We start from the raw sequence: 72,089 nt of genomic DNA, 5'->3' as shown, positions 1-72,089 counted from the left end.
TGAGTTAGTACCAAAGACTTACCACCAAACGTTTCGAGGTTATCACAAGCAAGATAGTCAAACTTATATCGAATTTGCCCACGGAAAAGAGGTTTATTTTGACCGATGGTGTAATTCTGTGCATACTGGCAAAATTTTCGATAAATTAAGGCAATTATGTCTAGCTGAAGAATTTAAACGTTGTACAAGTGGCGATCTAAAAACTTACTTCGATGAAAAGAAAGTTGAAACAATAAAAACAGTCGTCTCTTTCTGAAGATTACACTTTAACCCATGAAACCACTTTTCATAAAAAGGAATTGATGCCATCTCAGCAAAAACCTGTACCTGTTCAATCCACTAAAGTTGAAGGTTCTTCTAAGAAATTCGGTTTCTCTTGTTCGAAATCTTCAGACAGTCAGGATGAAACTTGAAAAAAACAAACAAACACGAAAGCATTAGCGTATCTTCAAATATTGTTACCAAGTGATTTTTTGAGAATCTTGCCTAATGAGTATAAAATCTAGCTATCACAAAGCACAGATAAGTTTTAGAATATTGTTCGGTCTGCTGCATTCAGTATACAATAATTATTGGGAGCTATAATTGTGATAAATGCTTTTTAATCAGAAAACTAAGCATTTAACCGGGACATCTATCTCCTGAGCTCAAAGTTTCGACTATTTGAAATCGTAACACGTAATGTATATACGATACTTTGAATCATACAAGAATTTAATCATCTTGAACACTGGTATTGCAGACCGAAGTTTGAACCAAACGCAACACAACACTGAAAATATTAAATAAATTTATAACAAGTCAGTGTTTCACCAGGTTAACGAAGAACATACCGTTCTTATTATCTCAGTTATATTTTATTTTCGTTGCGAAAGCTAGCAATCGGGGGCTCTGTTTCTCATTAACGTTTAGGCTGAGTCAACTACTGTAAAAGCGAAGTTAAAAATGTTTTTATTTTTAAATATTTACTATTGATAGTAATTAGTTGTTTAGCTGATATTTCATTAAAAGTAATTATCACATGTAATTTTATGTAACTAGGCCTACTTGTTGAGCCACGAATTAAAAATACAACGAATAATTCATGATCACAGCATTCTTCCGATAAATTTCATTGTTTTATAAAGAACATACTAGGGTGTAAAGGTTTAAAAATATTGTAAATATTTTATTGTGTTATTCGTTTATTTATTTTGCTTTGACGCAAATTGCACAATGGGATAGCTTCACTCTTTATAACGAGAGGATTAAACCCTGAATTCGAAATCCTGAAACATGCCTTTGGACAGTCGGGATATATGCAAGCTGCGAGTAACTAAGATGCTGAGTTTTTGTATCGTGTAAATCTAAGAATATTAGCCAAAGAACACTAATTTCACTTCATATATAATGGTAATAATGTAGAAGTACTAGTTGTATTTGGTGTCTTAATTCACTGCCATATGAGCGACGTGTTTTCTAAAGCATTTGGCTATTTACTTCTAGTATGGCTTATTGCTCAGCTAAAGTGATTTGCAGAAAAAGAAGTGAATCCGATGTATTGCCCACACATTATATAATTCTGGTGTCAAATTTTATATTTGATAGTAGAACCTGTAGTAATTTCTCATAAATGAGATAATGAATATATATTTTACAGACTAGCTTTATTTCAGTGGTCTCTAAACACAATAAAAATACTTTCATATCAGGCCCTAATAGTCAACTTGATAGAAACAGGCCTTTTGTTGGATGGACAAACTTCATTTTAAATTCCACATTTTACAGTGGATGATAAATCACTTCCATTTCTCCGTCTTAACAGCAGTGTGTGATAAAGATTTAAGAAAATTTCCAACAAAGTACAACGTAGGAGTAGATATGGATTTTGTTTTCATACGAAAATGTATTTGTATACAACTGAATCTGTCAGCGCTAATAAAGATAAACATATGATAGTACATACTCATTGCTTGTTATCATAAACATAAAATAAGTGATTTTTAAGATCTTTGTAGACATATTTAATTAATTTTATAATGTCATATTTTCCGTGAAAACAAAAGGATTATTCCAGTGATTTGTAGAAACATTATACATAAGATTTTAACTTGGTGTCTCATTTTTAGAGAATACACAAAACAATTGGAAAATGACTGTGAATAAAGTCAATATTCACAAACATACAAAACGATAACAGTGTTTTGAATCACACCCTTCACAAACATAGAAGAGATAAGTGTTTATGGAACCAAATAAACATTGACAAACACACAATACGATGGCATAGTGTTCTATGAGCAAAACCAACATTCACAGATACAGAAAACGATGGCATAGTGTTATATGGGCGAAACCAACATTGACAAACACACAATACGATGACATAGTGTTCTATGGGCGAAACCAACATTGACAAACAAAAAATACGATGACATAGTGTTCTATGGGCAAAACCAACATTCACAGATACAGAAAACGATGGCATAGTGTTATATGGGCGAAACCAACATTGACAAACACACAATACGATGACATAGTGTTCTATGGGCGAAACCAACATTGACAAACAAAAAATACGATGACATAGTGTTCTATGGGCGAAACCAACATTCACAGATACAGAAAACGATGGCATAGTGTTCTATGGGCGAAACCAACATTCACAGATACAGCAAACGATGACATAGTGTTCTATGGGCGAAACCAACATTGACAAACACACAATACGATGACATAGTGTTCTATGGGCGAAATCAACATTGACAAACACACAATACGATGACATAGTGTTCTATGGGCGAAATCAACATTCACAGATACAGCAAACGATGGCATAGTGTTCTATGGGCGAAACCAACATTGACAAACACACAATACGATGACATAGTGTTCTATGGTCGAAACCAACATTCACAGATACAGAAAACGATGGCATAGTGTTCTATGGGCGAAACCAACATTGACAAACACACAATACGATGACATAGTGTTCTATGGGCGAAACCAACATTGACAAACAAAAAATACGATGACATAGTGTTCTATGGGCGAAACCAACATTCACAGATACAGAAAACGATGGCATAGTGTTCTATGGGCGAAACCAACATTCACAGATACAGCAAACGATGACATAGTGTTCTATGGGCGAAACCAACATTGACAAACACACAATACGATGACATAATGTTCTATGGGCGAAACCAACATTGACAAACACACAATACGATGACATAGTGTTCTATGGGCGAAACCAACATTCACAGATACAGCAAACGATGGCATAGTGTTCTATGGGCGAAACCAACATTGACAAACACACAATACGATGACATAGTGTTCTATGGTCGAAACCAACATTCACAGATACAGAAAACGATGGCATAGTGTTCTATGGGCGAAACCAACATTGACAAACACACAATACGATGACATAGTGTTCTATGGGCGAAACCAACATTCACAGATACAGAAAACGATGGCATAGTGTTCTATGGGCGAAACCAACATTCACAGATACAGCAAACGATGACATAGTGTTTTATGGGCGAAACCAACATTCACAGATACAGCAAACAATGGCATAGTGTTTTATGGGCGAAACCAACATTCACAGATATAGAAAACGATGACATAGTGTTCTATGGGCGAAACCAACATTCACGAACACATAAAATGATAATATGATGTTTTATGGACCAAACCAACATTTAGAAACACATAAAACGATGAATAGTGTTCTGTAAGCCAAAATAACATTCACAAACACACGAAACGGTTACATAATGCCCTAATGGGCCAAATCAACATTATTGAACATACAGAACGATAATGTAATATTTTATGAGCCAAAGCAACATTCAAAAACATACAAAACGATGACATAATGTTCTGTAAGCCAAACTAGTTTTCACGAATACACAAAACGATGACTGGGTTTTTGAAACAAAGAACATTCTCAGCCATGCAAGTGTGTAACGAAGTGTTATGGGAAGCAAACGAACTTTCAAAAAACATGTAAAATGTTGACATATTTTGTAAGCTCGGCCAACACTCACAAGTACCTGAAACATATGGACACGTGAAATATAAAGAAACAACAAATTTTATTATTATTATCATTATGGAAATTTGTATTCTCTTTATAATATGAAACTAATCTACTTTTACAAACACAAGAAAAGAGGATATACTAATTACTCTGTGAACCAGGTTAACATGAACATGACAAAAACATGAAGAAATGGTGTTTACTGTACCAAATCAACAATCCGAAACGCATAATGTTGTCACAGTGCTCTATAGACCAGGTGAACTTTCAGAAACGCTCAAAATGATAGCTAATGCTCTATAAAGCAAACATCAGTTTACAAACACATTAAACTCTAGAATAATACTCTTTCAAACAGACAAACCTTTACAAACACATAGAGCGATAACGTTGTACTCTATGAACCAAATGAATATTCAGAAACATACAAACAGACGAATTAATATTATTTGAAACAAATGAATATTTATAAACACAGAAAACGTTTACACAGTTTTTGTTAACCAACTAAATATCTAGTTTAACAAACTGATAACGAAACTAGACGTTTCAAATAAAGAAAACAATGTCATAGTGTTTTAATACCAAAGAAAGCATAATGATTTGAAATACCACATAAAGTGTGCTCTTCCTATGAAGTTAGTACTTTGTGTTAGATTTTTTATTTTAAGCTATTATTCAAAAATAAAGTCATTTGAATTAACTTTAATGTTTCTAGTTTATTTTCCATTTCTTTAAATTTTAATAAACACTTAATGTTCTAGTAAAAACCACATGCACCGTGTACAAGGTTTTAATCACTTATTGACTTTGTAAATAATGAAATTATATTTTTTCACAAAAAAATAGCTCTCATTTCTGATTTATCGAGTTTTAATACTGTAAACTCAACACACTCAATAAAGATGAGAAACAGCTGTCGTTGCGTTCCATGATAACTTCTATGGTAGATCTTACCATGGGGATTTTCGTAGGTGTGGTTGAAGCCTTAAGATCCATAAATAGTGTAGTTACACGAAACGGCCAATTCATCATGGAAAAGTAGCCAGATCAATACTGATAAAAGCTAGAACGATTTTTCGGTAGATGAGTCTCTTCAGAGGGTGTGAGCTGATACTCTCTTAACATTTAAGTGAACTCGTCTGTGTAAAACGTATCTGAAAGTTTGAAAACTCTCATCAAATCGAATCGATGTTTTCCATGGAGAAACAGACTCAGCACTAAAAGAAATGAAACTGTCGCATGGCAACCTTCTCCCGGTGGCTGTAATAAAGGCACTTTGAGGTTTGATATTCAGATGCACATTGTTTATGAAGATAAAAATGGAAATACAGAAAGTCGAGCGAAATAAGATGGTAAAACTAAGCACAAAAATAGAAACAGATAGTTTCTAAAGAGATCGCTATTTATTAGTTTCAAATAACACTGAACGATATAACAACAAAAAGTGCGTGTAAAACTTTTACTTTAGAAGAAAATAAGAAATACAAATAACAAATAGGAAAGAGAAGAAAAGCAAAAGATAATTAAATGGAACAAGGAAAGTTAAATGAAATTAATAAAAGGTTGAAAGAAGCTGGTATTACAGACAGATATAACTAGTATTACAGACAGATATTACTGGTATTACAGACAGATATAACTAGTATTACAGACAGATATTACTGGTATTACAGACAAATATAAGAGGCACTAAGTCCAAAAAAAAAAAAGTCTCACGATAGAATTGTTTTTAACATAGGAAAGCAAATCTAGTGAACTAAACCAGTTATTATATTTCACACACCTCATCTTTGTCTTGTTTTGTGAACCAATGGATGTTAAAATTACAATAGTCTTAACCAAGCATGTAAACCAAAGTATATAATGAACACAGCCATCTTCCCCTCTGCATGTAGATTAGAAGTTATCAAGAGCATATTGCTTCACCTTACGATATAGTCATGGGGCTATTAAGTGGATAGTTTTTCACACCATCATACGCGTGTTGACAGAACTTTCTCACCTAAATATTTAAAATCAACAGTTGTTATGGAAACAATGCTTCATTTAAGTATGTAAATTAAGGTATTTCAGTAATGCAACCGTACTTCACGAATACATGTAATCCAAGAGCTTTCAGACTCTTCTCCTCCGAACAATATAATGTGTTTTGGACACAACTTTGAAGCACGTAAACCAAGGGTTAAAGGGGTCATTTGCATAATGACGCAAACGCAGGCTCTCAACGTCACAGCTACTCTTCACTGGACTGTGTTAAATATCATAGACACAGCTCTTCCCCATAAAACATTGTAACTAAATAACAGTCATTCTGTTGACGGCAGACATTCTGCTCCTATTCTTTGAAATTATGAAATAAGAGAGAGACATTACTTCTTCTCCTGAACATGTAAGCGAAGGGGTGTATCGGACGCGATAGTCTCATCGAACCAAATAATTTAGAACTGTGCAGGGCACAACCCTTATTTACCTTAACATGTAAACTATTCTCTGTAACAAATACAGCATATCTTCTCTTAACCATTTAAACCAAGGACTATATTGGACACAGTACTGCTCGTTGGACCGTGTAATTCAGAATTGTTAATGACTGATAGTTCTTCACCATACCATGTAAACCATTGCCTGTCAAAAACACAGTATTTTTTGTATTTAGCCATGTGAATCAGGGTCTGTAAGGGAAACACTAGGTGCCACTTAAACATATGTACCTTGAAGCGTCATTTGCACGGTTCACTTTTTAACTAGCCTTGTATTACAGTAGTACAGTCTTTCTTAAACTATCCATTTATATGCAGGACAGCCACAGAGACGCCCATTCACGTGAGCATATAAACTGTGTTTGTCAGTGGAACAACATGTTTAATCTAAACATGTAAAAACTATAGGTCATTGATACAGCCCTTATATACCTAGTTATGTACGCAAATGGTTGTCAAGAGCGTGTCTGTATAAATCAAGGGCTGAAAATAACATGTTCCTTGTTTCTGTAGCTAAATATCCCATCCTAAAAAATGTGAAAGTAACCTTTGTTTTATACCTAACGATGTAAACTGGAAACTTTCAACGATAGAGCATGCTTCACCTAAAGATATTAACCAGGTGCTTCTAGGAACACAGCACGTTTTATTTAAAAATATAAACAACAGGATTTAGTAGTCACAGCACGATCTAACTAAACAAATAAATCAGGGACAGCCTGGAACACAGCTTTGACTAAACATTTGAAACAGGGAATGTAAGAAACACAGCTTTGACTAAACATTTGAAACAGGGAATTGAAGGAACACAGCTTTGACTAAACATTTGAAATAGGGAATGTAAGGTTTGTTTGTTTGTTTTTGAATTTCGCACAAAGCTACTCGAGGGCTATCTGAGCTAGCCGTCCCTAATTTAGCTGTGTAAGACTAGAGGGAAGGCAGCTAGTCATCACCACCCACCGTCAACTCTTGAGCTACTCTTTTACCAACGAATAGTGGGATTGACGGTCACATTATAACGCCCCCACGGCTGGAAGGGCGAGCATGTTTGGCGCGACGGGGATGCGAACCCGCGACCCTCAGATTACGAGTCGCACGCCTTAACACGCTTGGCCATGCCGGCCTGGAATGTAAGGAACACAGCTTTGACTAAACATTTGAAACAAGGAATGTAAGGAACACAGCACGTTTTATACAAAAATATAAAAAGAGGATATAAGGAACACAGAAAGCTTTATCTAAACGTATAAATCAGCAACTGTAAGGGATTCAGCAAGCTTTTTCTAAATATATAATCCATGGATTATAAGGAACACAGAAAGCTTCATCTAAATGTATAAATCAGCAACTGTAAGGGATTTAGCAAGCTTTTTCTAAATATATAATCCATGGATTATGAGGAACACAGAAAGCTTTATCTAAAAATGCAAACCAGGAACTGTCAGAGACACCACATGATTTATCTAACTAAACATATAAACAGGGGACTGGAAGATGCATAGCAAGCCTATCTAAGCATCTAAAACAGGGGCTTTACGGGAAATGGCAGGCTTTATTTAGACATATAAACAGGGCATTTAAGGGACTCAGCAAGCTTTTCCAAAGTACAAACAGAGGTTGTAAGGGATACAGCAAGTTTTATCTAAACATGTAAATAAGAGGATATTAGGGACTCAACTAGAAATTATGAGGAAAGTAGCAAGCTTTATCTTAGATAAATCAGGGACTATCAGGGACTTGGACTTTCTTTACTTTTAAAGCAAGCAGATACATTTTAAGGCATAAGTGACACAGTTTGTAATATGAATGATTCCCAGCCTGCAGCAAGTAATTTATAAAAACGTTCTTCCTTAATTCCATTCTTGCCTAACAGGTAATCTCCGCTAGCATTTAATCATTTTTAATGTGATGCATTGAATACTTTATCGACCCATTTGCTAAAAATTGTTGAACATTTACAACGCGAACAAAACGCTTGAAACTTCTGAGTTAAACTCAAAACATATCACTTTCTAAAGCTTCAAAAAATAGGATAATGTGAAACAGTTGTGTCTTGATAGTTAAGTACTTTTTGACATCTTGTAGCTCATTTTTCAAAATAATCTAATTGTAGTAGATGACAAGACTGTATTGGTAAGTAATGTATAGATCACAAGACTGTATTGGTAAGTAACGTCCAGATGTCAAGAGTGTATTGGTAAGTAACGTCTTGATGACAAGAGTGTATTGGTATGTAATGTTTAAATGACAAGAGTGTATTGGTAAGTAACGTCTAGATGTCAAGAGTGTATTGGTAAGTAACGTCTTGATGACAAGAGTGTATTGGTAAGCAATGTCTAGATAACAATAGTGTATTGGTAAGTAAGCTTTTGTAGTGTTTAAAATCACAACATCTTCGTTTGTATTTGACAACTGTCATTACAAGAATATTCTATAAGAAATGTCACTTCAGAAAGATTACTTGGTAAATGCCATCTAAGGAATGCGATGGTAAATGCCTCGTAAGACGGTTGGTAAAAAATGTCACTAAATGAATACTGTCTAATAACTGTTAGTAAATGTCACGTAATGAGTCCCACATGAAAATACGACAAAGTAAACTTTACCCAATAAATGTCACTTAACAAATGCGATTGCTGAACATTTTGTAATTTCAAACTGAATGACATCTTATGCCACGCTTAGGCTGAAAGATCAAATCAGAGCTACCATCTTTCAGACATAACCATTCCTATCATAGAACTAGTGGTAAAAAAAACGATAACAACCATTCAGTTGCCTAGACGGCTACTTTTAACCAAATAGCTATACTGATTGTTACATTAGCAAAGCTTCCACAGCAAAAAGTTCTATGGTATGTTATGGCACAAACTTTGACTCCTCTGCTATATGGCCCACCTGCTTGTCGAACAATCTTATGAAATCGGATAGTACACCATTAGTGTTTATAATATATGCTTTATATAAGGGTAGAATTGTTTTATTGAAAAGGTTTAGTTTAACGAAAAAATTGGGCATAAATAGTAGACGCATTATACCAAAAGTTGAGTAAAGATGTAGATTAATTCGAACCCTTATTGATTAAGGTGAATTTTAAAACTGCCTGTCGTGCCCTCTATCGGTAGTGTTTATGACAAGTGAACTCTTGTTTCTTCTCATTGGTTGAGGAATATTCAAACGCTATCTACAGCAATTTAAAAATAAGAACTAAATAGTATAGTAGGTACATAATCTACTACTCGATGAACACTTGGATAGTATGTCGAACAGTAGATCTGATTCTACGGTTTGCCATTTGTTACTTCGATAAAAATAAGTTAAATAAACAAACAACAACAGCAAAAAGCAAAAATGGAAAACGACTTGCATCTTGTGTCTATGTATGTGTATCATAATAACAACAATCAAATTTAAGTACTCGCACTGATAAATGTAGCCCAAGAGTTGGCAGTAGATGATATTAGTTAGATGCTTTCCTTCTATTCTATAGTTTCAAAATTAGGTACGACTAGAGCAGATAGCCCTCGAGCAGTGCTGATCTAAATATAAAACAACAACAAAAGACAAAGTTCGAGGGTGAAAAAATGATAAAATCTGTTGTACTTATCGATAACGAGACGTAGCATATACAAAATTTAATATTTAAAATTGCGGCACCTGTACCACTTTATAATTACAATTAAACAGTTTGTAAACAAAATTTGAATTACAGTTGAATATATATAATGCGTTGTAATAAACAGGATATAACATCCGCAGAACAACTTAATATTCAAATAACATTGTTTAAAGCACTTTGCTATAAATAATAAGTATATTCTGCAGAAATTAACATAAGATATGAATAACAGAGAAATATTTGAACCTTCAAAACTGTCCCTGCATAATCATCCTTAAAACAAGTAAAAACATAAGCCCACATTTTCATTTTATCAATGAGCCTTTTAAGCCCTAAGGTGTCAGCCTCTATTATTACTACCTACAACAACTCATTCTATAGGCCATTATTATCGTTAATAAAAAACAACAACAAAATTGTCCTAGCTGGAATCTAGCTTTTTTATTCCAAATTTTTCACTTGTACCTTTTGTTTTTAGATCATATTTGGATTATATTGTGTTAATCCCTCGGATAATCTTGTAAAGGTAAACTTATTGTTCTTTTCTTTCAAGGTTAACTAAGTTGATAGATTTTATCCTATCCTCATTTTAAAACTTTTCTCTCTTCGGAATCATCCTAATACTCCTCTTTTGAACCATTTTTAACAAATCAATATTCTTTCTTAAATTAAAAGCTGTACAAAGTATTCCAAGTGATGCCTAACTAGTTACTTGTGAGGAACAAACAATGAAAACTGCAAAACTTAATGATAAGATAGGATGCAAATAGACTATTTGAAATTATAGTGAGAAATTAAAAAAAAGTCTGAGATAGTCACAAAACAAACAACACGTAATTTGAAAAGAGTTGATAAATAAATAAATTCGTTTCCCGAATTTTTCTCTTAATTAGAGTTGTAAAACTGGGATTGGTAAGTTTTTACCTCACCTGATTATGAGAAATGGCTTCTCGAGAAACTTGAGTTTACACTCTTCTAATTTACTTGGATATTAAGTGACAAGACGTAAGAAGTAGTAATGTTTACCACATAGCGAATTATTATTTACATTTGTTTAATTTCGTCATAACCGAAATCTTTGGAAAGCTAATATAAATGTTCAGTCGACTTAAAAGTAAGCATACAATTTTCTTATTTCTGGTACATTTATAGTTTTCACAAGAAATCAAATTTAATTTATTTACTAAAATTATAAAGTAAATCACTTGTTAGTAGTTATGATTATCTCCAGACTAACTTGCTGAAAAATAAAACTTTACAACAATGTAAAAACCAGATAGTATAAGAAAAAAAAAAAAGATAAGAAAAACTATGATATTTAAAACACTGATTCAAGGTTTATGACAATAAAATAAAATGATGAATAACCACGTGTCTTTGAAAACAATAAATTAAAGAAAGAAGGAGAAAAGATAAGTGTTAAAACAATGACTCATTAGATGTGAAAAAACTGTTTGTTTGTTTTTGAATTTCGCGCAAAGCTATACGAGGACTATCTGCGCTAGCCCTCCTTAATTTAGCAGTGTAAGACTAGAGGGAAAACAGCTAGTCATCACCATTTACTGCCAACTGTTGGACTATTCTTTTGAAAATAAATGAATAGTGGGATTGATCGAGAGTAATAGCGTCCACATGCTGAAAACGCGAGAGTGTTTGGTGAGAAAAATTTAAACCCACGCAGATAAAGTGTTGAACGCTCTAACTACCAGGACTGATTGGAAAAGAGCGAGTCAGTTACAGTGTATAATCAAAGAGCGCGAGATTTCGAAGAAGGGAATTTTTGAAGTGGACAGAAAGTGAAAACGTGCACAGTAAAATGTTTACTAAAGCAACGCAAACCGAAGTCACATTGGAATCCGGTGTGTAGCAAAGTGAAAGATAAGTTTATAAGAGAAACTGCTAAATATTTTTGGTAAAATATTACACAATAATTTGAAGTTGACGAAGTCTCATGACAACTATAAGATCTCTGTGGCCTATTTACCAAGGAAAACGCAACTAATCAAAGAGCGAATGTAAATATTACAGATTTTTGTATCTCAAGAACTTGCGATATTTTCATTCTTTGTTGCTTTTTCAAACTATTATACTGATATCGGTGATGATTTAATATCATACTCTTTCATAAGGTGTACAGAATATATCTGCGAGCGTGGTATATTCAGGTAATTTGTCTAAATGTTCTCGCATGTGTTCTGTATGTACTTATAATTCCTTTGTGCACCAGGAGTTGTAAACCCGGAAAGTTATACTACTCTTCACACACAGGTAAAGTTTCTGTTCATATCTCTCAATCTTGTGTGTGCATGTTTCTGTATGGAATTCAGGTGTTCATTCTATTCAAACGAGTGATACACACATCTGCAACATCTAACTATGAGATGATTACATTTGTGAACGTAGAATGGAGGTTTAAGAATGCAACTTGTATGTACAAGATCTATATTGTATTTTAAAAACAATCATTCGTATTTCCATATTATATTCGGTTACTTTAAACTAAATTATGTCAAAACAATAAGAAAAGTTACAATTAATATTTTTTAATTACTTGGCTATATCTTGATATAAACATTTATACGTTGCACAATCCTTAACCTTTCACTTCTGTCTTTGTTATGCTGTATTGCAAAGTCACAGAAGGGCTATATGAGGAAAGCGAACCTTGTATTAAACCCAGAGGGTCCACTAATGATCAGAAACGTAAAAGAGAAAGAATATGAACAAAACACAAAACTCGGGGATTAGAAAAATGAAAATAATAAAATGATTTAAATGTGATGAAAATATTCATTTAAGATGATTGTTTAAAGTACACTAAAACAGAGAGAACACACGTAAAGAGAAGACAGATTTAGAATGACTAGAGAAAACATTTAAGAACATTAGAGAAAGAAAAGTAATCAGGGTGGTTATATAAAAGCTATAAAAAGAAGTGAAGTAAGTGAAATGAACTAGATCCTGGGCAATTCAACAGACATAATTGGAGAAAGGAAATGAATAAGATAAAGAGATTCTGATTGGTTGGATGAGAAATAGTCTCTTGATAATTAGTTAATAAATTGTTAAAGAGAAATTGATAGAAAACAAAATCAAGAGTGGTTGATTGAAGATTAGAATAAAGAGAAAAGGTGACAAAGAGATTCAGGTATCTGGGTAAAAATCATGAAAAATGAAAAAAAAAAGGAAGAAAACGAAAGACAGTATGATTGCAAATATATTAAAATACAAAATATTAAGGAATAAAGAATTATTATGTTTTAATAAACAACATTAGACATTTCAAACCGCGTGTTTCTAAATCTGCGAACTCTGGTTTGAGTAGTTATTAATCGTTTTCTGACAACTATAAGATCACGTGAAGATTCATCAGATAGGAAGACGTATGGAGGCGGAAACCGGGAACTGAATGGGCTGCTCCTGTTGGCCTATTCACTCCGGGTACCACCTCGTGCATTGGCGTCAAAACGCATAAGATCACCTAACTGATCGCACCCACGCGCTAAGCAGACAATATAAAAGCCACCTGTAGTTTTAACCAACAGCAGAGCAGAGAAACTAGGCAATTTTGAAGACTAGAAACTAGCTATATAACCATAATTGGACACGTATCTGCGTAAAACTTCGGCCATTAAATACAGCTCAGCTAAAGGTAAAAGTTGTTTTTTTATACTATACTATCTCATAAGTATTACCATTTGAGAAGATAAACGATTATACGCATATCTAAATAAACAAAGTTTCGGCTTGATTTATACAATACTATTAAGGACGTTTCAAATAGTCACAGAATACACTTTGTGGTCCTAAAATGTTTCCGACAGTATTGGTCAGCTTTTCCCGAGAATCGTGTTTTGTTTTGTTTAATATAGAGAAAACAACTTTCACCACTTTCTATACACCAATACACATAGAGCATGGAAATAAAACAAATTAAACATTTAATTTGCAAAACATTACAACTCTCTGTCAGCAGGATTTGCTGTAAGTAGAAATAATCTCTGAATATGTCCATTCTTTGTGTTGATATAATTTACTTTCAATAAAATTTATTCTACCAGAATTATCACTTAAATACGCCTTAGTGTTTAATATAAATACGCCTTAGTGTTTAATATGATTTATTTTACTGTAAGATAAAACAGACTGTTGCACAACTACCTCCTGGTTATTCAGTAGAGTTTGAAGTGATACGCTGTGAGTAAATTAACTGAACTACGGGAAGATTAAATTCTTTTGTCTAATAGGTTTTACTGTAACGCCAAAAACTGCCTGAACAAATATTTCTCGACTGTTTTATATGATTTACCGTAGCGTAAATAACTCTGGAGGATAGATATCTTTCAACTGTTTCATATTGTTTAATATGATTTACTATAGCATAAATGACTCTGGAGGAAAGATATCTTTCAACTGTTTCATATTGTTTAATATGATTTACTATAGCATAAATGACTCTGTAGGACAAATATTTGTTGACTCTTATGTACTATTTTATGCTATTTAATGTAACGTAAAGAACTTTGTAAGGACATATCTCTCGACTGTTTCTAATGTTTAATAGCATTTGCTATAAAGTAAAAAAAAACTAAGGGTCGAGTACATTCAAGCTACTTTACAGAGCTTAATACGATTAATTTTAATGTAAAAGAAAGTGTAATAAAAGTATCTCCTGACTACTGCATATTATTTAATATAATTGACTGTGTCGTAAAATAAAGATCTAGTATTTCGAGGCTGCCTTTTGACATTTAATGCAATTTGCTGTGAATAGAATTACACCACATCAATCTCCCGAGTAATTCATAGTGTTTAATATAATGTACTGTAAAGTGAAAAGAAACTATAGTGTCTTTCCAGATTATTCCATGGCTTTTAAAAATAACTGTACTATAGTTATCCTCTGACAATTTCAGAGTGTCTAATATGACTCACTGTAAAGTGAAACATCTTAGAACAAGTTCCTCATACCTTCTTCATAGAGTTTAGTAATATAATCTAAAATAAAACGAACAGTAGTACTCCAGTGTTTGATATGAACAACAGTAGTACTCCAGTGTTTGATATGAACAACAGTAGTACTCCAGTGTTTGATATGAACAACAGTAGTACTCCAGTGTTTGATATGACTTTTGTAAGTAAAAATTATCGTAACAGAAGTATTTTTCGACTGCTTTATTCAGTTTAATGTGTTTTACATTAAAGTTGAAAGAACTGTGGTTAAAGTATCTCCTAGTTACTTCTCGTAGCTTTATTTTTATATAAAAATAACTGTAGAGAAATTATTTCCTGACTGATCATAGCGTTTCATATGATTTACTGTGTGTATATAGGGCGTACAGGGAAATACAAAGTGGCTTAAAATTTCTTTATATTTAACCACTACGCTAATTATTTGGTCTGTTTTAAATTTATGGATGTATTTGAAATTTAGCTATGCCTGGTACACAGACTGACAAAAAATCAGAGAAACTTCATTGCAAAAACATTATATTAATTGAGGAGATCTAAGAAGTAGAAAAAGTACTTTTTGAACCTTTCTGTGTATTACGACCAATTATCAGTTCTTATAATGAGTTGTTGTAGAATTCAAAAAATAAACCTTCAAGGCTACCCTTATATTTTGCAGAGTTCAGGTTACTCCAATGACGTGCTTGTTGTATATTTGTAAAAAAAGGAAAAGCAGAGTGTTATAAGTTGTAATTAAGAAGTCAGCATACAGGATCGCACAGTATACAGGATCGCACAGCATACAGGATCGCACAGCATATTTTTTTCACTTCAGTTAAAATACGATAACAAAAATGCCATTTATTTTTTCTTAAAACCTAACTTTAAATATAATTTTGGTTTAATTTATTGTATCTGTTCTGAAGAGTAACAACACTTTATAAGACTTTTTGCTGTAAAGGATCTGCGAAAACGATTATACAGACGCCAGGACCTGTTGAGGGACATCGAGCAGAAAAAAACACAACACTCAAATGACGGAGACTTCAATGTTCTCCGTGATAGTTGAAAGTCGCACAACAGCGTGTTTGAAATAGAAAAGTGTACGATCTATACCTTATGTAAGTTTATGTGCCAAATTAAGGTTACGGTTACTCTCAACCCCCCAAAAACTCATTGTAATAAACCTCTAAGTATACCATTAATAATATAATAAATGATTATTTGAAGTTGACGGAGTCTCGCAATCGAAAAGGTCACAAGCTTCTAGTTACTCTTTGAAATTAAATTAACTGTTGCTTTCCTGAGAAAGATAGCTGAAGAACCTGAAATCATAGCAATCACGTTTACTATTTATCTGCTTAGTCCTACGACGTAATTCTGATATTTCAGTGCAATTGCTCGTTTTGGATTCGTGGGTACTCTTTCGTAATCTAACTTTCTGATGGAGGGGAACATTACACTGAATTATTATGTTTTTTCCACATGAAGACATTTGAGATCTTAGGGTGACTAATGATCTCATTCATGGTTGCATATCGCTTATACACAAATGACTTTCGCTTGAGGTGAATTTCAGATAATATGAAGTCTTCAGAGTTTTTATGAAGTTAGAATATAAAAATCTGGAAAGTGCAGTAGCCCAGTATTGGAATGTACCTTTACCCTGTAAAGCTCTAGTAAATAATATTGCTTGTAAGCGCTGTTGGTACTCTGCGATGCTGTTGAGATTTATAACAAAGCTTTAATAGATGTGGCTGAAGTGATCACTCTTAAACAAGTATTTCTTATCTTATATTGATATATAGCACTCCTATTGATCTTCGATAGTACATAATGCAGTATGGAGCATCTAATGTTATACAGCTCTATTTCTTGCTGCAATTTTCAGTGCAATAATAATTTAATAGCATTTAATATCATGGTTTTTACGTGACAGATGAAGTTGAATTGTCTGTCAAAGATTCCCTAAGAAGATACTTCAGTACTTTTCAAGAGGGATAGCAGTAGCCACAATGGGATAGTTTGTCCTCATCAGCAATTCTATTCTTAAGTGTACCTAGCATGGTCGTGGTTTTGGCAGGATTAATAACCATTATCATGTTTATGCACCATTTACTCATTTTTCTAAGGGATGGGTGCATTTTACTTTCAATATAGGCTTTACTACATAGAGCCTGTGATCTACACCACACTGTCTTGAATAATAGTAATAAGGCTGAATTTCCATGGAGTAGATGTTGAAGTGAACTTGCGAAAGTTGTCATCCTGGAAGTGTGTGTTTGTGTGTTTTGAAATTTTGTACAAAGCTACTCGAGGGCTATCTGTGCTAGCCGTCCCTAATTTAGCAGTGTAAGACTAGAGGGAAGGCAGATAGTCATCACCACCCACCGCCAACTCTTGGGCTACTCTTTTACCAACGAATAGTGGGATTGACCGACACATTGTACGCCCCCACGGCTAGGAGGGCGAGCATGTTTAGCGCGACGCGGGCGCGAACCCGCAACCCTCGGATTACGAGTCGCACGCCTTACGCGCTTGGCCATGCCAGGCCCCATCCTGGAAGTAGATAGGTTTTGATTGTGATCTAGTCTGGTTGCTAACTTCGATGCGTCATGGTGGATTTTTGGGCAGTTGATGGAGGTACAACATATTTTACGCACATTACATTGATGCCTATTTTGGGAATTTTGCTACTAAAATGATCAGTTATTACCTACGAAATTAAAAGCTTTGATCCAGGTTTTTCTTTCACTGCGATAACCAACTAATGATAATGGTAGTAGTGATTAAACCCAATAAACGAACTTTATAATAGCAACAACTTTTTCTAGAAACTTTCTAGTGACATTCTTAGGACAGTAATTTGATGACTTTGATGCCAACATAAGGAAATGATAATGTTGCGAATCCATCAAATATATAATTCATACAAAACAATTTTTGAATTTCATGCAAAGCTACACGATGGCTCTCTGTGTTAGCCGTCCCTAATTTATCAGCGTAAGATTAAAGGGAAGGCAGCTAGTTATCACCATGCACCGCCAACTCTTGGACCACTTCTTTATCAACAAATAGTGGGATTAACCGTCATTTTATAATCCTCTCAAGACTGAAAAAACGAGCATGTTTAGTGTGACGGATATTCGAGCCTACGACCTTCAGATTACGACTCGAACGCCTTAACCACCTGTCCATGTTGGGCCTCTAATTTTTCTTTTTAAAAAAACAAAAACAACAACTTATATTATATTTGTTAAACCATCAATGCCTTCCATTTAAAATATTATACACTTTTCGACTTTATCACGTCATATTCAGAAGTGACTTATACGACAAAGAGTCGAATATTTTTATTTGTAAAAAAATGTATAAATATTTTACATTCGTCTCTTAGTCTTGTATATTACTCATTAAGATGACATGGTATTTGTTTGTTTGGAATTTCGCGCAAAGCTACAAAAGGGCTATCTGCGCAAGATGACATTGTGACGCCAAATCATGTAGAATGTTTTAAATGAAAGCATTTGAGGTGTCCAATAGGTATATTTTATTTGTGCACATGAAACATTATTTTTTAATTATTAATTTGATTTTAATGATTATCAAGTGTCGATCATTTATAATCAGATGTGTGTGTGTGTTTCCTTGTAGCAAAGCCACATCGGGCTATCTGCTGAGTCCATAATCAGATGTGTGTGTGTTTCCTTGTTGCAAAGCCACATTGGGCTATCTGCTGAGTCCATAATCAGATGTGTGTGTGTGTGTTTCCTTGTAGCAAAGCCACATCGGTCTATCCACTGAGTCCATAATCAGATGTGTGTGTGTGTTTCCTTGTAGCAAAGCCACATCGGTCTATCCACTGAGTCCATAATCAGATGTGTGTGTGTGTTTCCTTGTAGCAAAGCCACATCGGTCTATCTACTGAGTCCATAATCAGATGTGTGTGTGTGTTTCCTTGTAGCAAAGCCACATCGGTCTATCTACTGAGTCCATAATCAGATGTGTGTGTGTGTTTCCTTGTAGCAAAGCCACATCGGTCTATCTACTGAGTCCATAATCAGATGTGTGTGTGTGTTTCCTTGTAGCAAAGCCACATCGGTCTATCCACTGAGTCCATAATCAGATGTGTGTGTGTTTCCTTGTAGCAAAGCCACATCGGTCTATCTACTGAGTCCATAATCAGATGTGTGTGTGTGTTTCCTTGTAGCAAAGCCACATCGATCTATCCACTGAGTCCATAATCAGATGTGTGTGTGTGTTTCCTTGTAGCAAAGCCACATCGGTCTATCCACTGAGTCCATAATCAGATGTGTGTGTGTGTTTCCTTGTAGCAAACCCACATCGGTCTATCTACTGAGTCCATAATCAGATGTGTGTGTGTGTTTCCTTGTAGCAAAGCCACATCGGTCTATCTACTGAGTCCATAATCAGATGTGTGTGTGTGTTTCCTTGTAGCAAAGCCACATCGGTCTATCTACTGAGTCCATAATCAGATGTGTGTGTGTGTTTCCTTGTAGCAAAGCCACATCGGTCTATCCACTGAGTCCATAATCAGATGTGTGTGTGTGTTTCCTTGTAGCAAAGCCACATCGGTCTATCCACTGAGTCCATAATCAGATGTGTGTGTGTGTTTCCTTGTAGCAAAGCCACATCGGTCTATCTACTGAGTCCATAATCAGATGTGTGTGTGTGTTTCCTTGTAGCAAAGCCACATCGGTCTATCCACTGAGTCCATAATCAGATGTGTGTGTGTGTTTCCTTGTAGCAAAGCCACATCGGTCTATCTACTGAGTCCATAATCAGATGTGTGTGTGTGTTTCCTTGTAGCAAAGCCACATCGGTCTATCCACTGAGTCCATAATCAGATGTGTGTGTGTGTTTCCTTGTAGCAAAGCCACATCGGTCTATCTACTGAGTCCATAATCAGATGTGTGTGTGTGTTTCCTTGTAGCAAAGCCACATCGGTCTATCTACTGAGTCCATAATCAGATGTGTGTGTGTGTTTCCTTGTAGCAAAGCCACATCGGTCTATCCACTGAGTCCATAATCAGATGTGTGTGTGTTTCCTTGTTGCAAAGCCACATTGGGCTATCTGCTGAGTCCATAATCAGATGTGTGTGTGTGTTTCCTTGTAGCAAAGCCACATCGGTCTATCCACTGAGTCCATAATCAGATGTGTGTGTGTGTTTCCTTGTAGCAAAGCCACATCGGTCTATCCACTGAGTCCATAATCAGATGTGTGTGTGTGTTTCCTTGTAGCAAAGCCACATCGGTCTATCTACTGAGTCCATAATCAGATGTGTGTGTGTGTTTCCTTGTAGCAAAGCCACATCGGTCTATCTACTGAGTCCATAATCAGATGTGTGTGTGTTTCCTTGTAGCAAAGCCACATCGGTCTATCTACTGAGTCCATAATCAGATGTGTGTGTGTGTTTCCTTGTAGCAAAGCCACATCGGTCTATCCACTGAGTCCATAATCAGATGTGTGTGTGTGTTTCCTTGTAGCAAAGCCACATCGGTCTATCTACTGAGTCCATAATCAGATGTGTGTGTGTGTTTCCTTGTAGCAAAGCCACATCGGTCTATCTACTGAGTCCATAATCAGATGTGTGTGTGTGTTTCCTTGTAGCAAAGCCACATCGGTCTATCTACTGAGTCCATAATCAGATGTGTGTGTGTGTTTCCTTGTAGCAAAGCCACATCGGTCTATCTACTGAGTCCATAATCAGATGTGTGTGTGTGTTTCCTTGTAGCAAAGCCACATCGAGCTATCTACTGAGTCCATAATCAGATGTGTGTGTGTGTTTCCTTGTTGCAAAGCCACATCGGGCTATCTGCTGAGTCCATAATTAAATGTCAGTCATACACACTTTAAGACGTTTTGAGACGTTGTTACATAACCCGGTAAAACATTAATTCCAGCAGCGACCGAAGAAGTCTGTGACCTTTAAACAACTCTAAATATCAGCTGATTGGCTGATCATAAGTAGAAGAAGAAATTGTTAAATAGGTAGAGACTGATACTTGGAGAAAACTAGAGATGCAAAGTGTAAAAACGTACAAAGAAACGGAAAAAAACTTTTAAAATGATGTGGAATTGTTAATTCTAACAAAACTGCAGAAAGTTTGGTAATAAAATAAAACAGAAAGAGAAGCATAGAGAGAATAATATCAACAGTGAAATTAATATGGGAAATAAAGAAAAAAAACGCAAAGAACTTTCTCTGCACATTACCCAAGTAGAGGAATAGTATTACAATACTAAGTAAATGATGATAATCGTACGTAAATAATAAGATGTTTCTAAATCTGATACTTTAAACGACGTGACAAACTGATATTGTTTACCTTATGTAGACTTATGTATGAATTATCTAAAGTCCGATGAAGCGTAATTCCAATACACTTTCTCATTTCTAAGTTTACTAGCTGCATACTCAGTCGAGATTACAATATGAGATTAACAATTCAAATCTCTCTTTGAACATTTATGGACAGTTGATTATAATCTGAATTAGAAATTTAGAAGGAAATTTCAGGACACGAAACTGACGAGGATTTGATATTGTAACGATAATTAGATACATTAGTTAATGCTAGCGAGGGTGGACTTGAAGTATTAATCATATTTGTTAACAGTCATAGATTTGTTTATTTGTTTTCTGAATTTCGCGCAAAGCTATACAAAGGCTATCTGCGCTAGCCGTCCCTAATTTAGTAGTGTAAGGCTAGAGGAAAGACAACTAGTTATCATCACCCACTGCCAACTCTTGGACTACTCTTTTTATCAACGAATAGTGGGATTGAACGTTACATTATAACGCCCCCACGGCTGAAAAGGCGAGCATGTTTGTTGTGACGGGGATTCGAACCCGCGAACCTCAGCTTAAGTGTCGTACGACCTAACCACTTGGCCATTACAGGCACAACAGTCATAGGAAAATGATTCAACAAGTAAAACAAAGCTCTAGTTAAACATACGTCATATTCTATGTCCCTAACACTTATCCGTTTCAGCTGATGCCTGGGGTCTAGCCATATCATGTTCTGAAAAGGTCAAAGTTTATAAAAGTAAAATGAATGAGTTCGAATTTATTAATACATTAAGTATCTCATACACGTGTAATATATATGGCTGTTTATTTCTATACGTTATTACTTTATGATGTCATTCTTTTATCCTTTAGTGTTACAGAGAACAATGATATTGCCGCCTTAAATCTCGTGTATACAACTAAATATTTATCTATATTATGTGCTGATGGCCTTTTGCGTGTGAATGAGTCATAAAACAAGTCGTTTTATCAGTTTTATGTTTGCTGAATAAGTAGGATTAAGTGATCGAAGAAACTGCCTATAGAATACTGGCAAAGTGATCATATTTGGATGTAAAAACGGAAAACCAATTACCAACAGCATAATCGTTCGTACTGCAGGGATGAAGATTACAGAAACTGTTTGCACGAAAGAAATGAAAGAAGAGAACAAAATCAAGACCAGCAGTCATTTGAATGACTTTTCATGAAACAAGGGATTTTGAGACTTGAAGTTCTTTCACAGGGGGTGGTTGACTTGAATGTTTTATTGTTTCACATATGCCTAACTCATAGTTTTCCAAAGTTTTAGTAATCAGTCCCTTTTTTGTTAGTTTTCACAATTTCCATAACCATCCGAGGAATAGTTTTGCAAACAGAATTTTTTTATTCCCAACCCTTTATCTCCAATACTTAAAACTGTTGGGATTTAAACATATACAATTATAAATGTTTCATATCAACATCTAGGAAAGACTGATGTAGCACTTTTTCATAGTTTTTTTTTGGGGGAGGGGCTATTGTAATAAATGCCCACTAACGACAAAACCTTTGATTTGTTTTGAATTTCGCGCCAAGCTACTCGAGAGCTATTTGCGCTAGCCGTCCCTCACTTAGCAGTGTGATACTAGAGGGAAGGCAGCTAGTCATAACTACCCAACACCAACTCTTGGGCTACTTTTTTACCAAAGAATAGTCGGATTGACCATTGCATTATAACTCCTTCACGGCTGAAAGGGCGAGCATGTTTGGTGTGACGGGGATTTGAATCCTCTACCCTCAAATTACGAGTCGAGCACCTCAACTACCTGGTCATGCCGAGCCACGACAAAAGGTAACAAGTGTAGGTGCAAGTTTGGAATCTAGTGCGTATTTAACTCTAAGAACGAGTTAATTGTGCCTTTTCAACCCATGTAGCTGAGGTAACTTCCATTTTGGGAGATTGGAGGCCTTGATACAGTTTTCGCAAAAGTTTTCTTCAACTTTGTAATTTCTGCATTTTCAACAAAACGTTGCAATAAACTATATTCTGTAATAGTTTGAGTTATAATAGATCAAACATATCTTCATCTGGTTGAGAAAGTTATATTAAAACTACTTCGAATGTGCAATTCAACAAGTCAGGCGACAAACATGGTAGATACAAAATCAAGGTGAGAAGAGGATTTATCAGAATTACAACATTGCGTAACGTTTCCTAGGTTATGTGATTCCACTGGAAACTGATTGTCTTTCGAAGAGATAAGCTAAAAAAACTTTTCTTTGCAATATTTAAATACAAACAGATCATAAACATGTATTCAGATCTGGTATTTAGGATTTCCAAGATGGGTATGTCCCGTTTAGCTAATGGCTTTGAAAGACAAAGATCAAGTGTATTAGGATCATCGAGTAAGATTTATTGTTGCTTCTAGCTGAATTTTACATAAAACTGCTCGAAGGCTAACTACGCTAGTTGTTCCTAATTTTAAACTAATAGACTGGAGGGAAGGCAGTTGGTTAACTCTGCCAGCTCTTGGACTTTTCTAATCGATTAATAGGAGATGACCCTCACTCTTATAAAGCATCCAGAACCCTAAAGTATGGGGTAGATTTTTGTTTTTATTATAACTGGGCACGAATCATAAAATCTCAAATACTTAATCACATATGTTAATCACTGGAATGCGCTCAGTTCTAGTGAGAAAGAGAGACAGATAAGAAATTGTAACTCAACAGTAGTAAGTTAAGTGTGTCGTCCTCTAACAGGAGATAATCATGAATACAGAGGTAATTGGCAAAAACTGTAAATGAAACAAAGACAAGAGGACCCGACATAATTATGAAGGGTTATTATCTGGAAAAACAGAACTAGTCGCGTGTATATGTTACTTCTATGACATATTTGTTCAAAAGTAAAATACGCCGCAGTTCAGTTAGCTGTCGAGTTTTTGTTGTTTTATGCCATTCTGCTTAATAATGATAAAATTTGTATGTAATCGGTCATTAAATGGCGTTTTGTTAGAACTTTAAGATATGAGCCCAACTACCGTGTAAGTTATTATCGGTTGTCATTAATGCTTAATATATGCGACAATCTTCGAAGAGAGATAAGATTCTTCACATAGTCGATATGGTACATATAGTTTAATGAAATTTACTACACCAGTTAACATCTTTGTCTCACATAGTGAAAGCCGATCCTTTGTGGATAATTTAATTAATGTTATAACCATCTTTAATATAGTTTTGAAACATAAGAAGTTAGCTGGTAATTGTTTATAGCTTTCTTAAAAACTAAACTTAATAGACTCATATGATGTATGCATAAGTTATTTTAGTTGGAAAATATTTCTTTCATTTAAAGGTACAGCTTGTATTATATAGATATAATATTATATATATATATATCCGTAATTAGCTGACATGTCTTGTTTCTTTTGCGAACGGAGATTTCTTATCTCACAGAGCATTTACAATTTCCAAAATATTATCAATATAAAATGGAGAATAAATTTGGGCTTGACATTAATTTAGTGTAATCTGCGTATGTAGCATGTTATTTTGAGTATAACAAATGATGCACGTGGTTTGAAAAGCGTATTTAGTAGTGAACCTTGGGAAAATAGCGTTCTACCAGTTTCGGTTTTCTTATGTATAGGGATTCAAATCAATACTTCAAACAAAAAAAAACATTATAATGAAGAATAGTCATTAAGTTATAAATGGCAGGCAGAACGCTACTCAAGTAATATCTGATTAAAACTTCGTTAAGGATCCTTGTTTTTTTCCTTCTCATGCTCTTCAGCGAAAGAATGAAACATTTCCCAAAGATGGTGTTCCAGTTTTGCGCTGTAACGGATTTGAAGAATGCGTAAATTGTTCTGTCACAACGCGCGCGGCGTTAGCTGTTCTTCACAACAAGAAGTTACAAACGCAATAATTAGCTCTGAAGTTATGAGAAATACGATTACTTCCTCCTTCTCCGAAAGATTTAATAGCTGATCTACCTATCCACTTAGCTCAAGGGAAGGAAGTGAGTGCATTTGAATATAAAGTCTGAATGCCTGATGTACATATACTATCAGTTATAAATTCAAATAATCTAACTTGTTCACAATTGGGGCATAATATACAAAATAATATATTTTTGAATATAAAATATTTAAAATATCACCGAATGTCTATGGTTGTCCAGACAAGATATGTCATAATTTAAAATTTTAACTACAGATATTTTATTTTAATATGTTCTAAAGAAACTACAAAGATACACAATAGGTTATCTGTGCTTTATCAACCACGGGTATCGAAACCCAATTTCTTGCATTGTATGTCCGCAGACATGTTGCTGTGCCAGTGGGAAGCTTTCCAGATGAACTGCAAATTTTGAAATAAGGAAACCAATATGTAAGGCTTAACAGTTACCTTTGAGAGGGACTAACTAACGTTGAATAAACGTTATCTGTTTGTTCCACTCTCAAACCTGAAATATACGTTTTGCTGTATCTGTCTCAAGGGGCCCGGCATGGCCAAGCGTGTTAAGGCGTGCGACTCGTAATCTGAGGGTCGCGGGTTCGCATCCCCGTCGCGCCAAACATGCTCGCCCTTTCAGCCGTGGGGGCGTTATAATGTTATGGTCAATCCCACTATTCGTTGATAAAAGAGTAGCCCAAGAGTTGGCGGTGGGTGGTGATGACTGGCTGCCTTCCCTCTAGTCTTACACTGCTAAATTAGGGACGGCTAGCACAGATAGTCCTCGAGTAGATAACTACTCGAGTAGTGCGTGTAAAAAAAAACCAAAACGTTGCTTGGGAAGTTTGCTTTTGTTGAAGTTAACGTTCCGTTGAATGAATGTTCGAAACTTTCTCGACTTTTAGAAACAAACTTTTATCTTTTCCATGTTACTGCGGTTCTTAATTGCCTCGTTATTTTGTTTTTTCTTTTGGTAGTCGATTAATCACTACTTTTGTCTTTGCTATTTATAATCAATTGCTCTGACTAAACTATACGTTGTAAAACTGGTCAATATTTAACAGGATACTGAAATGAAACATTACAGACGTATTTAGTGGATAGGTTTGAACATTTAAGTTTAAGACATCATAGGCATAGTGATACTCCATTGGTAGTGCTAATGCTGTGATGAAAAAATTACGTATGCGGATTGTTTTTTTCGGTCAACAAGCTACAATGTGGATGGTTTATAATAAAAATAAACTTTATTTTGAATATTGTATACATAGTTGCTAAACTTGTGACTAATTTTAACTAAAAAATTGCTACATTTCCCTTTATACTTTAAAAATGGCAAAGTACTTTCTTTGGAATTTAAAATTAGCCAGCTATTTACTTTAAATTTTAAAATTAGAAAAGTGTTTTCTCTGTATTTAAGAATTAGCAAGGCACTTCCTTTATACTTTAACATTAACAAGGTACTTTTCTTTCCTGAAAGGTGTTTAAGTGTAAGATTCGTGTGTAAAAAGACGATTATAGTTTCTTTTCAGTTTGAGCTTTCGGTTTTTGACAGTTTCATGAGTTTAAGCAAAGAAACTCACAAAACTAATGAACAAAATCTGTTCTAAAGAAAAAATGTAGCTAAAAGATATTTATAAGCAGTTTATGAGACGAATCGAGATTAAATTATTTTAAAGTAAGTGTAACGAAGTAATCAAGGCAAACTTAATTGAATATACAAAAAGCTCTGAATGCGTGTTCATATGGCGATAAACAAAAGGTTTTGAAAAAACTGCGCATGCGTGTTTTAAACCTAAATAAATCGAGGAAGACCACGAAATTTGTATTTAGTTAAATGTTAATTTTTACAGAAAATTTCTCGCGGATTGTGTGCTATTTGTGTGAAATACTTTGCAATTAAAGACAAAACAAAACTAAAGTTGAAATCGAAGCCAGTCAACAAGATTTTGAATACAAGTGTGGTACACAATATTCGTTATTTTGAAAAGTTTGTCTAAACAAGGACGGTGATTCTGAATACACAGTCCTGACACCTCAGAGAAAGGCCTTTTAACGACACGAGACTTGGAGCATTTGATTGAGAAATTTATGTAAAAAGTTCCGGACATACAAATACAAGTTTCACTGTGTCGGTATTTGGGTATTGATGTTGTTAAATACCCAGGAAGGTCAGGATGGCCGAGCGGTCTAAGGCGCCAGACTCAAGGTATGAAAACCTTCCGTTATTATACAAATACAAGCGTATTACTTATATAGATTTTTAATGTTGTAATTTCTTGGTTAGGTAGAGGGCGTTGACCTCAGTTTATTGGCATGATCGTAAATACGAGACAGTTGTAAAGATTATAAAGTTATTTTAAGTGGTGTTTTCGTGGTGTTTAGATCTGTGTTAGCTACTGCGATTATTAAATTATTTTGTATAACTAAAGTGGTTTTTAGGCCCGTATCAGTCTACAGCAGACTTGTAGGAGTCTTAAGGAAAAAATAAAGTAATTTATTATTTTTATATAAACCAGACGTTGAAGTATTTTCATCAAATAATTTTATAATAACCCGCTCATTAAAAAACAACGATACAACAGTTTAAACGTTGCAAGCTAACGACGCTTCAGGTAGACCGTAACTTTTAAAGTGTTATATCTAACGCATATAATTTTTTTTTTTTTTTTGGAATTTCGCACAAAGCTACTCGAGGGCTATCTTTGCTAGCCGTCCCTAATTTAGCAGTGTAAGACTAGAGGGAAGGCAGCTAGTCATCACCACCCACCGCCAACTCTTGGGCTACTCTTTTACCAACGAAAAGTGGGATTGACCGTTACATTATACGCCCCCATGGCTGGGAGGGCGAGCATGTTTAGCGCGACGCGGGCGCGAACCCGCGACCCTCGGATTACGAGTCGCACGCCTTACGCGCTTGGCCATGCCGGGCCCTAACGCATATAAAAGCAAGCATGTGTCACGTAACGTAACACATTACGTTATTTCTCGAAATAGTGTTGTGTAAAAACTTGTATAATTAGGGGTTGATTATACTGTAAAGATGCCTGCTAATAAAAGAGGTCCTTGTGTAAAGACTTGAATCATTAGGAGTTGATTATAATTTAAAGATACAAAACAGGACGGTGTGTAAAGACGTGAATCATTATGAGTTCATTATAATGTAAAAATATGCTAATAAATAGGTGGTAGTGTAAAGACTAGTATAATTGAAGTTGATCATAATGTAAAGATACATGCTAATAAAACAGGTCGTTCTATAGTGGCTTGAATCATTAGGAGTTGATTATAGTGTCAATATATATGCTAATAAAACAGCTCGTTGCATAAAGACTAGAATCAGTAGCACTTGATTTTAATGTAAAGATACATGGTATTAAAACAGGTCGTTGTATAGACTTGAATCATTAGGAGTTGATGATAGTGTAATGATACGTGTAATAAAACAAGTCGTTGTGTGAAGGCTTGTATCATAAGGAGTTTATGATAGTGTAAAGATGCATGCTTATAAAGCAGGTTGTTGTATAAAGACTAGAATCATTAGGAGTTGATTGTAATGTAAAGATATATGCCATTAAAACAGGTCGTTGTAAAAAGACTTGAATCATTATCAGTTTATGATAGTGAAAAAGTGCCAGGTGACAAAACAGGTCGTTGTGTAAGGGCTGAAACCACTATAAGTTGATTATAGTGTAACGATCTGTGTTATTAAAAGACAGTTACAGCATAAGGTTCATGTTGATAAAAGAAGCCACTCTGTAAATGTTGACAGTAGTAATAATTGGATATAACTTAAAGGCTTGTATCATCAAGATAAGATTATAATGTAAAGGTTTGTATCATCAAGATAAGATTATAATGTAAAGGCTTGTATCATCAAGATAAGATTATAATGTAAAGGCTTGTATCATCAAGATAAGATTATAATGTAAAGGCTTGTATCATCAAGATAAGATTATAATGTAAAGGCTTGTGTTATCTATGGCTGATCACAGTGCAGAATATGATGCCATTAAATGTTCGTTATAATGTAATGACCCATGTAAATAAAATAAGTCTGTGTAAAGATTTGTGTAGGTGTGTTTTATAATGTAAAGTCTAATGAGATAAAAAACGTGTTTGGGTGTAAATACGTTTTTGTTTAAGAAATAGTTTGAGGTTCAGAATACTGTAAGTAACAAATGTTGTTTTTGAAAATCTTACTCCAAAAGTATGACATGGAACATGAAGATAAACTTTCTTTGCAATATATAAACACACCAGATACCTTTCGTATTTAGCTTCCACGGATAACACTCAGGATTTATCAGCAAGAATTAAATTTCAGGTCAAATGACTTCACATGTCAAAGGTCATGTCACCAGAAAAGAGTTACAAATTCTGTGCCATGCGCCGATGTTTTATTCTCTTACAAAAATCATTTAAAATTCATCTACCTGAATTCTCAGGTTTTGTTTAATTGTTCTTAGGATAGAACAAACTAGTACAATTAATCCCTGAACTGCCATGCCAAGTTGTATACAGTGCTTGTAAACCAAACCCTAATGTTTAATGTCTCTCTGTATACAACACTCGTAAAACTTTGGGGGATGTTTAATATCACATTGCATGCAACGTTTATAAAAGCATTGCTAATGCTTCGTGCCGCACTGCATACAACATTTGTAAAAGTAGTTCTGAATGTTTCGTATCACGATGTGAACAACGCTCATAGAGTTATCATTTTTCATCTTACGCTTATACAACATTTATGAAGCTATACCTATTGATTCCAATTACGTTGCTTAAAACGCTTGTATAGCTATCCCTAGTATTTCATGCATAGTATACAATGCTTGCAAAGCTACCCTCAGTGTTTCGTGCCACAATGTATACACGGTTTATAAAATCACTAATGTTTCATGTTATGTTATATAGACAGCTCATAATTAATCCTTCATGTTACATTGTATACAACGTTTATCAGTCTATCAGTAATGTTTCGTGTCACCTTGTGTACAAAATCTATAGGTCTGCTTAAGTTGAAGCCAAGTGGTTGATATTACTTTTGTTAAATAGCTTTTCGTTGTGTCTATGGCATTGTCATGCATTCTAAAACAGCTGGATTTTTACCGGGTGTTGATAGTTTGTCATTGGACTAGTTTTCTTCAGTAAAAGTTAAACAAAAAATGTTTGTTTGTTTTCTTGTAGTTTAGCACAAAGCTAGACAGTTGGTTATATGTGCTCTGTCCATTACCGGTATCGAAATCCGGTTTCTAGCGTTGCAGCTTTGCAGACATAATAGACAAGTATAAGATATATTATTAAAATAGTTGATACTAGCACTAAACATTTAGAGTTATTTAGTGAGATGATTTGTGAAACATAACACCTTAAAATGTTCGATACTGACGCTAACCCTTTACCACTGCTAAATATAACTCTATGTGCAATATAACTTGGTTAAATGTTTTATTTCCAGGTTAATCTTTTACAGTCGTTAATAAGTGATTATTTGTGCAATATAACCGTGTCAAAATGATAGTATCTAAAAGTATAGAGTTAAAGTCTGACTATTGTAATATATGATTAGTCACCACTACTTTATGTTATATTTTGTATTTTGTTTTAATATATCGCTCGTTTAAAATGTCTTATACTGACGCTAATCCCTAACATCAGTTAAGATTGGCTATTCTGTAACATAATCTGGTTTAAGTGTTTTATACTGATGCTAATCCCTTATAGTTGTTAAGTGTAAATAGCCAATATAAGCCATTATCATGCATGCGTATAAATCGTTGTCTTGCAATATGAGAAAGGTTTATATGATAATAAATTGGTAGACAACAATTTATAAGCATGATAATGGCTTATATTGAGGCTAATCATTTACAATCGTTAAATATAAGTATTGTTGCAATATAATCCAGTTGAAATGATTTATACTGACGCTAAACTTTCACTTATGTTAATTATGACTATTTCTATTTTATAACCCGATTTTTTAGTACTTTTACTGGTTAGTACTTATGTTAATTGTTTAGAAGGTTACGTGTGACTTTTCGTGTAATACAGTTGAAGTTAGTGCGATATTTCACTGTGAATAAGTGTGACCTTTCGTGAAATATAATCCGGTTATAAAGTTGTAATATATACAGACAATAGTATTTTACAAACGGGCAAGTGTGAATATTGTGCTATATATATATAACCTCATTCAAATGTTTTAAATATATTCTATTCCTTGACAGTAGCTAATTGTGATTATTCTTGTAATATATCGTAGCTCAAATATTTGTTTATGCTAATCTTTTTCTGCTGTTTAGTATGACTATTTGCGCAATATAACCCTTATAAAATGGTTAACACTGACACTAACTATTTATGAAGGTTAATAATTACGCTCTGGGCTATATAACCCATCTCAGGTGGTTAATACTGACATTAGTCTCTTACAGTACTTAAATATAAGTATTCGTGTGATATAATGTGGTTATAATGACTGATACTGCTCTAGTTCTATTGTGGATAAATGTGACTATTCATGTATGTATTATAACCAAGTTAAAATGTTTTATTTTGATGCTAACTCTTCTTAGTTATTAAGCAGGACCCCTCAGGACGTGTGAGAAAATTCGCATTATATGATCCGTTTAAAACGCTTGATATTGGATACAGTATTTTACTATGTGTGACTGTTTCTGCAAGTTAACACATTTAAAAGGTTTTATATTGATACTGGTCATTAGCATTGGTTTATTGTGACTAATACAATCCAGTTAGAATGTCTTATATTAACCTTTATCCTCATGGTGATTAAGCGTGAGTACTTTTTTATATAACTAGGTTAAAATGTATTGACATTAACTCTTTACATTTCTTACGTGCGACTACACAAACAATAAGACCAGCTTAACATTGTTGACAAAAACGTTAGTCCATTGTCGTGCATAACTATAACTATGTGTGTGTAATATAACTTTGTTAAAAAGGTATTTATTCGCTATAGTATTTTACTGTGGACAAATATGATTATCTTTCTATATAAGTCGTTTAAAATGTTTTATAATAACGCCAATTATTGGCAGTGATGAAGGGTGACTGACTACTGGGCAGTATAATCAGGTTAAAATATTTACTATTGGCACTAATTAATTGTGACTATTTTGTAAAATAACTCAGTTAAAATGTTTTATGTTGACTTTAATCCTGTCTATCGGTTAATATGACTATTCGGGCAGTTTTACATTGTTAAAATGGTTTTAGTCAAACTACTTACGTCATTATAATGAAATTTAACACTAGTCCTGTATTGTTGTTAAATATAACTATTTGTACAATATCAATAAGTTTTTACTGTTGCTTATAGCTTGTTTGAATAGTGTAATATAATCCTAGTCATAGAACGCGTTAGCTACACACGAACAGTTATACGGATCTTGAAATTTATGATTAGACAAATGCTTGATTAAAGGATTAATTGTTCTGCGGTTTGTGTTAAACATTCATACATATTTATTTGAAAGTTTTGTGAAAAATATCTTGGAGTGCCACCAGATGAAGCTTATTACGTAAATAATAGTCATAAAACTTTCATTTGATGAGATACTATAGACCAGTGGCTCCCAACCTTTTTTATGCCCCGCACCCCTAAAAAAAATTTAATATGTTCTCGCACCCCTCACAGTAATTATTTATTTAAGAATAAAGGTGAAGGTAGCCAAAACAAATGTTATCTCGCACCCCTGGCTGGGAACCACTGCTATAGATGATTATTAAGTTCATGTGTCAGGGTTGTTTATTTTATCGTCTGGAACAAAATTACTGATATGATTGCTAGACACACCAGTCTCTACAGACGTCAGAAAGTCTAATACTTTTGGTATTTAGTTTGTAATACTGATATGTATCCTATGGAAACAAAAACTTTTCTAAGCTGATATTATCTAGCACTTCATAGAATAATTCAGTATCGTGCAATTTACAAATTAACTTTCCCAATTACTTTGTTGTATAAATAGCTAGTAAATTCAACTAATTGCGTATAATTGAAATATTCTACTAACATCAAGTTATAAGTGTGTTGTCTTTTGATAAATGAACAAATACATGGACGCACGCATGTATATTTATTTTTAAAATTATATTTACGAATAAAAGTATTTCTATTTATCTAAAATTTGTGATAATTAAAAAGTAAAATGACTGACTCAGTTCCATAATTGGAAAGTTTGTTGAACGAGGGTTATCTAAAAGAAGACAGCTAATAACAACCACCAACCCTTAACTCTAAGACAACTTTTGTCACAGGAAATAGTGCGATTTGACTCTCTCTCCTAAAGTGCAGTAAAGGAACGTAAACTTCGGATATACAGTCCGATATGTTAAACATACATTCACACTCAGCTATAAGATAATAATAAACCATGAAATGAAACGTTTTAATTTTTGAAATGAAACACAAATGAAATGAAATAATAAAATTATTATGTATGAAAGTAAAAAAAAAAGAAGTCTTAATTTAGTAGTGTAAGACTAGAGTAAAGTCATCACTATCCACCGTCAACTTTAGGACTACTTTCATCAACGAATAGGGGATTGACGGTCACATTGTAAAGCACACACGGCTGAATGGGGAGGCATGGTTGGTGTGACGGGGAGTCGAACGCCTTAACCACCTGGCCACGGCGGGCCATGAGGTTTGGAAACAGATGTTAAATATGATAGAGATGTATATCTGTAGTACCACCGCGAGGGTCTTACTTTCTCAGATGTCCCATGCTGGTACAGCGGTAAGCCTACGGATTTACAAACCTAAAATCAGGAGTTCGATTCCCTTTGGTTGACTCAGCAAATAGCTCGATGTAGCTTTGTTATAAGAAAATATAATACAACTTTCTCAGGTTTATCTTTACTATGATATACTGTATTTTTTAAGTTAACTCTATTAAAAGTTATCAAATGATTTCCAGTTTTAAAGGCAATTTAACATATGAAGAGAACCAGAACCAATATTAAAATTTAATTGGACATAATCGGTGTAACGGGTTAACTAACAAACAGTTTAAAACAACCACCACAACAACAACAAAAAACAGTTGAAAGTTTGCTGAATGATTTCGCATTCGGTAGAAACAAACTCTTTACTATTGCATACAAGTTTAAATTTTCTCGTTATTTTAGTTAGATTTTAAAAATCCTCAACTGAAAATAATAAACGTGTCTTCGATAAAAGATCAGCTAGAAGTCAAATAAATATAATGCTATAATAAACAATAATCAATGTGAAAATTATTTTTACTGCGCGGTTTTGAATTTGGTAAACTAAACGCGTCATTAGTGCAATTTTATAGTTTAAAACCACAGGAGAAAGTAATTCAATATCAAGTTTTGTTACCGAAATGTATTTTTACGCTCATTAGACCACATACCGTTCAAACTAATATTAATGATTTCTTGATTTCCGCTGTATTTTTTAAAAAATCCTGATGAGCCAGAGATTACCGAAAGTTTTTTGGTGGCCGAATTTTACTGAAAGGACTGTTTTATCTGGGAAAGGTGGATCTTCACATATTTATTGTAATTTCAGTATTTCTGCTCTCTACTGACTTGTTAATACCTTTCAGGTAAATAAATTATTCAAGATGCCTTCATATTTCGCCTATCATTGGCTAAACAAGACAACGTTTCTTCTGTTGATTGGTGGACTGATTTTGACATGTGCACAGGAAGCTTCTGCTAGCAATGATAAAGGTGAGAATTTGAAATCGAATTTAAACATCGTTAACTTTCATGAGTATATTTAAACTGTCGATTCACCGAGTTTACACAATTCTAACTTTGACTATATTCAAACTTTCGATTCAGCTGAATCGACTGATGTTTTCCAAGATGTCCAGTTATAGGCTTGAATCAATGAAATACTTTATATTTTCTCTTCAATATAAAGTGTAAAATATTTTTTAATTAAATAGTTTTTGTAGGTTTGGTTTTGCAAATTACATGAAAAATAAAACTAATGGGCAGTATGTTAAACTTTTATTAAACAATTTTTGTGAAAGTTAATGTTTACCACAACTTTATTTTTCGACATCTGCTAGTTCTTTCTAGTGTCTACTTTGAGATTCACCACTCAATGGCACAGTGATAAATTTGGAGTTTTATATGGCAACTAACAATGCAGTTTATTGTTATCCTGAAAATGGTCTAGGAAGATCGAAACGTTATTTAGTGCTTATCAATAAAAGTGTTAATACCCATACCAGCTGTTCTGAGATACATTTGTATTTGAAGTGAGTTTCTTTTCATCAAGAAGTTCTATTTCTAGCGTTTGTTTACTACTATAAGTTATACTGCATTTCAAGTGCTCTGGAGACGAGTTAAAATACTGTTTATAAGTTTTTATTATTTGGTATTTTGAACACAGGTACAAAATGACATTTAATGTTTTCTCTACTTTAGGAGTTCAAAAGATGGTAAATAACATTGTTTTTAAAGGTTTTTTTGGTGTAGGAGCTCAAAATACTGTAAACAACACTGTTTCTAATGTTATTTTATTGTGCAGGTTTTCAAAAGATTTTAAATAACATTGTTTCTAAAGTTTTTTTTGTTGTAGGAGTTCAGAAGATGGTAAACAATATTATTTCTCATGCTTTTTAGAATAGGGTTTCAAACTACTGCAAACAATACTGTTTCGAATGTTTTCTTTAGTGTCATGGGGTCAAAAAAGGAAAACAATATTGTATGTACTGTTTTTTATTTCTTAATATTATACGCTACTGTAATAGCTCAGATGGCAATAGTACTTACTGTATTATTGTATTTGAATGTTTTAAAATCATGATTTGAGAATGCGATGAACAATTCCGTCTTTAACGTTTTCTTTTCCGCAGAACTCGCATGACTGTTTTTAGTAACAGCTTGGCATACAACAGTTTATAAGCCCAAATATGTGGTCTGTTGATGGTGGAACATACTATTATATTAGCACAATATGCTTCCTTATTCAAGTATTGTTTCTAGATACTATACTATGGTGGAAGATCATAGGATTAGTAGTTCTACTTCCAATTTGTTCGTTGGGAAGTTACAGTAGTACATTTACACCAGTTTTTAAACAAAAGACATATATAAAGATATTTTACGTATAATTACGTTAGTTAATATTTTTCAATATAGTTTTATTTTAGTAGAATTTAACAGTGTTTGTTTCTAGTTAAGCACAAAGTGATATCACGGGCTATCTGTGTTGTGCCCATGTTAGGTATTGAAACACGTTTTCAAGCGTTATAAGCCAACAGACTTACCGCTGTGCTAATAGGAGGGCATAGAATTTACTGACGATAAACACTGTTGAAATAAATCAAATCAAAGGAACAGAGAAATAAAGAGAACTAATTTTAAAATTTATCTTCGCTTTACTTTAGCGACATTTTTGGACCCAAGCAATGGCGACCTCTATTCGGGTTTGTACGCACTTGAACCTTTTCCTCGTATCTTGAGGCAGCTACATCCGGGAAACAGAAGAGATTTGCCATCCTTTCTCTACACACTTCCAGGAAATGACGCTAAGAGAGAAGATTTCAAGAGACCATCATATCATGTGATGGGGTCTGAGTTTCTCGGGAAAAGATCAGTTTCTGAACATGACAACAAAAGGATGGGATCCGAGGTTTTGGGAAAGAGAATGGGATCAGAGTTTTTGGGCAAAAGGATGGGTTCTGAGTTCCTGGGAAAACGAATGGGCTCGGAATTTCTGGGTAAACGTTTGGAAGACTTTAACGATAACTTCAGTGAAGAAGACGACACTGTAGTAGATTACAAAGACAAACGGATGGGTTCAGAATTTCTTGGCAAGAGAATGGGCTCCGAGTTTTTGGGAAAAAGAATGGGATCAGAATTCCTGGGTAGAAGGAAACGAGAAATGCGTCTTCTAATGTCAAGCCGAAGATCGCCGAAAGAGGACTCTTCATTTATGTTATAGGGTATGTTAATAATATGTTTTGAAACATTAATGATTTTATACGAAGTTATTTTCATGTCTTTGCCCACTAATGCATTCAGTTTTAAAATCTTCACATTTCTATTATGTTTTTTACGTTGACTTTGCAACATTTGTGTTACATCTCAGGAGATCATCCCATCACTTCTTCGGAAACATTTTCTCCATTAAAACATTGATGTTTAAAGAGCAGTGGCGTTTTCTTTTTGTTTTCTTGCAAAACTGTCAGTCGAGTGAAAAAACGTAAAGTATATTTAAGCTAGAGATTTATCACCACTACCGTGAATGTAGACCAGCGAATTATACAGATAATCAATATTATGAATACAAACCTTTTACGTTTACAAACAATCGATATCCTGAATGAAGACTCTATAGTTATCAAGTCTATCAATAGCCTGAGTAAAGACTCACTAGTTATGTAGACAATTAACACATCGAATAAAGACCCACTAGTTATGTAGACAATTAACACATCGAATAAAGACCCACTAGTTATGTAGACAATTAATACATTGAATAAAGACCCACTAGTTATGTAGACAATTAATACATTGAATAAAGACCCACTAGTTATGTAGACAATTAATACATTGAATAAAGACCCACTAGTTATGTAGACAATTAATACATTGAATAAAGACCCACTAGTTATGTAGACAATTAACACATCGAATAAAGACCCACTAGTTATGTAGACAATTAATACATTGAATAAAGACCCACTAGTTATGTAGACAATTAACACATTGAATAAAGACCCACTAGTTATGTAGACAATTAATACATTGAATAAAGACCCACTAGTTATGTAGACAATTAACACATCGAATAAAGACCCACTAGTTATGTAGACAATTAATACATTGTATAAAGACCCACTAGTTACATAGTCAGTTGATAGCCTGACTAAAGACATGCTTGTTATGGTGATTGTCAATATTCTGAATAAAGACCTGCTCGATACATAGATAATTATAACCCTGTATAAAGATCCGATAGTTATGTAGACAACTGATATCATGGATAAAGATCTACTAGTTATGTATACAGTTAATACCCTGTATAAAGACTTGTTAATTATGTAGACAGTCAATACCATGAACAAAGACCTGCTAGTCATTTAGACAATTATTACCCTGTTAATTATATAGATAATTAATACCCTTCATAAAGATCTGCTAGTTGTGTAGACAATCAACATCAAGGTATAAGAGTCTGCTGGCTATTCAAACAATGTATAGTATGTATTAAGTCCCGCAAGTTGTCTATACAACTTACAATTACACCTTATCATTATATCTAGGCAATCAATACCCTGTATAAAGACCCCAAGTTTTCTCAGCAAGTAACTATTACTTAACGAAAGGCTTTAGATAGCTTTAATGATCCATAATCTGACTTTGCCGTTAATTTTCCCTCTTCAAGAAAGACAATGGACTCTAACACCCGAAACTCTTTTACTGCTATTAACAATTAAGTAGCTATATTAATAAGAGCTTATTCAAGAAAAAAAAAGTCTTAAAATCGATTTAATTTACTTTAGGGATTGAATAGAAGAACAATGAAGAGCTTTTCAGAATCTCGGACTTTCAATTATTCAGCAAATAATTAACATATCAATAGGAAATAAAATAATATTCCACCTAGGAGTCAAAGCCAAAGCTAGCCGAAAAAGACATTTCCGGCTCATCTTATTGGCTGTGGAATAATTTATAAACGCTTTGTTTATTGAATCAAGACTTTTCATAAAAAAACACATAATAAAAACAAGAAGTTTCTGAAGTTATTAAACTATTAAATATGTAACCTTGAGCGATAATACGTATAATATAAATATCATGCAAATAATACTCAGCTGGGGCGTGTGCAGACGAAATGAGTTGAAAAAATATTTTTATCAGTTTCAGTCGTTCAAAACTACAGTATCAAATAAGTGCTAAGTGAAACAAACCGATGAAGGTTGAGTAGTGGAAAAGCATCCGCTTCAGCACACAATTTTTATAAAACTAACAGTTATAACTTTAAATTATTCTGAATCAGCTATGTAGAGTTAGTAATTCAGTGGCGTACAATAATAACAGCTGAAATTAAGCAACTGGAACAATGTGCTTAAAAGTCTCTGCTAACCTGTTTTATCTACCCAGCTACTTATCTTGTAAAGATAACCTTATATGTGCATAAGCTAACTAATTGTACATTTATTTAAAATTACCCGTTCAAGTTTGAGTTTCGACAACTACAAATGATGTTAAATAAATGTAAATTAATTTAGTTTGAAGACATATACAACATAAACAATACTGCTTAAGTTCCAAGTCAGTTAATTTATTTTCAACTGAACGCTAGAGTAGCGGTATTATTTTAATGTCTTCATTTCTCATAAGAACACCCAACACATTTTTATGTGCATATAAGTAATTTTTAGAGTATGATACTTTTGTTACGTACATTAGTAGATAGCGTTTAATCATTTTTTACTACTCTAAATGTAGTGCATGGAGTACTTAACACTATACACACGTAACAACTGTTGTTTCAAGAGATTTATAGATTTTAAAAGTTATTTTATTTATTTTTCGCACGAATAATCTTTATTGTTTTTGCATTTTACACTGCAAATTTTATTATTTTGTTACAAAAGTGATTCATCAGTAACGTTTCAAATAAACCCGAGGCTATTTTGACTTGGGAACGTGTAATCAAAACTAATTAATTCACACTGCACACTATCAGATATCTTTTAAATTCAATTAGGTACGAATAAGCAAATAAATCAACTATGAAAAAAACAACAACAGTAAATTGCCTCGAATATATTAAAGTGTAACAGCTTTGAGCAAGAATTCGATATCAGCCATTTGGAATATTTAAATATTAATTTTACCGATACAGTTCCTTTGTTTATATATCTTTATTTTTCACGTCATTCTCAGTCCAGACCAACCAACTGGAAACTCACGATGATTGAAACAAGAATCCATTCTATTCATCAAGTAAGTCCAGTTCTACTTTTTATTGGGAACTTGAAACATGTTCGGTTATATCCTTTCTTTCCACGCCCTACCATGGTCAGGTGGTTAAGGCGGTTGACTCCTAACCTGAAGGTTACGGGCTGGAATCTCTCTTGCACTAAATATGCTCGCTCTTTCATCTGTGGGGTAACGGTTACTCTCACTATTTGTTGGTAAAAGAGTAGCCCAAGCGTTGGCGGTGAGTGGTGATAATTAGTTACTTTATACTGCTAAATTAGGGATGGCTAGCGCACATAGCCCTCATGTAGTTACGCGCAAAATTAAAAAAACAAACAAGCAGCTATGTTTTTTTATTAAGAAAACAAACTAAGTTCAGTTATATCTTTTATTATAAATATACCAAATAAGTTTAGTTTTACATTTTGTTATAAATACCAAGTAATTAAAATTAACTTCCGATCAAAGGAAACTATGTACATACAGGGAAACTATACATCAATCTTACAATCAATAGAGCTAATTAAAAATATGTTTGTACTTATGTAGTGTACAATGCATTATTTAATTAGTTTGTTACTTTCGCTTTTAACTATATTTTCGGCCGTAAACCCAATAATATCTCACGAGGTTCGCGAAGCTTAGAATATTTAGTTTAGTTCCAAATACTTATATTAAACTAACAATGCAAAACATTCTTTATAATAAAATTACAATGAAAAACGCTAAACGAAAATTAAAAGTAATGACATTCCATACAGTAAATGATATGATAAATTTTGTTAACAATGAATACACATTCATTATTACTTATTACATTACTACTTATCTAACTCAATTTTTCCACGACAGCACGTAAAGCAGAAACGGGAACTGTCTGCTTCAAGTACAGTCGTAGAATAAAATTGTTTTTAAATCTGATCTTAGTTTATGTTTTGTTTACTTCTTTTCTGCTTTTTTGATCAACGAATATTGATTAAGCCATCCCTATAGTGTTGTTGTTTCAGAGGCGAGTGACGTCTGTATTCGACACTTGTTGATTATGAAATTATTCTGAATATCTAGCAATAACTTTATCACGGTAAAATAAAAAACTGAAGAAAACAAAATTAATGAAAAATTAAAAATTTTCCTTTGTTGCCCATGAAAATATAACAATGTGAAATGTATTACAAAGGAAACGATTTGCTAAATATAATATATGGTGCGTATAACAAACTAAATAACTCTTACTTAAGCATCTACTGTAACAAACACGTAGGGCTGGCCATAAAAGTAATCAATTACTTTAAATATTCTACAGACGTTTAAAAGGAAACGTGATAAGCCTCTAGAAAAGAGAAAAATGCAAGAATACTAGAAAACATGGCAAAGAGAACTTGTGTAATTAAACTAATAATGTACCGTCGTCTATATATATCAAGGACAGAAATCTGTGTCTGTTTATTTGTTATCCAACTACTCAGAGGTCACTTGGCCAATTTCAACCAAACTTTGTCGGATGATAGGTTGGAACAAGTGGCACGTTATTGGGGTTTCACAATTACTCCATCACATTCCTGCTGTTATTGAGAGTTTATTATTTTTTATTTAAATTAACAATAATCACATTCATAGGTGGCACCACGTCCTTATATATACAGAAAAAGTTTATTAAATTTTCTATAGCTCAAAATACACGAAGGATGGGAAGAGGATACAGAAACGTGTTATATATATATATGTATATATCAGAGTGTGAACTAGTATTCTCTATGGTTTGTTTGTTTGTTTTTTGAATTTCGCACAAAGCTACTCGAGGGCTATCTGCGCTAGCCGTCCCTAATTTAGCAGTGTAAGGCTAGAGGGAAGGCAGCTAGTCATTACCACCCACCGCCAACTCTTGGGCTACCCTTTTACCAACGTATAGTGGGAGTGACCGTCACATTATAACGCCCCCACGGTTGAAAGGGCGAGCATGTTTGGCGCGACGCGGGCGCGAACCCGCGACCCTCGGATTACGAGTCGCACGCCTTAACACGCTTGGCCATGCCGGGCCGTGTTCTCTATGGAGGATTGCAATTAAAAAAAAAATAGTCGCCACTAATATAATGATACATAAACTTAGCTGAAGTTTCTATTCTAACAGCCACAATAAAGGTGATATAAAGAGACTTTTCTTGAGTTATTTTCTATTTTGATATGTAACCTTTCAACTTCGGCCCACAAGACACTTTTGCGGCCAATGGTTTCCAATCAATTAACCGTGTGAAACAGTGTGAAAGAGTCCCGCGCTTGTAGAGCGGTAAGTCTACGGACTTACAACGCTAAAATCTGGAGTTAGATTCACTTAGCAGATAGCCCGATGTGGCGTTACCATAAGAAAAAAACACACCCACTGTGAAAGGACATTAAGAGTTGGTTATTTAAAGAGAGTAACCGAAAGCATCCCTACAACCACTACTTCTGTCGCTACCTCTTAATACAAACTCACCCTGACCATTGCACAATATGTACATACTGAATTTTTAAAACTTATACAAAACATTTGATTAGGTAATAATAAACACTGTAAAAGTATGTTATGTTATAAATATATTGTGTGAAAGTCAGAACTTTTGTATTATTTGCCATAGCATCCACTCTCACAGTTTTGAAATTCATAAAACGGACAAAGGACGTGTAACTCAACTTGTACTATGTATACGGAGCTGTTTGTTTGTTTTTTCCCAACAGTGTGATTGACCGTGACTGTAAACGGCCCCATGTCTGAAAGAACAAGGATGCTTAGTATGACGGGAGATTCGGACCTTCGACTCTCAGATTACGAGTCGAGCGCCCTAAACACTTGGCCATGCCTGGCCGACGGAAATATTATACAGTTAGCATTAAATAAATAAATATATATATAATACTAAGTTAAACTAAATGAATGTAGAAACCAATGATTGTCAATATATTAAAACCTCTCATTATTTTCACAGGAATCATAAAGTAGACGTGGAATTTTTAAAATATCACGATTTTCTATAAAACCTTTAAACACATAATCAGTAGCAAGAATATTGCTGATTTTCTCACATATTTTATGTTTGATTTTTACAATAAGATAACGGAAAATTAGAGCCTGTTTGTAAGTTCTACCTATAAAATCTTGTAATGATGCACACACGTTATATTGTAACTAATAATCTTAGAGTAGTCGTCACTGTAACAAAATTTATTCGAGAATAATTGTATTAAGAAATGGAAAGTTTATGACCTTAAATTTGAAATGTCACTTGTATTCAAGACTTTAAACTTGAGTCTTCGGTTAGTGAATCTGATATATACAACCAGATAATGTACCCTTTTTTTAAATGATAAAGTTTTTTTCTAGAACGAACTCAGGTGAATAACTTTCTACGACTGTTGGAAGACATGTTGGCTACAATGCAAATATATTATCAAATAAAAAAGAAAATCAAACCATAACCTGCAAAAATCCACTTAACGTGAAACAGTGATGATTTTTGTAAATGGCATTGTCAGAGAAAATTCTGTGTTTACTGACGTAGAGCATTAATCTACCCGTTATCGAATGATTTTGAAATTAGCGATAAAAGAATTTTAGTCTTATCAATAGGAAGACTGGTGTAAAGATTACGGAAATTAAACGTTCCTATTGTTTTAGCTTCAAAGCATTTAATGTTCTCTTTACATTCAAAAGAAATTACTAATGATAATGAATGGATTGGTATCTATATTTGATAATACTGCAGCATTTTTTCGAGGTTTTTTCTTTTTTTCTAACTATTTCACATCAATAAGAACTGATCGTTTCTTGGATATAATTGTTTTGTGTTATTTTTTAGCCGTTATAATAAACCTATAATTTAGGAATCCAAAATATTTTAAGTATAACACTGTTTAATTTAACCAAATGTTTGGCAAAATTTGATAGAACTGGAACAAGTGTATTTGTGGTGGTTACGTATATTCAAATTAAACCCTATTTCATTATATCAGTCATAATATAATTTTTTTACAGGTGAAAATAAAGAAATTACCTATTTTGTTTACAGCAGTGAAGGCGTTTCTACCAAGTAAATACTTTAAATGCTTAATATCTTATATCTTACCAATAACATGTTTATTGGTAGTGGTTGGCCGGCGTGGTTAGGGCGTGAGAGTTGCAGGTTCGAATCTCCGTCACACCAAATATATTTTATCTTTCAACTGTGGGCACATTAGAATGTGACGATCAATCCCACTATTTGTTGAAAAGTTGGAGGTGGGTGGTGATGACTAGCTGCCTTCCTTGTAGTCTTACACTGCTAAATTAGGGATGGCTAGCGCAGATAACACTCGTGTAGCTTTGAAAAAAATTATAAAACAAACAAAGTAATATTGTAATTCTTCGGGAATATGCGTCTTTAACTTATTTAATCAGATTCTGAGTATGATCGCTTTTAAATTTTCTTTTTTACTTCATACAAAATATAATGGTGATGTACTAATTATGCTTTTGGTGCGTTTCGAATTAATTCTGGACATTTATGGAATTTTAGATCTTTATTTATAAATAGTGGTATATGCTAGTTATTCATGATATCAAGGTTACCGGTGAGCATGTGATTAATGGGAGAATCAGTGTAAGGGAATGTATTACATCCGCATTTAATTATGCTCAAATCTTCCTTGGATATGTTATTTAACATATTATATCACTGCAAATATCTCTCCTACAAGTATAGCTGATAGATAGGTATTTAATTCTGAAAGTGTTAGGTACTTAATGTTGTATAGAAGTGTTTCTAATTACTGATTATAATTTAAGTAGTTCCATACTTCTGTCGATAAACGGAACTACAAGCTAGGTTTATCCTTATATTCATTAGTTGTTGTTTTAGGCTTAGGTTCTCACAAGTAGCAAATGATAGTTAGTTTAAACTTTCCATCAAAGTTGACACATTTCTCTGTGTTAGATTGAACAAAGTTAAGTTTATTAACTGATAGCTCTAGAAAGGTAATGTACACAATTCTGAGACACTTTGTTTGATAAACTTCTAGGACGGTTCTTAATAAAATTTCTTGTTTGTTCTGTGTTTGCTTATTTAACTATATGACCGAGTTTTAAGCAATTGAGTTAAATACGGATTATTCAAAAATTGGCAGCATCGAGAAAAAATTAAATTTACTTTGAATTCAGTCGTTAAGTTTGTAGAGATTCTACTGATGATTATGACCAGTTCTACTGATGATTATAACCAGTTCTACTGATGATTATGACCAGTTCTACTGATGATTATAACCAGTTCTACTGATGATTATAACCAGTTCTACTGATGATTATGACCAGTTCTACTGATGATTATAACCAGTTCTACTGATGATTATGACCAGTTCTACTGATGATTATAACCGGTTCTACTGATGATTATAACCAGTTCTACTTCTTCTTGACATAAATAAATGTCACTATGTATGTGTGTTTGTTCCTTATATGTTTCCAAATTTCTTGATCACTCAACATCTAATTTGACATAGTGATACAGGATGACAAGAGGAAGGTTGTGAAGTGGTGGGTGGTTTTGGACCCCAATATTATATTAAAAACTAATAAAAACACAATTTACTATCCTTTGTTTAAACGAGGTTTTATCTCACCAGTCTAATGAACGGGTACTCCAGCTAATTATGAATACCCTGAAGTTCAGTTCTGTTTGTTATTACGATTACAAATTCAGTTCGACTTCTTTTTATGAATATAAACTTAAGGCCAGTTCTAATTTTTATTATGAAAACATTGAAGGGTTAGTTCTGTTTGTTATTACGATTACAAAGAAAATTCAGTTCTAATTCTTGTTATGAAAACACTGAAGGGTTAGTTGTGTTTGTTATTACGATTACAAAATAAATTTAGTTCTACTCATTGTTATGAATACAAAGTAAGACCTGTTCTAAATCTTATTATGAAAACACTGAAGGTACAGTTCTGTTTGTTATTATTATTACGAAATAACTGAGCGTACGAAAAACTTAAACGTATACTTTTCATGTTTCATTAGCACTAAGCCTGGGGCCCAGCATGGCTAGGTGGTTAGGGCGCTCGACTAACAGTCTATAGGTCGCGGGTTCTAGTTCCTTGGTCAATCACACTATTCATTGGTCAAAGAGTTACCCAAGGGTTGGAGGTGGGTGGTGGTGATTAGTTGCTTTCCTTCTAGTCTTACATCGCTAAATTTGGGACGGCTAGCGCAAATAGTACTAGCGTGGCTTTGTGCGTAATTCAAAACAAGCGAATACTAAGCCTGGCAGGACTTGGTCATTTGACTGGTGGAATCACAAACTGAGAGATAAAATTTCGTCACCGAAGACCAACCATTTCTATCGAGGGGACATGAAAATTTGAGGTGAATCCCCCTATTCGTTGGTAATGAGTAGCCCAAAAATGGTTAAGTCGCTGTTTTTCCTATAGTCTATCCCTTTAAAATTAGGGTTTGGTAGAGCTGCTATCTTTTCATTAGCTTTGCGAGAAATTCAACAGTCAAATAAAATCCACTGCTGTTGTGGATTTTAATCCTTCAACGCAATGTTTTCTTTTGTTGGTATCGGATTTAGGTCTTATTGACATGGAAGGATCAGGGACAGTTTGACCTCTTCCTCTGTTACTGCTTTGATCGGGGCTTCTACAGATTTCTTTCTTTTTGTTTCGTTACTTTAATTCTCTTTCATGGCCATATGTATGAATTTTATCCAATGCGTGACATAAGCTAAGTTCTGGTATGGAGTGACTTTATTTTATTTGACTTTAGATATTTCATTATTTATTTGTGAAATATAGGAACTGAAGAATGTTCAAATGATGTGTGATGTCACAGGTATGAAGTATTGTTGAGCTGTTTCTATTAAGAGTATGATACAGTGTGTACTGTTCAGTAAAATACATTAATTTATTTTTAATGGCTTCGAAGATAGAATTTGTTTCGGTTACAAATGTATTTGATTGTTGCTTTTCTGTGGTTGGGCTTTTGTTGTATCTTTGAATTGTATTGTTGGTTTTTGCTTTTGTGGTTGTTCTGCCTCAGCATAAGCGCTCAATGTAGTCCGTGAAGGTGCATTCTATGTAGCTGTTAGAGGTAGTAGTGGTGTTTTTCTGTTAGAGTTTAATTATAGATTTGGTATTTTGTCTGAGTTTGCTTTGAATTATTGTGTGCTTTGTGTATTCTTGTTTCCATGTCCTTATTATTTAAGACATCCTTTATAATTAATTATGTGTTGTTGTTGGAAGGCACAGCATTATGGGTTGCTACTTTTCTTGGGCATTCTGAGTTAAAAAGGTCTCCATCACATCGTGGGACAGATTTATATCAACATGTTCGTATCATTGACAGTTATAACCCCGGGTTACAACTACAGCGGATGTTTTTCTATACATGTTCATCATAAACACCATCTTCATCAGGATTCAGTTCGTATTTGGGATCACGGGGAGGGGAGGAGCAGGCTCAGCATAGGCCTCTTTCCCACCTCTCAGGTTATTTTGCTTGAATCCCAGGTAACAACCCTCGTTACTTTGTTGTTTCATTACTTACAGTATGTTACATTTTGCACATTGTCTGTAGCTTAAATTAACATACCATCTTTGTGCCATGTCCAATTCAAGGTGTAATATTAACTCGTATTTTTTCATTGAGTTATAACGTTCCGTTGTTATAAATTTAAGCGCTATGTTGTGTCACAATGTTTCGCTGTTTTAAACGTACACCGTATGTTCTCACGTTGAGTTATACTATTCCGTTGTCTTAAACGTACACAGTATGTTTACTTGCTGAGTTAAGGTATTCCAGTGTTTAAATGGTGACTCAGGTGAAATTTCAACGTCTCAAAGTCAACTTTCAAAAGCTATTTTCTTCATGAAATACTATAGTGTTGCAGATGTTATATTCACAGGAAATATTAGAGAACAAAAGTTTTAAACTGTCAAAAAAATATCTGAACTATACATTTTTTACAAAAAAGTAGCTGGTATAGATATATATACATACATACGTAAGGTTTAGTGCAATTTATTAAAAGTTTGTTTGTTTTGGAATTTCGCACAAAGCTACTCGAGGGCTATCTGTGCTAGCCGTCCCTAATTTAGCAGTGTAAGACTAGAGGGAAGGCAGCTAGTCATCACCACCCGCCGCCAACTCTTGGGCTACCCTTTTACCAACGAATAGTGGGATTGACCGTCATATATAACGCTCCCACGGCTGGGAGGGCGAGCATGTTTGGCGCGACGGGGATACGAACCCGCGACCCTCAGATTACGAGTAGCACGCCTTAACGCACTAGGCCATGCCAGGCCTCCGCAATTTATAAAAAAATTATTAAAAATACGCAAACAAAAACATCACGAGACAAACACAGCTGTTATGAAATAGCCTAAACTGAAATGAATGTATCAGGTCTATATTTTGGTTCTGTATTAAATCTATTTGTATGTATGTACATTTCATAAATTATGATTTAATATATAACAGTTGACGTGTTTAAAGTCTTACAAAGATTCCATCTATGCCTTCTTTTTTTTATCTGTATATAACCTGGAAAAGATTTTAAACAAGTCTTCTTACAAAGTACGTTTTAAAACATTTCATACATTGTACATACGTATTTTGTCCTCTACACTATGCATTCTAAAAGTTTTCATATAATAAGATAGCTAGATGTTTGATCTTTTGAGTGGATATTGATTCAATAAAAGTTAGTTTTATAACAGTACATGGTTTAAAATAAAACTAGCGTTATTGTAAATTGTTTTTTTTAAATTTACAATATCAAATCAATATTTTTGCTAGCTACATTTTCGATTTTCTATAAATATGATCAGCTAAATACGTTTCCTAAAACTTATACTTTAAATGCGTGTTATCGTTCGTTGCGAAACGCAATCTTTTATTTTGTCCATTCAAAACTTCAGATTTAAAAATGTATTTTCTTCGTTAAATCTTCAGTTTATGCCTTTCTAACCCAGCAATTTTTCAATATCTTTGTTCAAACAATATTTATTTGCCACCAAGTTTGATTTCCTATTTGTAAGATTTATTAATTCTCAGATATACAATGCTGTCAATGTTTCGTAAAATGTGTGAGCTCAAATTAACTTTAAGATGTTATAGAAATATAAAATATTGTTTGAAGGCATAATGTAGAATTTCTTGTTTTTGTCAGATCCAGACGAATTCCACCATCTTAATCTTCAGAGCGAGCTGAACATACGTGGTTACAATTAATTATAAAATTTCCAAAACAGAGAAAGTCCTTCAATGAACATAGAAGAGTTTTAAATTTAATTTATATAAACTCATGAAAGGTGGCCAGTGGACCCAAAGAAGATAACACCCATATTTTTCGAGGTCCCGGATAAGTGTATTAATTTTCTTGAGGTCATCGAATAAATTAAAAGAAACTGATGTAATTAAGTTTACACGGTTCGGATACAGATCAAATAAAGACATATCATCTATGAAACTTCTAATAGCCTAAAAATGTTATATATTTTAATACAGAAACTTAGTTAAAGAAATATTATCCAAAACTCGTTCTTCTTCCAACATATACAGGTAAAATGCATTTGATGATAAGTTTGTAACTGTAATAATAAATAATAAATAATAAATAATAATGTATCAATATCGTTTTAAATATAAGATGTAAAAAGTAGGAGATTGTAGAAAAGTAGGTCAAGGACTATTTTATTAAAATGTATTAAAGATATGTAATGAAACTGAAATACGCGTTCTGGATTTGTTGTTTGGGAGTAAGGATCTAGTTTTAATCTGGCATTTATTTCCTGCCTTTGTGGGTTACTAAAATATTAGTTTCTAAACCTGGATTTACATGTTTACTATAAACCACACCTTTAACATTAGATTTAATACACCAGATTCTACAGTAATGGTATTATAAGTAGAATTAACTGTTTTAATCAGAATTCTTCAGATGTAAAGCAATTAGAAATAAAACGTGTTTCAAAAAATTTCCTGTTTACTTTGCTTACATTATATGCTTTAATATTATGGATATACCGTGAGTAAAGTTTTTCACCACCAATCAGTTATGGATAATATGCCTTAAATCCGCCACAACAAATATCATCAATGAGATATTTGCGTTGGCACTAGAATTGTACATATAGAACATTTTGAATCATCATTCAACTAACTTCTAACAGAATTAAAAATATATAGGGTATATATTTATATATATCATAAAATGTAGTAATAATATCGCCAGCTTAACGTAGAGCGTTAATAAAGTAAGCTGTTTAATATTTTAACCTCACTAATATCATCAGTATAGCTTGTATTCCACAACGTAAGGTATTGAAATTTTAATCAAACAGGTATCACCAGTGTAGCTTTGATTCTGTAATATAAGTTATTTAATATCCCAACCATACTGTTATAGTGTAACGGGCAGCCTGTTTGGTTTAACTTTTCACTCCTTAAAAAGAAATTTATTTGGATTTTGGATTGTGCTGTCGTGAGTAGAGCACACAACTTACCAACTCAAGGAAGCTTACGTGTAGACAAAAGAACTCACATAGAGGCAATTGAGTACAAATCAAATAACTTCTTGATTTTTACACTATTGCATATTTCATCTATATCTAAAATCTAAACTCTCGAGGTTGTTTTGAAACAAAATTATCTCTAATTCATTGAATTCGTCGTTTTGAAGTCATTCATTACTAAGATCTACTGTTATGTTCAACAGTAAGAATACGACATTAGTTATCAGTTAAGTTCACAACTGGTATAACTGTATTAACCATTCTTCTCAGATACTTTTAGTGCTTCCATTGCAAGCATTACCAAGTCTACTATTTTTATCACAGTTATTATTCTTAATTTTTATCTCATTATACAAGATTGAACTTTAAGTGAAACACATGCTTACAAGGAATTTGTGTGACAAACTTCTTGTAAGTTCTGGATTACTACCGTCTTCCATTTTCTGGAGTCAGAACAATTTCCCGAAGATACTTCATAAATGTGGAAATATTGATGTTTGAAGCCGAAAATACGGAATTATATACAAAATGTTTAGTGTCTTTTTGATTGTTTAAGAACTTTAGCAAATCTACTTTCAAAAATAATCATTCTAACTCAAATGGTACATTTGGAATCTTTCAGCAATAAATGGATTATTTCATTAGGGTGTAACCAAAATCCACTTTGTTATTGGTTCTTACAGGACCTGCTTTTGTCCAGTATATTGGGTAAAATCATTCAAAATAATTAACTGGGATCTCTTCACTAAGAGTATTTCACACTTGTCTTTCATTGCCATCTCGTGAACTACTTTATGATGACATTGGTTTATTTTATTGCATGTTTTATCTAACTATTGGGGATTTCTCAAAATACCCCATCTGCTTGGCGTAAGAAGTGGTAGCTGTGAATTCTTGCATCTCTGAGGTCACGACTGGAATGTTTTGGGTCAACCTTTGCAGGTGGGATTCATGCCTGCAACTTTCTTATTTAGTATTGTGGTTCAGTAGTTTCCACGATTTTCTTATAATATTTTCAATCTGCTTCTTCCTCCGTATTATATGTTATATACGAAAAAAGTAAAAGGTACTTCTTGAAAACCTTTAAGTATGTATACACACAATATTTTTATTCCACATATTCTCCAATAGCTTGGATTCTGTAATATAAGTTATTCAACATCATAACCTTTCTGATATTACCAGTATAGTTTGGTTTCTGTTATATAACCTGTTCTACATTCTAATCACACTGATGTCACCAGTACACTTGGATTATATAATATAAAATATTCAATATCCTAACCTTACTGATATCACCAAATTAGCTTGTATTCTGTCATGTAAGTTGTTCAATGATTTAACCATACTGACGTCGCTATACTTGTGACGTCAATATTGTAAGCTGTTTAATTAGGGAGGGGTGTTATTTCAAAACTTTTAGAGAATCGAACTTCTGCACGTGAGGTATTACAATATGGGTTAAAGTAAACACAGCAGAAGGTTTTTTATTTGTTCAGTCACAAAAACCCACATGAACATAAGGTATGAAGATTAAATTAATTTTACAGAACTTGCTAATATACATTTAATTATTATACACAAGAAAAATAGTTAAATTTGGTAGCAAGTGTTGTTATTATGTTGAGAACAATTTTACATCATAGAAAATATACGCTAAACAAAACTGAACTCTTTTCAGTCTGCAAAATGAAAGATTAGCACCCAATTCTGACAGTAAAACAAAAAATTACATTACACAGCAGTACCTTGATTGATAACTTTCTAGTCAAGTTCATAATTTATGTACCACACAGGTCCCTTTTCATCGATGTTGTTGATTGGTGTATTGTTCAAATGTTGTGTGGTATTCTGCGTTAATAGAGATTTACTGTTTGGATCAAAGTCTCCAAAGCCAACCAATTTCCACAGTGATTGAAGAATTCATCTGCCAAAGCAGGTTAAAGAAAGTTCAACTTCTTGAACATTTCATCTCTGTGAGCATTTATGTGACTTGAAAGAGAAGCGAGCATGTTGCTGCCCATTTGCACATGTAAAATCTTCCTGGCTGACAAATTTGAAAGCTGGTGTGGCCGACTCTAAGAGATCAGCAGGGTTTTCTTTCATAAGGTCTTAATACAACTGTTACATAGTTAGAACTAACCGTTCATAATTTACAGAATCAAAATATGCGATTCCATGTACAGCAAAACAAACAATTTACACAGTTAGGAATTCTACATCTTGAAAAGTTCACACAATACAGGAAAGCATATTAGTGATTGTATCTTAATTGCAAAGAAAGCTACTATATTTGCTTCACGAGACAAGATAACAGTACATAAGTATCAGGGCATCCCTCAAGTAATGGCCGATTTTAGGTTCAGAAAATGAGAAAGGATTTCAAACGTTTTTAATGTTATTTAATCAATAAATATGTATGCTCCATTATTATTAATTACTTCCTGCCAACGATTCACAAGCTTCTGAATGCCACTTCTATAAAATTATTGGAGTTTGGAGGAAAAAAATGTAGAGAGGGTAGTTTGACATTTTCATGTGTTCCAAGCTCTTTTCCATCAAGATAGTTCTGCAAACTTCGGAATATATAGTTAATAATCAGATGAGGAAAGATCTGGAGAATAAGGACAATGTGGAAGTTTTTCTATTCTAGCTCTTCAATCTTTGCAGATGTGATCTTTGCTGTATGTGGCCGTGCATTATCCTGGTATACTACAACACCTTTACGATTAATCAAAGCAGGTCTCTTTTCTTTCTGTTCAACATTCAAGCGCTCTAACTGTTGACAATAGAAGTGAATCACATCAACAGTATCCCACCAAACGCTTAACAAGGCTTTTCTAAGGTAGAGGTCAATTTTGGGCTGTGATATAGCCACTTTATCTGCACCATTGTCTGCGGCGCTTAACATTTTTATAAAATATCCATTTTTCATCTCAAGTCACTAACCTATTCAAGAAGGTGAGTTACGTTCACGAGAGTGCAGTGAAGTGCAAATGTCCACTCTTGCTCTAAGGTTGGCTTCTGTCAAATCATAGGGGACAAATTTTCCAAGTTTTGACACTTTCCATGTTGTTTCAGATGACAGTGAACTATTGAATGGCCTGAATTAAGCTTCTGTACTAGTTCTTCGACTGTTAAAGCACAATCTTCATCAAGTGCAGTCAGCAGCAAGTCATCATTTAACTCAACAGAACGACCTGAACGTGGCGCATCACTTAAGCTGTAGTCACCTGATCTGAACTTCTGAAACCACCTTCGACATTTTCTTTCATTGAGAGACTCCGCATCATAAACACATTGAACGTTTTGTGTAGTTTCTGCTGTACTTTTGCCTTTTTAAAACTCATAAAATATTATATGCCGAATGTGCTCCTCATACACATTCACTTTCATAAGGGTTTATTTGATTAATGATATGAAAAAGTGTAGTTGGGTTAGCTTCTTTTATTTGTCTGAATATTTTATACGCGTTCTACTACATATTTTAGTCATTAAAGCCTTCTAAAAAGACAAAAATAATAATACACTTTCTGTATTAAATTTTCGGATATTACTTATGGGATGATCTGATACACAAATTGGTTGAACCTTTCTTCTTCTTTTTCAAAGGTACCGTTAATGTTTATTTTGAGTAATATGCACATTGAATTTTGTTGATCTATTCCAGATCTTATAATCAAAGTCATGAGAAATCAGTTAAGTGAAGCAGTCAGTGAACTGCTCCGTCACAGAGTCGTGAAATGTAGTTGCATTAACAAGACAATTGGACCTATTTAATTTGTCCATCTTACTGTAGAATCCCGTTATTCTCTTGCTAAACCCAAGTGCAGGGTGTATATAACATAACAAATGAACTGGAATGTGATCCTTTCCAAGTTCTATGGCTATTTGTTCATAAAAATTAGAGCTATGAGCTGTGACATCTGTTTCCTGGAACGTAAATATTTTAAAAACGTATGATGTTTCAAAATCACCACATACTACAACAATGTTCAGAACAGTTAACTTAAGCTTTGTAAGGTTGGAGCAGATCTTACTGGCAATAGATAATGTTGAAAAAGACTTGTACCTGACATCAATGGCAATACCTTGAATAGAGAGTCCACCAGTTCCATACCTTTTTGATCCATCATTGTGATATATTATTACAACATTCTCAGATTTAATCATTTCTTCATCAATGCAAGAGTTAGAGCACCTATTCACTGATATTTTACACATGTGGTGCTGTGTCAAGACAAACACATTGTTCATCTTTATCGTGTTACTTCCAGCTTTTTCTGAATAAACAACTGCTTGAGTGTCAGAAACGTGTTTTTAAGCTTGTCCACCAATCTATAGGACTCAAGCTTAATTTTCCGGACACTTTCTCAGATAAACTGGAATTCTTATGGCATATTTTCTGTAGAAGTGGAATAAGACTTTTCAGTAACAGATATATACAGACTTTTCTGTGTTTCTCCCGTCAATTCATGGACTTCCATCTGTGGCTCATATTCATCACCTTTCTCGCTGTTGCTGTTTTTCTCATCATCATTGCTGCTATATTCAGTCAGGTCCACTTCATCCCACTTGATTGTTGTCTGCATCTCTTCTCCATTTTTCTTGACAGCTTTCAGTTTCATCATACATTATTCATATTGCATTTTACATTCTCTAAATCTTTGTCATTGGCGATCTAGAAACTCTTCACAAAGCATTTTTTTGGTACCCTAACATTCTGCAAAAAAATCCCATTCCATCTGATTCATCTTAACACCATATAACTTTTCAAGCTTGATTCTTCTCCTCTTATTCTCGCAAAGTATATTAAAGAGTTTTATCATCTTTTCATTGTAAGTTTTCATTATGGAGTTCCAAATATCATTATGTCTGACTTTTCTGTATTAAGCTAATTAGTCATCCAATTAGTGAAGCGCATGAATGGATTAACGAGATTCCCACTGTCCCAATCTACTATCTAGCGAAACCATAGCCAAGGGAACGGGCTTGGAGAAATCACTGAGTTACAGTGTTTATAGCAAAAACAACTGTGAATCCAAGTTTTCAAAAATTCCAGTCCAACTAACTCCATTAATTAACCACTGTTTCAACAAATACCATTCCAATTTGTTGTACTGAACAGCCACGGTTTCAATAAATACCAGCTGAACTTACTTCATTAATTAACCACAGTTTCAGTAAATACTAGTCCAATTTACTCTACTGATAAACCACATTTTGAGAAATACATGTCCAATTTAATGTGCTGATCAATAACTGTTTTAAGAAATTCCAATCCAACTTACTCAATTGATTACCCAAGTTTTCAAGAAATACCAACCTAACCTACTCAATCGATTATCTCCAGTTTCAGAAAATAACAGTCCAGCTTACTTCATTGATTAACAACGTTTTAACAAAAGCTGTCCAACTTACTCTATTGAATAACCACAATTTCAAGAAATACCAGTCCAACTTGCTGTACTCATCAATCGCAATTTTAAGAAATTTGAATCCAATTTATTCCATTGATTAACCACAATTTCGAAAAATAGCAACCTAATTTGATATATTGTTTAGTTGGAATTTCTAGCGATAATATTCTGTCTTTGTTTAAAATCTTGTCTGAAAATAACCTAATAATTGTCTTATTTGTTAATGCTCCTACATTATGACTGTCACGAGCGTGTTACAAAAATATGTTGTTAATACCTTTATTAAGGAAATTATTTTTCCATTAGCCTAAATTTTTTACTTTTATTTTACATTTTGTAACTTAAACTTTCATTATTGCACAAGTTATAATTACGATTTTATTTGTCAACTGAGATTAATCGATCTGTACATAGTCAACTATTTTCATGATTAGACCAGTCAAGTGGACAGTATTAGTTTATAAAGTCAGCCATTTTAATGATCAGACAATTTAAACGAACAATATCAATTCATAAAGTTAGCTGTTTTCATGATTGATCAGTCGAGTGAACAATGTATATCCATTAATTCTACGACAGTATTTGAAACTTAGAATTAGTGTTTATGTGTTTCGTAGGGTAAACTATTTTTCTTGAATGTTACTTTCGTTAATAATACTGGTTAGAATGTTTAATACATCGCTTTTTTTTATTATTATAGTTTTATTAAGGAGAATATTTTGCACTGTAAAATACTTAGTATGTAGGTCTAGGACTAACCTAAATCTCCTAAATTAACTGAATCTCATATTGAGTTTACAGCCGTAAATATCGTTAACAGATGGGGTATTAAAATGAAAAACAACACATTTTCGAGTTTATAAGTAAAAACACGATACTTCGATATTTTCTCTACCGGGTTGAGTTTTAGCATCATTATGATCACAGTGTGTAAGGTTAGGTTTCTGCTTATTTTTTTTTTGACATGATAAATTGTGTGATGACGATTAAACTATATGGTGATTTTAATGACCAGACCAATCGAGTGATTAAAATTAACCTGTTAAGAGAGTTTATTGGTGGTGTTCAGCAAGTACCGGACATTAATATTTGTGATCAGTTTTTCAATATGTTTAAATTAGGTGACGAATATTAAACTATGTGATAATGTTGTTTTCTTGAAATAGAAATTGTGAAATATTAACTTCAAGTCAGTTTTTTTTCACATGGTTAGTGTTAAACCAGAGGTAAGTTGTTGTTTTTTTACCACACGGTCTCTCACAACTGAAAAAAAAAGAAGAAAGAAGAAAAAAAAATCAATCAATGATATGCTTCGTATTCCAGTACATTAGTAAAAACTGTGACAAAAGTTCCACACCACGAAATTGGTAAGGTTAACACCGGCTGTCAACATGTTAAGATATTTTACTTAATTGTTTTATGGAAATGAAACACAAAATCAAATTTAGTTTCGATTAAGTGAGCAAACTTTACACGAAGAAAGTTTCGTTTTGAATAAAAGTTTACAAGTTCTAATTAAAAAGAGGAAGAATGTTATTATTCGGTAAAACTCTGATTACAGCTTCGTTTCCTTGGAAACAAAGCAACAATATATAATCAAAATGTTGTTGTTGGAATTTCGCACAAAGCTACTCGAGGGTTATCTGTGCTAGCCGTCCCTAATTTAGCAGTGTAAGACTAGAGGGAAGCCATCCAGTCATCACCACCAACTCTTGGGCTACTCTTTTACCAACGAATAATGGGATTGACCGTAACATTATAACACCCCCACGGCTGGGAGGGTGAGCATGTTTGGCGCGACGCGGGCGCGAACCCGCGACCCTCGGATTACGATTCGCACGCCTTACGCGCTTGGCCATGCCAAGTGGTTTCGTTTCCTTGGAATAAAGCAGCACTGTATAATCAAAATGAAATGGTTATCTGTCCCGTTATCATTGATCATTAACAAACTATTTTAAAGAAACAAGATTGTTAGGTGTTGCTATGGTTACCTGCAACAAATGTAATGGGCGTGCTACAAAAATGTGTATTCAGTACCTTACCACCGGAAATTATTTTTTCCATTAGCCTAAGCATTTTACTTTTATTTTCCACTTTGTAACTTAAACTTTCATTATTTATCAGATGGCTATTAAATAGATTCTATGACTTAAACATTTTTTTGTTTAAAGATAATTTTTTACGTGCATATTCAATATCAACAAACACTTTACGCTGTCAGTCTTGTTATCATGGAACCTCTCCGCCCGAAAATGTAAGAAAAAAAACAGAATTTTTTCGGTCAGTGTTAGCTGATAAAAGAGAGCGCTGAACGTACATGTTTTAAACTACATGTAAAACGTAAGTGTCGAATGTGTGTCTCTGTGTTAATATTTTCATGACAATTTTTAAACACATTATGTCTCAGAAAATAAAAAAGGGTTTAAAAAACTACTTTGTGTTTTAACAAATGTTCTTGATTCACAAGGGAAAGAGGGCCCGGCATGGCCTAGCGCGTTAAGGCGTGCGCTTCGTAAGCTGAGGGGCGCGGGTTCGCGCCCGAGTCGCGCCAAACACGCTCGCCCTCCCAACCGTGGGGGCGTTATAATGTGACGGTCAATCCCACTATTCGTTGGTAAAAGAGTAGCCCAAGAGTTGTCGGTGGGTAGTGACACAAGTGAATTTCTGCTGATTGATTTTTTTATATTTTTATAATTGGTAGGTGCGAGTTTCATGATTTTGTTTTTAATTGCGGTAACTTTTGTAATTTTCTCCATGTAATATGATAAATGTTTTGCAGATTTATAAATCTGCAATTGTCTTGCGTTTGTGGATATGATAGCGCATTGTTTGAGGTGTCCTTTTCTCGCTAGTAATTGTTTATTGATTTCTTTAATGTTGAAGTGCCAAGTAAGTTTATTGTTTGAAGCCATGTATATAAATTTAATAGTTTTGATTAGAGAGGTATTACAATAATTTATAGATTTTAAGTTTTTTTAACTGTTTAAGTTTCTGTGGAATTTAATAGCTTGTACCTTTTTCGGTTTAAGTGTTATGCGTCATTTGTTGAAATATAAAATAAACTGTTTAAGAAACTTTGCAATTCCTTGACTGCAAATGTTAAGTTTCTAGAGGTGTTCCAGATCGAGATATCGACTTCTTACAGGAGGACTGGAACTAATGATCGCAGGAAGAGACGGCGTCATGGCTCGAAAGCAAAATTGAAGCTACATGCTAATGTTCTGATTCAGAAAATAAGAACGTTTAAAAACTACTGTGAATTTCACCACATATTCTGGTTCAGAAAATAAAGAAGGCCTGACAGTTACTGTACGTTTCACTATATATTCTGGCTTAGAATGTAAAGAAGCATAAAACTTGTTGTGAGTTTCTCCACATATTCTGGCTTAAAAGATAAAGAGGCTTACGAACTGTTATGAGCTCAGTAAATAAAGAAAATTCAATGTTATCAGGTATTGCCTGTTTCAGGTCATATTTTGGTTCAAAAGGTAAATATCTTGTAGCCATTTTGAGATACTTTAATCGTTCAGGCTAGAAAGACATTTTAACACAAAATGCATTTTAATGTTGTTTTCTGGTTCAGGTTATAGAGATATTTCCACACGTAATGCGTATTTCATGTCATTTGTGGCTTAGGAAAAACTCAGTTTTTAATCACTAACAGAACTTTAATATCGTACTGGGGTCCACTAAATAAATACACTTAAAGAACTGATGAAAGCTTCATGTGATATTTTGGTTCAGGTGACAGGTATAGAGAATTTTGTATCATATTCTTATTCAGACGGTAATTACATTTTAAAAACTACTGCTACACTTTTGATCCACTAACCGTTTAAAAAATTACACCGACTTTTACGTCATATTTTGACTTATACAATACACAATACAACTATCAGTCAGAGTTTTTTGCTATTTTACGGTTCAAAACCAAAGATGATCGAAAAATCGCCGAAGTTTTAACATTATATTCGGGTTGAAAATATGAAGATATTTAAATATTAGTCGCAAATGTTGAGTCCCAATCTCTTCCAAAAGAATGAAAATGTTACAAAAATACATCAACTTTATATTGTATTACTTAACCTAAATCAAAATAAAGACATTTTATTAGCAAATAGGAATTACCACATCGTATTCTGGTTCATAAGTTAAATATGTTTCAGCAAGAACTATGAATTACACATTGTATTATGGTGCAGTACATACAGACGTTTCATCAAATACAATTCCTTTACGATTTACATGCTAGTTTCAAGGATAGTAATTTTAACAACACATGAGAGTTTTTCTGCATATTCTGATTCAGCAAATGAAGCAGACGATTTAACAACAACGTTAAGATTTATGCCTTTTTGTGATTCACGAGACAGAGACACTTTAACAACCAGCATCAGATTCTTCTCAAGTCCTGGCTCAGAAAACGAAGACTTTTAAACAATTAACACGAAATTAAAGTTTATACAATTAAGTTTTGTTTGTTTGCTGATTTTTGCGCAGAGCTATTTGATGGCTATCTGCTCTACCCATCCCTGACTTTAAAATAATAGAACATGAGAAATGGATACGTTTTGAATGAATAAATCGTTAAAATAATGATGATATTGTATTATGTAGTTGAACATGTACGAAGCAGAATCCTTAAACCTACAAAACAGAATTGTTCTATGAAGATTGAAATAAAATAAATATACAAATATGGGATGAGTATAAACGAAATAGATGTATACATAACATGTTTTATATAAACCCTTTGTCTTTATGAATAATTATGACTTGTTTTAGGGAACTCTTATAAAAGAGACGTTATGAAATAGTGATTTTTAATTTAAACTTAAGGCATTAAGAAATGGAAAAAAAATCAATTATCTTTGTTTCGCTTATTTTTCTTTCTACGATGATATAAACTCTTTTTTTATTCTTTTCTGACTATTAACAATGCACCGGTTGTACTACCACCAATAACAGAAATGGTTTAATATTTCATTCCTCTAACACGTAAAGTCGTTCTTCACTGATAATTGTTGGTTTTAAGTTAAGCACAACGCTGCGTATCACGGGTATCGAAACCTGGTTTTTAGGGGTTTGAATCTGTACCGCTGTACCACGGGGAGCCATTTCTTACGACTACCATTTCAAGTTTATGTCAAACTCTATTTTTGGGAGATAGTTGGAAATATATAGCAGTTACAAAATATCTACTTTTTGACATTGTGGAATTAAAACGTGTAAATATTGTCAAGTTATGGAAGCCTATTCAAGTCTGTATTGAGATGTAATAGTATTGGGGTATTCTGAATCACTAAAAGGTAAAGAACTAACTTTATGTTTCTTACCTATTTGTTTATGGTGCCGAAGTAATTGTCGTTAAGATTAATGCTATAAACGTTGTTGTTTTGCACTCTTATAGACTAATACATATTAAACAGCGTTCACGTTTGCACTCGTATGAGCGTCAAAGTACTACTATACAATTATCCAATAGGAATAATGGGTTTCCATATGAGCTAGTACGCATACATCCACGGATTGACTATCACACATTGCTCTCTTAATTACATATATGAGCATATTCCGGAAGTAAACTTAACGGATGTAATTTTATTTTTGTGTTCCAGTAGTAAGTAACGTTTTGTTAGGGAATGGGATTTTATTCTGGTAATCGGGTGGTGGATCATTGTTATTTAAAGTATTTGAATATATGCTTGTGTTCCAGTGGTCAGACATAGTTATTTTCAAAATGTAGTTCTATACTTGTATTCTGGCAGTAGATCATTATTTAGAAAATCTGATTTTATTCTTGAGTTGTGACAGTAGATCATAATCATTAAAATAATGTAATTTTATATTTACATTAAGGTGGAAGAGCATATTTATTTAAAGCATATGATTTTACACATAAAGGTCTTAGATATCTCAGTTTTAAATGCAACTTAATTCTAGCCTTTACCTTTCTTACAGTAGATCCAATATACCTAGCGTTAGATAAAGGAAACTTATACAGACAGTTTAAAAGTTTCGTAATTTTAGCATTTTATATTTGAATCGAAAAAAAAAATCGTACTTACTGATATAAGATAACATACGACATAGTCTTTACATCGTCTTTAAAATCAAAGGTTCGATTCTTCTCAATAGATGTAGCAGATAGCCCCATGAGGCTTTGCTATAAGAAAACGCACACTCGCCTAACTATAAGAGATTGTACGCTTGTAATCATAACAGAGTAATCTGTCTTTCTTTAATTAACTTTCACATTTTAATTTGAGAAGCTCATATTTTATTCATATAATCATTACTGACTTTAGGAATAATTTTGCTGAAATCCATTTTATTTAGGTCGGCATAGCGGTTCACAGAATGGCTTTGGGTTGTTTTTGTTTTTTTCAAGTACAAATATTTAGCTAATAGCTCTTTCATTTTATGAATGATTTGAGAAATAATTACAGATTTGGACTTAGAGGTCAAAACCCTTCGATTGATATATTTGACTACGCCTAAGGTCTCATAGACTAATTTGCTTTAATCCCGTCTAAAAATAATTTGAGAGTAAACTGGTAGAGACCTTGATGAGTAATAACATTCAATATATCCGCTCCCCACACTTGGTATTACCGGCACACAAAATAAAAAGGAAACAGAAAAGGTCTCATAAAAATTAATTTAATCTAATCTTGTCTTAAATACTTTTAAGTGTCACTGGCCAGTGAGAAGTCCCTCTTGTTTCATACATATTTTATTATTCTTAAATTAATTTAAATGAAAATAAGGCACATTACTATGTTTACGTTATTCTATCTGCTAAGAAAGAAGTTTAGAATGCTGTTAACATAAGATATTTTGTTTGTCTTAATTAAGTATATTGCTTAACTTTCTTACTATAATTAAGCTATTCTAGTTGCTAAGAAAGAAGTTTATAATGTAAATACACTAAGTTGATTGTTTATCTTTTACATAATATAATCAAGTTATATCATCTGTTAAGAAAGAATCATAGGGTGTAGCTAAACTCTGTATTAAAATGAGCTGTTCTGTTTTGTAGATTGACTTGCATTTTGTTAAAAATATTGACCCACATAACCAAGGAGCATGTGTTTCAAATTTTACTAGAATTTTTACCCAGATTTTGTTTTTACGTTCCGTAGTCTCCATATTCTTTCACCGCTTATTTAAACTAATTTGGTTTAATCTTCGATAAAGTCCAGTCTAATCTGAAAAGCGCAGGAAAGATGGGCTTTTGAACGTGCAACACCGGAGGCAATAGTATAAGAGCTCGTTAAAATGGAGTAACATTCAATTAGGTTAATCATATCAACTTGGGATTTCTCGTAAATAAATATTGAAGTGTAAGCCTGCATATAAATATATCTGTAGGTGGAAATTGAATTTTATTTGAAATGCAAAGTGTGTTAGATTTTAGATGGAACCATTTGAATGTTCGCTTCAGGTTATATACATTTCCAATAAGATGAATTTGCCTTAATATTTAAAGCTTTGCTTTGGGCGTAGATTTATAATATAAAGATTACTATAAATGAGATAGAACATCAAATCTTCGCTGAAGCTTGGATTTCAGCACTATAAACACTATGGTTCAAACCTGTTACATTCTGGGGAATTTTTCATTTTCAAACTCAATTCTTTGTGCAATAAGAACTTCCTTACTTAGTTTTCCGGTGGCGGCTGCGCACCAGAAACATCTCTAAAAATATACAAAATATGTATACGCTCCGTCAATGAATATGGCTGTCAAATAACATTCAAGATACCAGATGGAACATCAAAAGCTACAACTATAACAAAACAGAGCACAGATTAGTTCTGAGGCTCCCAAAATTCACGTCCGTAAAATATCTGGATAAAATTAGTAACTTCCTTACATTAGGAAATATACTACCAAGCTTTACTACGAATGCACTACAAATAGTCTTATCAAGCTTGACTACAAATACTACAATAAAGCAGAAAATAAAAACAACCTTACAGCTACACAACATACAATTACAAGTGCAAGCTTCAAATACTGTTGATTTTCAAATGTCATACATTGTCTTGTTTTTTAACTACCATGTTTCTTTCCATAGCCATGGAACAATACAAATAGATTGTATTTACAATTACATTAGGTAACAGAATTTTCTTGTTCCTGGGCAGAAAGTGTTATTTCCCAATTGCTTATGCCTAAAGTAAATGAAAAAGACCAATTTTTTCTTCAAACTTTGCTTTTGTGACCTGGGTAATGAAATTTTCAAATTTACCCACTTTACAGAACATTCCAGGTAGATTCAGTGCTGAGTAGCTGACAGAGAATTTTCTCTAACTTACAAGAAGTTTCAAGAACTTTCTAGAATGTTGTAAAACTTACAATAATTTTCAAGAACCTTTTAAAATTTTCTAGAACTTTTCATAGTAATATATGTACAGAGGCTCACCACTCATCACTTCAGTGTAGTTTTAGCTGCCTAAGTGAACAGATAAACTTATCCAATTTTATCAGAGAGGGAATCAAGAAGCTGCAAGTATTCTCCAGACGCATTCTGATATGTATATGGCTAATTTATTAAGACAAGAGCGAAAAAGTACTCTGTAACAGCATTTGTTAAGATGTGTAAAACCTACAAGACATATTTCAGCATGTCTGTCAGGGATCAAGATAAACCCTGGGCACCTCATTTTACCTATGAACACTGCAAAAAAACTATAGAAAGTAAGAGGGACAATTTTTGCTTGCTTGAATAGTAAGATTTTATATTATACAAATTTTAGACCTTTTAAAATTTAAATATATTTTATTTTTTTTTAGTTGCCTATAGTATAGAAAAATATCACATATAAAATATTTTGCATGAACCTCTTACACATTAGTTGTGGATAAAATAAATTTATTCTTCATAATAACAATTTTATTTTGCTCTTTTGCAGGATAGTACAGAGGGGAAAAGAGAGCCATGAAGTTTGCTATTTCAAAAATTTGGCGTGAACTCACTGACCACTCAAACAATTGCTACTTCTGCATGGTGAACCTTTCCAAACGTCGGGCTGGCAAAAATGCATCTGGTATCATGTATCCAGACCTTCCATCTTCCATTACCACAGTGCCACACTGCCCTGAGCTCCCTGTACCCACTACGCAGAAAGAAAGCAGCAAATCAGAAGAGGAGGTAGATGTTGAAGATCCAGATTACAATTTCAGAGGTGCAGCTGGGGAGAGAAACCCATACTACCCCATCCAAAAAGACCTCAATGACGTGATCAGATATCTTGATCTAACAAAGTTGAATACCGAGCTTCTGACATCTAGGCTCAAGGAGTGGGATTTGTTAGATGAAAGTGTGCACGTTGCAAGTCAGAGGAAGTGTCACCGACATTTTTCAAACTTCTTCATTCGTCAAGATGGGCTCTGCTTCTGCCACAATATATCCAGTCTGTGCAAGGCAATTGGAATTGCCTGTAACCCGAACGAGTGGCACCTGAAAGTCCATATCCTTGACGCTCATCTTGATAAATTCAAGGAGAACATGGAACCATACGCAGAGGAGCAAGGCGAGCACTTCCACTAAGATATACTGGATTTTGAACGCCGCTACCAAGGAGCATATAACGAAAACGAGATGAGAGACTGTATTTGGGGACTGATATGTGAAAGTGATTTACATTACAGTCGCAAATCTCAAAAAACTACTCACTTCTAAACATTTTTGTATAACTTTAGTATAAATACATGTAAATCTTGATTCATATGTTGTTTTATTCAGACCTTATGTAAATGAAAATGTCCAAATTTTCCCCTTTTTACATAGAAAATAGGTTAATTTCTAAATTTCATTTTCCAGGTCACAAAAACAAAGTTTGAATGGAATAATGGCCATTTTCTGTACACCATAAGCAATTAAGAAATAACACATACTATCCAGGAACAAAATTTGTGTTACATGGTGTTATTCGGTGTCTGCTCCAGTACTCCGGTTTATCTCACAATTAAATTATTTTGAGTTTTGGACCGAAGAGGTTTCATTTCCACTCTCCCGTGAAAGGGCCTTCATATTTCGATGGTTTATTTTATACAAATTATAATGTTAGTACAGATTGGTTCTTTTAATCTTTAAACTATAAAAGTAATACATCACGCTTGAACTAGTTATTTTGGTCATAGTTTGTGTCTCTCCACATCGCTGAACTACAACTTCAACTGGAATGAAACCACTAACCACGATAAGATAATAATTCTTTCAGTACCAAGATCTTCGTGCCTTGTCCACAGTTTACCCCAGATATGATTGTAAGCAAACCCTACTATTTTGAGGACAAAAGATGAAAAAGTCAGACCCAGGTTGTGATTTGAGCCTGTTTCAAAGTACAGTTATTAGAGTAATTCTCATTTTCAAATCAAATCTTAGCATAAGTATCTTTATAAGAAACGACCAATATTTTATCCTTATGTTTATAAACTAAATCAACTTTTAAAATTTTTTTCGTGTTATTGAGCTATTTTAATAAAAACTCAGAGATTATTGTTTTTCAGGTAGTTGAGTTATTTTAATAAATAAGTTAACATTAAGTAAAATGTGACTACTACTTATGTCTGTAGCGAAACGAAGGATTCTCAATTTAAATAAAGTTTTGAGATAACTGTAAAAGTAGTATTATGGTGCAGAAATCATTCACACATAGAAAACAGCACCATAGTGGCACAGCGGTATGTCTGCGGACTTACAACGCTAAAATCCGGGTTTCAACACCCACGTTGGGCAGAGCAGAGATAGCCCATTGTGTTGCTTTGTGCTTAACATCAAACAAACAAACATAGGAAACAAGAGAAGAGATAGGAAACAGAAAATAGTATCGTGGATATGAAACTATTGTAAAAGTAATACTCACGGCGAAGCAAATATCCCCACACGGGAAACAGAAGGTAGTATCCTAGATGTGAAGTTATGGTAAAAGTTACATGTATAATTAAGAAAGGATACACACACAGAGAAAGATAAGATAGTGTCCTATATATGAAGTTACTGTAAAAAAGTAACATTTAGGATATAGAAACATGAGAAACAGAAAGTAATACGGTTTGGAAAGTATTCACACAATGGATACGGAAAACGTTACTTATACCTTCTTTCATTTAAGTAATATAAGAATACTATGATTTAAGTACAGAGAAAGAACGAGGACAGCAGGGACATCAAAAACTGGAAACTCGGATAAGAGTGTGCGTCTCCCTGTTTAGAAAACAATTTTTAAGAAATGTAAGAATAAAGTATTCAGTAAGCACTCTGAAATAGGAAGTGGTTAATTTGTAAATCATTTACGGAAAAAACTGATATATTTCAGTTCAGACTGTTTAATGTTTAAAATTACAGTGAGTTCTCATAGTAAAAAAAAGGCGTAAAGACTGCACTGTTTCTGTTAGAAATAATATGTCCAAAACTACAAAATTTTGGTTGCCATTATCAATATTATGCTTATTAGTGTGACTATAATTCTACCAATATAGAAGTAAGTTTGAGAGGCTTAAAACTCTAAAAAATTGGTTTTGATACCTACTTTGTCCTTAAACACAAACAAAACATCTACTATGGCGATTAATTAATTATGCCTATCTTCGTTAATATTTTGAATGGTGTCTTCCATTATAGGGTTACTTATATTAAAGAATACTATAAACCATTTTATTTTTTTTACTGTACAATATAAATAGTTTTGTGTTTCATAAATTGTCATTCAGTAACATATTAACGTTACCTGAATACCATCAGGTGCACCCTTACCGAGTGTTTTATGTTAAGAAAAGTTTCCTTCGATATATATCTAGCAAAACTATACATGAAATGTCTGCAGCAAAAACCAATAGGATTCTCTCGGCATTTTATAACTTTTTATAAACAAGAGAACAAAATCAATTTAATATACTCATCATTAGAGACCCCACTTTAGAGACTTGGTGGTTTTTGTCTTTGAAATGTTATCTGTAACTGAAATTTACAAAATAAAATATCACAATCATGTTAGGCTTAAGTTGGTAATACTCCTTCGTTTACCACATATTTGCATGTTATAAGGAATAAATGAAATTTAAAATAACCACTTTGGAATTTGGCACGAACTTGGAATCAGTAAAGAATGGAGTATCGCATTCTCCCAGTTATGTGAATGCCAAAATATTTACATAGAACTCTGGACTTGATTAGTACCTATGGGAACGACGTGTCGCGAATATAACTAAACAGAACTGAACTGGCAGTTGAAACTTAAGAAATTTTACAAACCTTAGAGAACAATCAGCAATCAGAAAATTCTATATCAAATGATAAAAGATGAACTCACTTTACTTATTGCTTTTAAAACAAACTCTAAGAGTAAAAAAATGCATCTTTATTTTACTTATTGGGTGAAAATTCGTCTAAAATTGATATATATTATTGAAACTGTTACAATATGTTATCTATAATACACCTCTCCAATAGAAGCTGGTTGAACTTTGTGCATATGCTTATTAGATGTTTTAAGATTAATTCCACTCTTAGTTCTCTTAACTGTACTAGTTGTTATCGACTTAGGTGTCTCAGATTTTATTATGCTCTTCATAGAGAAACTTATATGTCAAAAAATTATTTTTGATTTTTTTTTCCATTACCAATTGGTGTTGTAATGCAAGCTCATTTTGTTTAATGAGATAGAGGGTACTCGCCACTACAAATGTTAATACTACTACAACGTTTTTCCTCTCTGCACACCAACTGTTGAGAAAAAATATGAACACTTAAACCCTTTAATTTTAAAAGCTTTTCGATTCCTTTTGAAATGCTTCCACATTACCGATCTCTACGTACTGAAGACCAGCTTATTTTATAAGCCAAACTTACGAATTTCATTAATTTACAATTAATTCTATAATTTCTGAGTATTACTTAATTGCTTAGTCTTTTAAAAGTAAAAAAACACATTGAGATATCTGCTGCTACCAACGTGGGGAATCGAACCCCAAAATTTTAGCGTTATAAGTATGTAAGCTTACTGTTATCCCACCGAGGTATATTTATGAGTCATTACATTAGCAATAAAGGTTTTCGTTAATTGGAATCTATTAATGACGGGGTATTTATCAAGAACCAGGATCAGTTTTAACCACCCTAAAGACATAATATAATTTGTGTTTGATTCATATGAGAAGGGCCCGGCATGGCCAAATGTGTTAGGCGTGCAATTCGTAATCTGAGGGTCGCGGGTTCGCATCCCCGTCGCACCAAACATGCTCGCCCTTTCAGCCGTGAGGGTGTTATAATGTGACGGTCAATCCCACTATTCGTTGGTAAAAGAGTAGCCAAAGAGTTGGCGGTGATGACTAGCTGCCTTTCCTCTAGTCTTACACTGCTAAATTAGGGACGGCTAGCACAGATAGCCCTCGAGTAGCTTTGTGCGAAATTCAAAAAAACAAACAAACATATGAGAAGTTTCAACTCTTAAAAATACATACAATGAAAATTAACTTTTTCCAAGATGAATGTTTCATTTTATAGAAAGAATAATTCCTTCTGCTTGATTACACAGCTAGGTTTTCATACAGTTTAATAAGTTGAAGAATTACATGTCTAGAAGTATTTATTCTAAGAACCCATAACTTTCATAATGTTCAGTATAGACTTATCTTGCACGGAATAACAATTAAAATGAAATATATATTTAAGAAAAACAATCGTTCTTTTAGAGATTATGGGAGATTAGTGATACTTCTAGCATCCTCTTTACGGGATTTGAAATAGAAACAGAAATAAATTCCCTCCAACTAAATCACTCATTTTGTTGTAAGCTCCGTTAAAAAAAAAACAATAACAAAAAACACTCTACTGTAAATTTCATTTCAGCTCGCGCCAAACAAATACTCTCACGCTCTGTCAGTTTGAAGTTTTACGGTTTAACCTTTAACGTATCTTTTGGAACCAAGAACAAAAGGGTAGCTAAGTAATTCACATATTAGGGTAAAATAGTTTGTAATTAAACAAGAGTGCAGTGTATTCAAAACTCACTTATGGCAGAATCAATAAAGGAATTCGTGCAGATCGTAATGTGTACACAAACGAATTTATCTCTATATCTATCTATGTTGCTATTTTACATGTACCAATATTTTTAGAAGAATATAACTTTTGTACTATTATTATATATTTCATTGATATATAATCCAGTACAATAAGATGAATACAAATATTTGTGTACTTTTAGACTTGATATCATAACCATTTGAACCACAATAATAACTTTGTGATTAACGACATGTTTCGAAGGATCTTTAATGTATGAATGCATAATGATGCCACAATTTCTATGAAGTTATTATACAATATAATTTCTCATACTAAAATACTAAAAGGTTAACAATTATTATTTTGATTTTAATATTTTATTGCTTAATTTTTATAATTTTATATAGATAGGTGGATAATAGAGAAATGATTAGATAACGTAACAAATAAAGCATCTCGAAAAGGATTTCGGAAAAGTTATATCTGGGTAGCTATAGTACTATACATTTAGATCAGATATGTATAGTTGTTCACAAAAGATCTAAGTAACATAATCGTAAAGTGAAAGTTTACTGCAAAAAAGGTTTTGTTCGATTTTGTCTGACGACTTTTCGTAATAACTGTTTGTCAACTGCCTATTTCTAAGTTCTTTCTTCGAGTATTTTCCAACCCCATTGGAATAAGAACATGCGAAAGAACTACAAACTGGTAATTCCAGTAAAGGCCTAACTAATAACTTGCAGAACAGTTTTACATAGATTACTTGGCTATAGTAATTTCGTCTTCGTTTCTAGACCTTCTGCCACTTTTCTGCGCGCTCCAAGACGATGTGTAACAACCCTCATGGGCTCTCATAACAGTATGTTATTCTCCTAGCCTGATCATTTCAAGCGAAAGTTTTGTGTTAAATTGAAAAGTTTGACGTAGATCATTTGATATAATGTAACTTATCGTGAACAGCGGACAGGTAGCTGAGTTAAAGAACATTTTGTTGAATGTGATTGAAATGTAATATATACAAGGAAGGCTTTTCATTTTTACACGCTGTTTATCATAGTTATTATTAGAATATGCAGCACATCGAAGTTTATAATCTTTAGAACAATGAAGTACATATTAACACTTTAAATAGTGGACAAAGTTAGAAGGATAATATTAATAGACCTTGAAGGGTAGAGAAGTACAGATATTTGTTTAGGTGTGTTAAAGGTGCCTTATTAGAGTGGCACGTGTTGATAAAGCCTATGTAAACTTCGCAGATTAATCACTTGTTATCGTTAGACAGCCTTGTGTGCGTGTATATATATATATTTATAGAACATTATAACGGTATAATATCTGGTTTACTAGAATTATATACACGCCAATTCTGCGTGCGGGTGAATATTTCGGTGAGATTGTGTTTGTGATTGAAGGTACTTGCTCTCTCAGTTCATGTGCTTGGAAATGAACTCCACCCGGTTTCGCCTCACTTGACACTGGGTGTATCAGGATGAATAGATGGACAGGCAGATAGAAAGATAAATAGATTAGACAAAGAAATAGACAGTCATGTGAATATAACAAGAATTAAATAGATAGACAGATGAAAGTAAAAGAAGATAGTCAGGAAAGTATGTAAACATATAAACTTACAAATAAAGGGACACAAGATTATGCGGTGAAAATAATACAAAGTACAAGACATGTCCACTTAAATCATAACGATAGCCTTTATTTCTTCAACTGCAAGTTCCACACTTGCACAGTTTCGCGAATTAACTACACTTCTAACTTTACAATAAACAGTTGCATATTTACTACTTGTGTCGC

General features: G+C 33.5%; 1 protein-coding gene across 2 annotated transcripts; it reads left to right on the top strand.

Moving 5' to 3' along the window:
• The first annotated feature begins 13,603 nt into the window (after nucleotides 1-13,603).
• LOC143250538 (uncharacterized) lies at nucleotides 13,604-50,284 on the top strand. 2 transcript variants are annotated; one of them, XR_013028230.1, is made up of 5 exons: nucleotides 13,605-13,787; nucleotides 34,965-35,091; nucleotides 36,765-37,322; nucleotides 40,276-40,335; nucleotides 49,492-50,284. XR_013028230.1 is itself a non-coding variant. In XM_076501235.1 (4 exons), exons 2-3 carry the CDS (start codon nucleotides 34,983-34,985, stop codon nucleotides 37,319-37,321), a joined length of 666 nt encoding a protein of 221 aa, XP_076357350.1. In that variant the 5' UTR covers nucleotides 13,604-13,787; nucleotides 34,965-34,982; the 3' UTR covers nucleotide 37,322; nucleotides 49,492-50,284. The 2 variants fall into 2 exon arrangements, 1 of the variants encoding a protein (XP_076357350.1); XM_076501235.1 differs by lacking the exon at nucleotides 40,276-40,335 and having other exon boundaries at nucleotides 13,604-13,787.
• Nucleotides 50,285-72,089: the final 21,805 nt, after the last annotated feature.

This window comes from Tachypleus tridentatus, chromosome 5 (genome assembly GCF_004210375.1).
Source record: "Tachypleus tridentatus isolate NWPU-2018 chromosome 5, ASM421037v1, whole genome shotgun sequence".
Classification (NCBI taxonomy): domain Eukaryota; kingdom Metazoa; phylum Arthropoda; class Merostomata; order Xiphosura; family Limulidae; genus Tachypleus; species Tachypleus tridentatus.
This window is presented reverse-complemented; position numbering and strand designations above follow the sequence as displayed.

Coding starts and splice junctions, on each gene's coding strand:
- LOC143250538 (XM_076501235.1), top strand. CDS start 34,983: ATGCCTTCATATTTCGCCTATCATTGGCTAAACAAGACAACGTTTCTT. Junction 35,092..36,764: donor TTCTGCTAGCAATGATAAAG/GTGAGAATTTGA, acceptor GCTTTACTTTAG/CGACATTTTTGGACCCAAGC.